General features: G+C 36.6%; 3 protein-coding genes across 9 annotated transcripts in view; 1 reads left to right on the plus strand and 2 right to left on the minus strand.

The window, feature by feature from the left end:
• Nucleotides 1–6,973: 6,973 nt before the first annotated feature.
• On the minus strand, nt 6,974–22,246 carry LOC127416666 (MOB kinase activator 2-like). 2 transcript variants are annotated; one of them, XM_051656136.1, is made up of 5 exons: nt 21,864–22,246; nt 15,352–15,503; nt 13,110–13,206; nt 11,616–11,740; nt 6,974–9,481 (listed from the first exon to the last, which is right to left on the minus strand). In XM_051656136.1, exons 1-5 carry the CDS (start codon nt 21,950–21,952, stop codon nt 9,249–9,251), a joined length of 696 nt encoding a protein of 231 aa, XP_051512096.1. In that variant the 5' UTR covers nt 21,953–22,246; the 3' UTR covers nt 6,974–9,248. The 2 variants fall into 2 exon arrangements, with proteins under 2 accessions (XP_051512096.1, XP_051512095.1); XM_051656135.1 differs by lacking the exon at nt 13,110–13,206 and adding an exon at nt 14,739–14,841.
• A 3,876-nt stretch (nt 22,247–26,122) lies between these two features.
• On the minus strand, nt 26,123–59,191 carry LOC127416660 (serine/threonine-protein phosphatase 6 regulatory subunit 2-like). 6 transcript variants are annotated; one of them, XM_051656125.1, is made up of 25 exons: nt 58,944–59,191; nt 52,896–53,037; nt 52,016–52,052; nt 50,295–50,530; nt 47,400–47,586; nt 47,175–47,312; nt 47,035–47,100; nt 46,786–46,898; nt 46,469–46,582; nt 46,260–46,386; nt 44,417–44,569; nt 41,870–42,088; nt 41,649–41,713; nt 41,440–41,561; nt 40,972–41,057; nt 40,422–40,519; nt 38,060–38,111; nt 37,825–37,952; nt 37,588–37,742; nt 35,915–35,959; nt 35,540–35,702; nt 33,859–33,932; nt 30,284–30,461; nt 30,101–30,202; nt 26,123–29,443 (listed from the first exon to the last, which is right to left on the minus strand). In XM_051656125.1, the coding sequence occupies exons 3-25, from the start codon at nt 52,019–52,021 to the stop codon at nt 29,413–29,415; spliced, it is 2,658 nt and encodes an 885-aa protein (XP_051512085.1). In that variant the 5' UTR covers nt 52,022–52,052; nt 52,896–53,037; nt 58,944–59,191; the 3' UTR covers nt 26,123–29,412. The 6 variants fall into 6 exon arrangements, with proteins under 6 accessions (XP_051512085.1, XP_051512086.1, XP_051512083.1 ...); XM_051656126.1 differs by lacking the exon at nt 52,016–52,052; XM_051656123.1 differs by lacking the exons at nt 52,896–53,037; nt 58,944–59,191 and adding an exon at nt 52,766–52,853.
• A 4,643-nt stretch (nt 59,192–63,834) lies between these two features.
• The window catches only part of LOC127416665 (dnaJ homolog subfamily A member 2-like), an 11,799-nt gene continuing 3,544 nt past the window's right edge, over nt 63,835–72,089 (plus strand). The window contains exons 1-4 of the mRNA XM_051656133.1: nt 63,835–63,978; nt 69,445–69,504; nt 69,582–69,811; nt 72,074–72,089. The exon at nt 72,074–72,089 is cut by the window's right edge and continues 65 nt beyond it. Of these exons, the coding sequence (XP_051512093.1) occupies nt 63,901–63,978; nt 69,445–69,504; nt 69,582–69,811; nt 72,074–72,089 (384 nt within the window). The 5' untranslated portion in view covers nt 63,835–63,900. The remainder of the gene's footprint in view (nt 63,979–69,444; nt 69,505–69,581; nt 69,812–72,073) is intronic.

Consider the following 72,089-nt stretch of genomic DNA (forward strand, 5'->3'; position numbering starts at 1 on the left):
TTCATTACACCTCAGGTGTTCAATAAACAAATTAAACTCCATTGTGACTGATCAGTCAATGTGAACATTTTTCATCATAAACGTATTTCCCCCCACTGAAGAAAAACAATGTGTTTAATAGGGGCATTCAGCCCCTTCAATGAGTGGGCTTTTTACCCCAAATACTATCCTTATCATACAGTTATTGAAAAACTTTTGATTTAATCACGTTGAACAAAATTGAAAATGACAAATACATATTTTTTTATGAATAATTTCAGGGATTTTCATTATACATACATTTGCAGCATTTTGGGGGCCTGGGTAGCTCAGCGAGTAAAGACGCTGACTACCACACCTGCAGTCACTAGTTTGAATCCAGGGTGTGCTGAGTGACTCCAGCCAGGTCTCCTATGCAACCAAATTGGCCGGTTGCTAGCGAGGGTAGAGTCACGTTGGGTTAACCTCCTCGTGGTCGGTATAATGTGGTGAGTTCTCGGTGGGGCGCGTGGTGAGTTGTGCGTGCATGCCACCGAGAATAGCGTGAAGCCTCCACATGCTCTACATCTCTGCGGTAACGCGCTCAACAAGTCACGTGATAAGATGCGCGGATTGACGGTCTCAGACGCGGAGGTTCATCCTCCGTCACCTACATTGAGGTGAGTCACTACGCCACCACGAGGACCTAGAATGCATTGGGAATTGGGCATTCCAAATTGGAGAGAAAATAAAATAATAATAATTTTAAAAAAATCACAACGTTTTAAAAATGATTAAATATTAGATCAGATTGCCTTAAACAACTATTACACGCAGTACTGAACATTTTGCAGTGCAAGGTGACAAACAGGTGTTTAGGAAAATGCTGTGGTAATTTTTGCTGCTTTTTTGTGTTTTGGGAGCAAATAAAATTAAATGCACCTTTTATGCTGGGGGGCCCATTAGCCCTGTTGTACCCTGTTGAAGATCAGAATAAAAGGAGTGTGTTGTGGTTTAATAGATCTTGTCTGTCTAGCTCACGCTGTCCTGTACCCTTTTAAAGAGGATTTTAAACAGCATCAGTAACGCTTCTGCTTGTGTTAACAAGAGTCAGCCGCAGATGAGTCGTCCTGTGTGTGTGTGTGTGTGTGTGTGTGTTTGAATGTGTCTCGGTTGTGAGTGTTCAAGTGTATTGTTTAAAAGGCAATTTTATAGTTTTCTTTTGATCTTGATTTTTGGAGCAGTGTACTTGTCTAAGTAGGTGTGTTTGTGATTGTCTTTTTATAAAGCAGTTGCATAAAGGTCGAGTTAGTTTTTGTGTCAGTGTGTGTTCAGAGGCAACACGCACAACAATATTTATTCTGTATGTGTGTCTTTTAAAGAGCTTGGGATATTTATGACATCTCAGAGGGTCATGAATGATATCATAAATTATGGGCAGCTCAGAGTTTGGTGTGTGTTTATTAGTCATGGCATGGGAAAAATTACTATTAGTTTGCTTGTTAATTAATGGAAGTGATGTAGAATTGGGATGATGTCCATTGAAAACCAAACCTAAAAAAAAATAAAAAAAGAAGAGATGATATTTAATCTGAAATGGAGATATTTTTGACTCATTATTGTATTTTGCTGATGTGATTTGTTGGGGTGATGAAGTGAACTATTTCCAGGTTTGACTGGCTTCCGGTCTGCCATCTGTCTTACCTGCCTCTCTGTGTTTATCTGTCTATCAGACACAGCTACTCTGTTTTAAAGGGATAGTTCACCCAAAACTGAATTTACTCACCCTCATGCCATCCCAGATGTGTATGACTTTCTCTCTTCTACTGAACACAAACAAAGATTTTTATAAGAATATTTCATCTCTGTTGGTCCATACATTGCAAGTGAATGGTGACCAGAACTTCGAAGATCCAAAAAGCACAAAGTCTGCATAAAAGTAATCCATTCGACTCCAGTGGTTTAATCTGTGTCTTCTGAAGCATGACATGAGGGTGAGTAAATGATGAGATAATTTTCATTTTTGGGTGAACTAACCCTTTAAAGGGATTGTTTACTCAAAAATGACAATTCTGTCATTAAATCGTTAAAACCCTTATGACTTTCTGTCTTCTGCAAAACACAAATAATATATTTTAAGAATGTTATAATCATGGATTTCCATACAATAGCAGATGATAAAAGTGTCATAAAAGTAGTCCACATGCTGAAGTTTAATACATTTGGTTAGGGGTTTATTCAAATCACTAACTACTGTAGTTTGCTAGCGTCGACAAACATCACTAACTAGCATCAGCTCAGACCTGTTCTGTTTTCACAGACGCTGTGTGTGTGTGTGTGTGTGTGTGTGTGTGTGTGTGTGTGTGTATTCTGCAACATGGGTTAGACAGCAACAAGATATACTTCAATTCATGCCTCAGTTAGCTCACACAGAGCTGTCTGTTTGTTTGTGTAAGTGTATGTGTGTGTGTGTGTGTGTGTGTGTGTGTGCTGTCCAAGTGTCTATCTTCTCTTCATTATTATCCACGAGAGAATTGTTGAGAGCAGGGTTTTTCAAACTGGGGTCCAGGGATGCCCAGTGTCCGTGGAGAATTTCAGAGAATAAAAAGTGTATATGTGTGTGTGTGTGTGTGTGTGTATGTATATATATATATATATACAGTACTGTGCAAAAGTCTTAGGCACATAAGATCTTTCACAAAAGCATTTGTCTTAAGATGGTTATTTATATCTTCAGCTTTAGTGTGTCAATAGGAAATATAAATGTTAAACTTTTGCAAATATAATAGATTAGAATAGAAGAACAGGGAGCCCTGCAACAGATGTCATGTTCCCCACAGAGTCCCCCACTGAACATCGTGTCAGTCTGGGATTACATAAAGAGACAGAAGCAATTGAGACAGCTGAAATAGACAGAAGAACTGTGGCGAATTCTCCAAGACGCTTGAAACATCCTATCTGCCAACAACCAAGAAAAACTGTGTCCAGGTGTAACTAGGAGAACTGGGGCTGTTTTTAAGGCAAAGGTGGTCACACCGAATATTGATTTAGCTTTTTTTTTTAATGTTTACTGGACTTTGTATGATGTTAATTGATAAATGAAAACTATTTATGTCATTATTTTTGAAGACATCCTCACTATGCAACATTTTTCACAAATGCCTAAAACTTCTGCACAGTACTGTGTGTGTGTGTGTGTGTATGTATGTATGTATGTATGTATATATGTATATATATATATATATATATATATATGTGTGTGTGTGTGTATTTAAGTATAAGTAAACATATACTAAATTTAGAAGTTTCATTCTGATGTGCGTCAATTTAAAAAAGTTACTCAGAGGTTCTTAGAGGACAAAAATGTGTGAGTCAAAAAACTGCCATAAAAATATTATTTAAAACTTTCACTGACTTAGATTTTTTTAACCAACATCAGTCCTGATGATAACTACCAAATATTCATTCATTTTCAGGATTTTAACCCTTTAAATGCCAGTTTGTTTATACAATGCCACTGTTGTTTTTTACACACACACATTTCTCAATACACACATACAAAACTCACTCTGACATCCATACCAACACACCCACACAATTTTATCTGCATTATTTATTCAGTTGGCCTGCAGTGCTCTATAATACAGCAAACAGAAAATAGGGGAAAAGCATGTATTTGCTCCATAGGCTAAATATGAGAAAAATGGCGCCATCAGGTGGAAAATATTAAAAATGTAAATTTTGAAGCCAGGGCTCCGGAATGAAATCATAATATCATAGAATTCATGATTTTATGCTTTAATGGCACTGGAATCAAATATTGCAGTTTTAATGGGTTTCAATGGGGACATTTTTGTCCTGAAGATCCAGTGTGTAACTATTTTGTGTACACGGTGTATTATAGATGTATTATAGGAACTGAGGTTGAAATATCTAAATTCCCCCAAAAAAAGCACACCTTAGGAAAAATGTGTGCCGTTGGCATTAACAAAGTGATTGAAAAAACAAAAATGAAAAAGACAAAAATGTCCCAAAGGTCCCACAAGGCTCAGTGGTAAAGATGCTGGCTATCACCCCTGGAGTTCGCTAATTCGAATCCCAGGGTGTGCTGAGTGACTCCAGCCAGGCTTCCTAAGCAACCAAATTGGCCCGGTTAGAGTCACATGGGGTAACCTCTTCGTGGTCGCTATAATGTGGTTCGTTCTCGGAGGGGCGTGTGGTGAGCTGAGCGTGGATTCCACGGTGGATGGCGTGAAGCCTCCACACGCGCTATGTCTCTGTGGCAACACACTCAACAAGCCACGTGATAAGATGTGTGGGTTGACAGTCTCAGACGCGGAGGCTGCTGGGATTCATCCTTCGCCACCTGGACTGAGGCGAATCACTACGCCACCACGAGGACTTAAAAGCGCATTGGGAATTGGGCATTCCAAATTGGGAGAAAAAGGGGAAACACCACCCCCCCCCCCCAAATAGACTACAAATAGAATTGAATTGAAAATGTTTTTTTTTTACATGGTTTATACATGTAACTGTTCAAATAGTGAGTAGAAAAAAGATAAGGGGTCAGCTTAATACAAAGTTATTATTTTCCAAATATAATTGTATTAATTTCTTTTGGCCTTAGTACAAATAATATGAAATCCAATTAATTAGTTTAGATTTCATCTGAAATGTAATTGTTTATTTAATAATTTATTCAATTCTAATTATTGAATATTATTATTTTAAATGTTTTTATGAAAATATATCACTGCCTTTTTCATTTTTATAAAATTTTTTGGAAGGGGGTCCCTTGCAAAGAATCATAATTTTTGGGGGTCGTTGCAATCAAAATGTATAAAAACCCGGTTAAGAGAATTATCATCATCATATTCATCATGTTATAATAATCATATTAAAAGCATATTTATATAAAATGATATATTGTGCCAGATTAATCTCAGTTTAGAGGAAGATTTGTATTTGATACAAGTTTTTTTTACACTAAAAAATGTTCTGAATTTTAACAGAAGAATAATGTAAAAATGCTACGCTAAAATTTTTTTAACAGGTTAACAGATACAGTGAAAAGTTATATTTTATGTAATTTAATTTCTACACACTAAAATAGTGGGGGGGATGGTTTATGTAAAATACATATTTTTAGAAATAAAAAGTATGATTTACCTTATAGTTAACAGCAGAAATGTATATTATATTTAACAAGACAACACATGTATTTATATGGTAAACTATTGTTAAAGTTATGGTGAAAAACAATAATTGGCTATTCCCAGAAGTCCAAGTGATTATATTTTATTATTAAAAAAAATAAAAAAATAAAAATAAATTGTGAATTGTTATTGCATAATAGTATATTTAAAAGTGCAAAGCAGATTTCATTGTTTCAGTAGGTTGGTATGTATGTATGTGTGTGTGTGTGTGTGTGTGTGTGTGTGTGTGTGTATATATATATATATATATATGTGTGTGTGTGTGTGTGTATATGTGTGTATATATGTGTGTCTATATATATATAATTAAATGAGATATATGGTAGTGAAGTGTAAAATATACAGGCACCGTAATCCTTGGTCACTGTATTTTTTACTACTTTACTCATCATCAGTGGTGGGTAAGTTACTCTAAAAAGTAATTAATTACTAACAACTAAAATCTTCTACAGTGTAATTAGATTGCTGTACTAATTCATAATTCCTTACATTTATATAGTGCTTTTCTAGGCACTCAAAGCACTTTTACATAGTATAGGGGGACTCTCCTCATCCACCTGGATGATGCGACAGCAACCATAGTGCACCAGAACGCTCACCACACACCAGCTATTGGTGGAGAGGAGAGTTATACAGCCAATTAAGTGATGGGGATTATTAGGAGGCCATGATTGAGAAGGGCCTGTGGGGGAAATGAGGCCATTTTTTTTTTTAATGACCACAGACAGTCAGGACCTTGGTTTAACGTCTCATCTGAAAGACAGCACCTTTTTACAGTATAGTGTCCCCATCACCACAGGGTGAGCACCCCCTGCTGGACTCCCTAATACCTCTTCCAGCAGCAACCTTAGTTTTCCCCAGGAGGTCTCCCATCCAGGTACTGGCCAGGCTCAACCCTGCTTAGCTTCAGTGGGCAACTAGGCAAGAGCCTCAGGGTGATATGGCAGCTGAAATGACTCTGTCTGAAAAGTAATTGCATTACTTATTACTAATTACTTTCTAAAACCCTGATCATCCTCGACCAGATGAAAAATACAAGGATAGACATGAAACTGTTCTTTTAATTCTTTCAAATAAATCCTATAAAATCACATAAATTATTCATGAACTGGCCAAATAATTTAAAGGGGCGGCGTTAAATTAGAAAACGTAAATTTTAACATCAGATGTTACATTTCGATTTTAAATTCACTATTGTTTTATATAGAATTGTTCAATTGTCTATACAGTATTTAATGCGATTACATCAGAAGTAATTGTAAAAAGAGTAATCCTTTACTTTTTCAATGAAAAAGTCATTTAATTACAGTAATTAATTACTTAGTAATGCATTACACCCAACACTGCTCATCATACTCTAATTAATGGACTTATCCAACAACATTTTAAACATAAGCGTGACACTTTTTCTTTGTCAGCTCATCAGCTGGTGCTCATTTAAAGATAAATAAGTCAATCATATCTATGTATTTATGAGATGTTTTAATGGGGAAACAGGCTTTATTGTAACAACTTATTCAAACACTGTTTCACTGGGTTTCACAACTTGGTGTTAACAGCCCTTTGGAGTCCAGTGTGTGTGTGTGTGTGTGTGTGTGTCACTTGTTCTGTATCACCGTTTTCCAATCAGAGTTGCCTGTTGCTGCACTCTACTGGAACAACATATGTACATACAACTTCACATTTCAAAGGTTTGACACTTTGGTTGAGTTCACAATGTGGTGAGGTCATGTGACAACAATGTAGCATTCTACAGTTTGAAACGTTTATCCTTGCATACTGCTACACACACACACACACACACACACACACACACACACACACACACACACACACACACACACACACACACACACACATATATATATTAAATAGAAGGCACTAGACAGTTTATACTGTCCAGTATGCAGAAAGCAGTTCCATTCTCACAGGATCTATAGACTCACACTATCTGTTAATGTGTTCAAGTCACAAGATAACAGACAGCTTAATTTGTGTACAGTATGTGTGTGTATTTTATGGGCTTGGGAGAGATCCAATTCCCATTGGGAACCAGTCAAACCAGATCACTGGTGCAAATACAGAATTACAGAGTGTTTGTGTGTGTTTTCATGTGTATATTTCAGATATCCTAAGGGCTGTTCGTTTATGAATGATCTGGAAAACCTGATCTTTCTCCCATACAATCCCAAACTCTCTCTCTGACCATTAGACACATGAACAATGAACATTAGTTGGGACAATTCACATGGACAGTGACGAACACAAACCAATGTAAGACGATCAATACAAGGTAACCAACATTGTATTATAGCTATGTACTATTCTATTGCAGTATGATTGCAGTGTAGTTACTTAAAATATAATTATTCCAGTCTGCCGTGCTGAAGAAATGACCTTCCTTTATGAATCAACAGAGGTGATTGCATGTGAAATGGATTGTGTGAATGATTCAGAATCGTTTGTTTTACCTCAGCAATGGTACCTCAACAATGCTGTTAGCCAAAGCACATGCGCTAACCAGGTGTGACACGATAAGTCATTTGCCTGAGAAAATGCTGTGCAAAGCGACACAATCGCAGCTATTCAGAACATACTTGATGTTTAATAAAAAACTATTTACACTATACGCGATGTTTAAAATTAGTTTGTTGAGGAAAAGAAATAAAGAACGTCACTGTCTAAACTACGTCATCATGGCGACAAAGTTGTAAAATTGGATATAACTGCACAGAAAAGGTTAGTAAGCGATTTTATCACACTACAATCATGTTAACATGCATATTGTTTATGTATTGGCCCCATTTACTTCCATTGTAAGTGCCTCACTGTTACCCAGATTTTTTTTAAAATAATTTAGATTTTTTTTTAACGAGGGACGTCTCTAAATGATTTTTTGTTCAATCAAAATTATGCCGATAAATGCTGTCAATTGAGCTTAACTTGTATTAAACCCAGAATATTCCTTTAAAAATGCCTGTATTGTATTGATTTGAAATTCTGTTTGTTGATTGGTTGGTTTAAAAGTCGAACCTTTTCATACAAGCCAAGTCGTACAATGTTGTACAAAGAGTTTTTCATGAGACTGTTAACAAACTGCTTTTTTGGTGTTTTTTTACAACTGTATGCGTGACATTTAAAAATTCGTTTGTTGAGGAAAATTAATAAATAAAGAACGTCACTACGTCTAAACTGTTCATGCATAGTTCATCCAATCATCAACACTCCTCAACTAGTCGAGTTCTCCTAGGTCAAGAATTTCAGGGATATACGCAAACAGGAAAAATGTCAACAAACAAACACCTTTGTAGAACAAAAATATCACTGCATTTCATCATAATTTTTAGGTGAAATAAAAGAAGACTGTTCGCCCTGCAACAAAGTTCTCACAGTGTCTCACAGTTGTGCAGTGTGACACAACGGACTGCGAAGGCTAGATGACGTAATCATCAACGCTGTTATTCGAGACGATAGAGATGTGTATCGTATAATCTGACATAATGTTGCACAGTGTGTCATGGCTTTTAGATCTCACTGAGATCATATCATATACAGTCTGGCAAGCAACAATTGTAAAGGACTGTAAAAATCATACAGTGTGCACCCAGCTTAAGATGTAAAATGTGTGTGGTTTGCTAAGTATAGTCACTTGTTGAAAGGCAACGTGGCCAGTGTTCACAGTTGGCTCTGAATAATCATGTATGTGCATGGTCCACTGCCCAGTCCAATCACAGCCCAGTCTGAAGTTTGATTGACACATTCTAGTCCTATTCAGTTGTGTCTTAAAAAAGGAAGTCTCTAATTTTAAGTGCTAAATGGAACATATAATATGGATTTTTGCAGTCTTGTGACCTTTGCTTCCATGTGTCCGATAAGTCCACGAGACCGTAGAGTGTCCCATTTGTCATTTTATTGTTTAAAATTTCTTTGTGGCCACTGTTCACCCTTGATGCCCCTTTTTGGGAAGACTGTAACATTATGTCACACAAGTGTGGACTCGAAGAAGGACCACAAAGGGCTAAGGCTGTATTTGGGACAGGATCGACGTGCCTGCGTGTCTTCCGTGTGTGTGCGTCAGTGTGTGAGCCTAGCGATGAGGTCATCGATCGGAGCAGTCTCTGCTGGGTCCAGTAATCTGAATGTGTGACTGAAGGTGATGAAGTGTGTGAACAGTGTGTTTAGGTGGGGGTGTAACTCCACGACGATGGCATCTTGGTAGTGTGCACTGAACAGGTGAGCCAGAGTACGGAAGAGCATGACAAAGACCTTCTGAATCAGGAACATGAATCCAGGAGGGAATGAAGAATCTAGACAGATACACACACACACACACACACACACACACACACACACACAGGTTTACTTGTAATCTCCAGCATATAAGTATAATCACTATATACTAACCGTAATCCAAATCCAACACATATATACAGTATATTCGGGTATATTCGGGTTTCAATTAACTTGTTAAACTCTGAAAAATTGCGGGTGGCAGCCCAAAAATACAAAATGTGGACTAAATGCAAAGAATTGGTCTCATTTTTTTCAGTTCTGGTAAATCTCACTTTGAAAAGTCTTATTTTGTTCCAGCAAGTACTAAAACATTTTTTTTCTCTATCACATTATACAGATCTGAAATGTAGGTGGCGCTCCAATGCATTTCAGCCCTCACAGATGTGCTCGTCCATAGACATTCAGTTTAATTTTCAGTTTATGCACCACCCTCATCGTTTCATTGAATATATCGACCTCTGAGTGGACTAGAAGCTCAGTGTAGGTGTCATTAGAAAGATGAGATCTTTGCGATAATATATAACATTTTATCAAATAGTGGAAAAAATATTTTGATGATTGGTTTAGCATGCATTTCCTGCTGGATGGCATATTTTGTTCTGGACATCTAAGATATAACATTGGATTATTCAGCCAAGCAAGCTCACAGACAAGTAAAAAATGGCTAATATTTTAGACAACTGCCTAAGGTAAAAGTCAATATAATGTTTTTAGGTATTTGGGGCTTACAGCAGCAATAATCGGTGCATAAAGAGACGTATCTTTTGAAACTTTTTCCAAACTGTGGTATTAAGGCAACAACATAAACTGTACATTCACATTCCTGAGACCAAGGGCTTTCATTTGATATATAACTTGTCCATTTAAGTGCCATGTCAAAGACTTTTATATTAAAACTAATATTTCTATCCCATTATCTCTAGGGGGCGCTAATTTGCGACACAAATGTTATCAGGCCTTACTGTGTTATTTTGTGTTACATAAATGCAAAAGTGATGGTATTCTCTGAAAAGTTCAGACTCTAAGCTTTCAAGCAATATCTCATTTGCCTATGTATACGGGGACTTTAACATTTTAAGTGAGAAAAAAAAAATCGCAATGTAGAGTTTATAAGATCAATCGACAGCATTTCAAAATTACAGTGAGGCACTTACAATGGAAGTGAATGGGGCCAATTTTTGGAGGGTTTAAAGGCAGACATATGAAGCTTATTTTATACAAGCACTTGCATTAATTCTTCTGTTAAAATGCGTGTATTATTTAAATTGTCGGTTTTTTTATCGTGGTTTCATGGCAACGAAGTTGTAAAATTGGATGTAACTTACACAAAAAATGTTAGTAAGTGATTTTATCACATTTAAATTATGTTAACATGCATATTGTTAATGTCTTGTGGCTATACTTTTGAAACAGTGAGTATTTTAATGTTTTTGGATTGACACCATTCACTTCCATTGTAAGTGCCTCACTGGAACCCATATTTTTGCTTTTTTTTTTTTTTGCGAAAAGAAGGGACGAGTCAAAAGTATTATTTTAATTTTTTTTAAAATCATCATTATTCCACAAATGCTGTCGATTGAACTTAATTTGTATTTAACCCGAAATATTCCTTTAAAAAACAGAATTCACTTGATTTATTCGTTATTCGTTTATTTATTCAATTTATTTATTTTCTAACAGAATGCTCCTGAATGTCCCCAAAATGATGTTTTGTTAGATTTAGCACTATTGGGTTACAATAATGCTTTTAAAAAACAGAGGCAGCAAAAACATGATTGTATTGCTCAATAATTTAATTTAATTACATTTTTACATGAAATTATAAAATATAACTTAATAATTTACAGGGATGAAAACTACTCGCCTTTCAGCTAGTCACCTTTTTTTTTAAGCTAATTGGCCCAAACTGTTTGGTAAAATTTTCTTCTGAACAACTGATGTGCCGTCACAGCTGTGTGTATACTATATGATATTTTAAAATGGCTTTGAATGGGGCTCATTCAGTCAGAATCTAGAGTAGGAACTATTTAAGCTTCATCACCATTTCATTTATCACCATCCTGAATCCCTTTGAGTAAGGGTTCATTTCTGAATGCGCTTAAACTCAGTTTTTGCTTTTTTAAATTGTAGAAAGTTTAAGTGTCATACATGCCCTGGTGGGAAACACACGTTCATCTGCAAGCAACTCCTGAATGTAGGACATGGCGTAATCAATATAGAGTGGAGCTGAACACTTCAGTTTCTTCCCCTGTTCATCCGTCCATTCATACAGACTGAAAACACACAAACATATAAACACATCCAAACTTCATGACTCATTCTGAATGTATCCCACACACAATACTATAATTTTACTGCAAAATAATATAGTTACAGCAATGCTACTTCTGTAAAACTGTGTTAAGTTGGTATTACCAATGTCAGTAAAAAATAATAATAATAATAATAATTAAAGCTGCAAGCAGCAATGCGGATTCCTCCTCAAAACTGCAAATTATGTAAAAATTGACATGGTAGAGACGTGTACTTCACACATGCACACAACATTTCATTAATTTGTTATTAAACTTTGCAAGAGTCTTCATATGAACTGGTGATTGAATTAAAGTATCGGTTTTATGACTAGCGGATTTGTAAAGCATTATTTTAGCGTTAGCGATAAATAATAGTAACTGTAATTCTGTCATCTTTTGACATATCAAGGTGACATTTTGCACAGTACTTCAGAGTGATGTCATCTTGAAGCCGGTTAGGTTGGAAAAAACATTAGTCAAAATGGCATTAGATTTTTTGGACATATGGATATTGAGACAATGTGGACATTTACATAAATGTGCACCTTTCAGCCATTTTGTATTGTATTCATTTTTGCTAAATATCAAATTGAAAGACATGTATTCTACACATACATATCGAGTTTCAAGTCATTTGGAGCTATGGTTCAGGAGGAGTAGATCTTTGTAATTTTGGACAAATTTGTATTGTACAGGAAAATCCATCATGGTGGACTTTATGGGTTCTAGAGGCTTTTTTGTTCCTCATGAGTAATGAGGCATATATACCAGGTTTCAGAAGTTTTTGACTTATGGGGTGGAAATGGACAAATTGGGGCGTGGCCTGTAGCGCCAACTATTGGCTCACGTGGGCCATTTTTGGTGTGGTAGTTACTCGTGGCCTGTAGTATCAATGTGCCAAATTTCAAAACTTTTTACCAAGAAGATCTTGAGTTATTGGACAATTTAGAGCTACAGGAATAATAATAAGAAGAAGAATACTAACAAAAACAATAAAAACTCCTACCGGAGGAATCCTAATAATTGAAAAGTCTTTTGGAAGAAACTGTGGTCATTTTGTATGGGTAAAACAAAAATACATCCACATATACACAAACAAATGGTCAGCAATTTAATTCTATTTAACTAAACAAAATCTCAGAAGATCCATTTAAATTGATTATGATTGTAAAGTCACAATTATTGCAATGACTGGTATTTTGGTGGAATCTATGGTTACAATGGTAAGATTTTGGCTACTCACAGTACATAGAGTTTCTAATATTTTTTGCATTTGAATGCTTATATTTGAGTGATTAATTTTGTCTCTTGTAACCAGCTGAAATTAAGTGTGTGTGTGTTTTCTCACAGGTTTCCTGAGCTTTTGGCTGTCGGACATGCTGTTGTTGAGCAAAAATCAGATAGAGCACTGAAGAGGAGAGTCACATGCTGGAAGAACGCAGCAGCTGGAGGAGATGGTGAGACAGAGAGTGAACACCATTTTAACAGTTGTGTATGGTTGCATGTTTATGCGCTCGTGTAAATGCCAGTCAGACAGGAAGAGTCTGGGCGAGAAGTGGGCGGTTCTTGGCCAAAATAAGCTGCAAAGTGGTTCAGACTTTATGCTCATAGTCAAAAGTCTGGTTATGCGAGACTAGTCTAGCACACTCTTAGCATTCCTTTTGCGTAACTGAACATTGTACCTACTGTATATGAAATATTTAAGAAAATTCCCTATAGTATGTGACTAGCCCTGAATTGCTCTCATTTAGACACTCGGCACGTTTGCGAGTGTGGTAATTTTTTTATATGTTTGTAAATACACAGTGTTCAGTTGTAAAATGGCATTCATCTAATGCAGAAAACACATGAAAATATTAAAAAGACAAATATAAAAGCACATTTAGAGACTAATTAAACATACTCAAAAGTACAATCATCAAGTCTCAATAACAGCTCTACTATTATTAAAAGTCTGATACCAAATGGAATGGTGGAATTTGCAAAACGTTTAATTACAGTTCAGTTATTTTACTTCTGAAGAAGCCCTCCGGTTTTTTCACCCCAGGTTGTTGGAAGAAGATTGTGAAATGGATGATTCTTCTGCGATATTTCTGTGATTAATTTCACAGTGGCTTGCTCTCTTCGAAGATGCAAATCAGGTAGATGTATTGAGGTGTTCGTGGTTCTCTCAGTTATTTTTTGTGCTCCCTTCTGTACCCTTTCAAAGGCAGTCACTTGCTTTTTTGTGCAACCTACTGAGAGCACATTTACATACTCAAGACAATATATACTGACATGGTCATCAGCAGAGGCTTCATGCTAAGCATGTCCTTATTTCAACAGACTTTTTGCCATTGAGAAGCATACTGTATTATTATCTCCAGAGCATGTGCCTCCATTTCCATTTTTGTATCACTTCCAATGTCTTTTAACTTAATAGCTCGAGATATCCCAATATCATCAGCGTAGACTGTAACCAGCATATCATTTAAAATCACCTTACGAGTTGACATGTGAAGTCAAGTCAAATTTATCTGTATAGCGCTTTTCATAACAGGTGTTGTTTCAAAGCAGCTGTACATCAAATTATGCTATAACAGAAAATGGATTAATATAATGCCAGTATTGGTTATTAATGTTTAGAACTATTAGTAGTCAAAATTAGTAAACCAAGTTAAGTGTTGTGGGTCAGTGGTTAAACAAAAAAAGTCCTTGAGGTCATCCCGAATTTTGGCCGATGAAGGCTTTTGTTAGTAGTTAATTCGTTTTCTATGGAGTTCAAGAGAGTGTTGTCCCTCCTTTGACCAAGTTGATATAGGTATCATTCAGCTTATGGCAGGTAATTTTGGTGAACTCCATCCTGAGCCCATACTTCAGACAGTGTCTCATGAAGAATCCCATGTCTTTGAGTTTGCATCAGTTCATCCTCTATGAAGTCTGTCTTAGTAGACTGAAGTGAAATGTGGCTGGAAAAGGTATGGTGAAACAACTCTACCTTGGGGCACCCCTGATGTCACAGCTTTCCATGAAATGCATTTGCCATTTGCAACCACTCTTTGCCATCTTCCTGTTGTGTAACTGTGCAACCAAGTCATCAGCTGTGGGCAGAGGTTGTGTTGTTAAATGCTGAAATAGCTTTGTGTGATCAAATGTTTTTGACGTGTCATCAGGACCACTTGCTTTATTTGCCTTTACTCGCCTCTAGTCTTAAAAAGGCTTGTTTAATCTGTCCAATATTGCATAATTCATCCATTTTTAATGATTTAGGCAAAGGAAAGATTGTACATGTGTTGTCGCTTGTCCAGGCCTCCGCAAAGTAATTATTTAAAACGTCTGCCACATGATCAAGTTTCATCCCAGCTCTATTGGTTTTGATAGTCCAAGCTCGTTGTTGATGTGATCCCACCACTGTTTTTGATTTGTGTTTTTCAAGCTATGGATTGTATTTGTGTAATACATCTTCATAAGCCACTGGACAGTATTTTGTGCCTTTTTCCATTTTTCAGTTTTCCCGTGTTTTTAAAACATTTTCTATTGTCTTTTTATGGCTATTTAGATTTGTGTGTGTGTGTGTGTGTGTGTGTGTGTGTGTGTGTTTGAAGACTCACTGTTTGTTGCTATCCACTCCTGCTGGTCAAGGCCGTGTGGATGTGCAGAGAGGGTCAGAAGGTCAACGTCAGTGATGTGTCTAGACAGAATGTGATCTTGCAGGTAAGGTTTGACCTCAGCGGACACGATCATATGTAGACTGTTATTTTTTCTGTTACTCACAAACAAACAGTTATTGTTATGTATTAAATCTGACATATTTGAAATATTTAAAAGTAATATACAGTACATAAATATATATATACTGTATATATACATATAATATTCAAATATTCTAATTTTATTAAGAAATATATTAGAATGAATTAAAATGTAATTATAATAGTAACTGATAGAAATTATTACATATTTAAGTGATATATATATATATATATATATATATATATATATATATATATATATATATATATATATATATATATAAATCTAAATTATATATATATGCAATCATCCATGAGATTATCTAATCAGCCAATCGTGTGGCAGCAGTGCATAAAATCATGCAGATACGGGTCAGGAGCTTAAGGTAATGTTCACATCAACCATCAGAATGGGGAAAAATTTGATCTCAGTGATTTGGACCGTGGCATGATTGTTGGTGCCAGACAGGCTGGTTTGAGTATTTCTGTAACTGCTGATCTCCTGGGATTTTCACGCACAACAGTCAACAAGCCGTTTCCGACTGCAGAACTGCCGCTTGCTGGATGTTGTTTTGCACCATTCTCTTTACATGCTAGAGACTGTTGTGTGTGAAAATCCCAGGAGATCAGCAGCTACAGAAATACTCAAACCAGCCCATCTGGCACCAACAATCATGCCACGCTTCAAATCACTGAGATCACATTTTTCCCCATTCTGATGGTTGATGTGAACAGTAACTGAAGCTCCTGACCCGTATCTGCATGATGTTATGCACTGCACTGCTGCCACACGATTGGCTGATTAGATAATCTCATATATATATAGATGTACAGGTGTACCTAATAAAGTGGCTGGTGAGTGTATACTGTATGTATGTGTGTGTATATATATATATATATATGTGTGTGTGTGTGTGTGTGTGTGTGTGTGTGTGTGTTTTTATATACAGTATATATATATATATATGGGTGTGTGTGTGTGTGTGTGTGTATTTATATACAGTATATATATATATATATATATATATATATATATATATATATATATATATATATATATATATATGGGTGTGGGTGTGTGTGTGTGTGTATTTATATACAGTATAGATTTATATATATATAAATTAAAATTTAATACAAAATAAAAAATAAAAAAATTATTTTAGTTACAAATGGATTAGTGTGAACTTGCAGAATCCTCTAAAAATCCTCTAAGAATCAAAGAATGTCCTACTTGGAAAAACTGAAATGAACATTTGTACTTTGTTTTTATTTATTTACTTTCATATAGTAATTTCAGTTTTATCCATTTGGGTCCCTTAATATTGGTTCAAAATTATGATAGTTAATATAATAATAATATTAAATTCTATTATCATTCCCTTTTTTTTTTTGGACAATTGTGTATTGCTAATTGACATGGCATTTGTTTCTCAATTAGCAATGGTTCTTTTCATTTTTTATTTATTTATTTATTTACTATTTTAATCACCTTTTTGCCTTCACTAGTGCATTTTAAATGGTGTTACAAATTAATTTTGAAAAGAACAAATACACGATGTAGTCTCTATATTAATTAGGTCATAAAAGTTGCATGCATAATAATTATAAAAGAATGAGCAATATGCACCTTTAAGTTGTTTTAGATGGAGTATTGCATCTCACTGCTTATAGACAAACCTGGCAGCCTGGCCGAATAATAATGTGTCTTTCATGAAAAATACCTTTGTCCTAAAAACACATTGAACCCTTTTGGTAAAAATCTGCCTTCATTATATAGTTGACTCTTGCCCTAATGTATGCCAGTTTGGTTTGATTATGTTCGCTTGTTTATACAAGAGTTATAACAAAAATATGATAATAGTGAACATTTACTGTAGAGGAATGAATTCAGAAAAAATATTATAATTTAAGAGGGTTTTGAACTAGGTGTTTGAAACGAACTAATACCTCGGGTAGAAAAAACACATTTGCACAACTGGACTTTTGTCTCCACATTGTTACTGAGATTTAGTCCTTGACAACTTCCCCGTGTGACAACTAGCCCCGGTTTTCCCTATATAAAAGGAGATTTTGCAAGATACAGCAGTGTGCAGGACTCTACGGAGTTATAGTGTCAAATTTCAATGATTTCTCTCTGTTGTGGTACGGCTGTCTGCTAGTTAACTTGCGTTTCAAATAGTTCTGCTGTGGCACACATAGCAAACAGTTTAAGAGCACACACACACACACACACACACACACATACATTGTTGTAGTTTAGTTTGCTATGTGTGCACATGGGGTTGGTCATTTAAAATTGCGATTGTACTGTATACAGAAGGGACACTGTGTTTGTGCACGTGTTTTCCACCAGCATTAGCAAACAAATGAGCACAATATCCTGGAAAGACAGCAGTTTCCAACATAGACGGTCCTAATTTTCGTGGATGCAGATGAGTAAAGCCACACACGTGGACGAAACACACTGACCTAGAGTGTGTTTACAGAGAGTGAGGAATCTGAAAACAGGAGCGGCAAGCTCCAAATTCAATCTAGAAATAACTGATAGTGTGTTTGTGTGTGGTGGGTGCTTTGAGACGATGACCTTGCCCTAAATGATTAAAACACCCTCTGTGATGTGGCGTATTTGTCTTTTGTATAAAGGTATTTGAACACCAATCTGTATGAATGTCATTTTGCATTAGATAACTTTGGCCGTTACTGATCTAAGCATCCTCCACAATATGTTGCAGACAAAACACTGTCAGTGCTCGAGTTTGCAGAAAATCCACCTGTAATTGTAAAGATGAGATTATCATCACGTCACATGAATGAATCTAAACCAACCCGTCTGAGATGAGAGTTCCTCAGGCATCACCTCCAGCACATCTCATCACATTATTAAAGTGTGTTCATGATGCCTTCAATGGACTTTTGAAGAGATGCACAGTGACAGTTATATTCTTTTCCATTAATCTGTCATTAATAAAGCTTACTCTTTCCTGAGCAGGTATAATATACAGCCCAAACAATAAATACAGTTCAAAGTCTTGTTCAAATTGTATAAGCTTACATGGTATATTCTGCAATCTTTTCTACATTAACTTGGATAAGCATATTTTACTCAATATTAGTCTTCTTATCTGATCATATTTCTTGGATTGTCTCCTGTTCTTTCACAATTCATACTGAATAAATAGTTTTGGGATGACAATGACAATTGTTTGAATATTTCGTTGTTAAAAGTTAATTTGCTGTTTAGGTTTTTTTTTTTTTTTTTTTTTCAGTTTAATTTAGTTTTGTGTTCTGCATATTTTTTAGTTTAGATTTTTTCTGTTTATTTTAGTTAGTTTTTTTGTTTTAGTTTTTAGTTTTCAGCTTAGATTTTGTTTTTAATTTTTAGTTTGGTTTTAGTTTAGTTTATTTTTATTTATTTTTTTGTTTAATTTCAGTTTAGTTTAGATTTGTTTTTTGTTTTTTTTTTGTTGTTTTTTTTTTAGATTTTAGTTTTTTAGTTTTTTTCAGTTCAGTTTTAGTTTAGTTTTTATTTTTGTTTTAGTTTTCAGGTTAGTTGAGTTTAGTTAGGTTTTATAGTTTTCTATTTAGTTTTTTGTTTTAGTTTTCAGTTTAGTTTAGTTGTTTTTTAGTTTTCGTTTAGTTTTTTTTTGTTTTATTTTCTGTTCTGTTTAGTTTTGATTTTGTTTTCAGTCTACTTTTTAATTTTTTGTTTAATTTCAGTTTAGTTTAGATTTATTTATTTTTTTGTTTAGTTTAGATTTTAGTTTTTTTCAGTTTAGTTTTAGTTTTAGTTTAGTTTTTTATTAAGTTTAAGTTTGTAGTTAAATTTGTTTAGTTTATTTAGTTTTTAGTTTAGTTTTGTTTTCAGATTAGTTTTAGTTACATTTTTTGTTTTAGTTTTCAGGTTAGTTGAGTTTAGTTAGATTTTATAGTTTTCTATTTAGTTTAGATTTTAGTTTTTTTTTCAGTTTAGTTTTAGTTTTAGTTTAGTTTTTTATTAAGTTTAAGTTCGTAGTTTAATTTGTTTAGTATTGTTTTTAGCATTCTGTTCAGTTTTTAGTTTTCTGTTTAGTTTAGGTTTAGTTTGGGTTTTAGTTTAATTTAGATTTTAATTTTTTTCAGTTCAGTTTTAGTTTAGTTTTTTATTAAGTTACGTTTGTAGTTTAATTTGTTTAGTTTATTTAGTTTTTATTTTTGTTTTGTTTTCAGATTAGTTTTTGTTACATTTTCTGTTTTAGTTTTCTGTTTAGTTGAGTTTAGTTAGGTTTTATAGTTTTCTATTTCGTTTTATGTTTTTAGTTTACAGTTTTGTTTAGTGTTCTGTTTAGTTTTTGTTTTGTTTTTAGTGTTTGAGTTTTCAGTTTATTTTAGTTTTAGTTTTGTTTTCAGTTTAGTAAAAAAATTGTTTAATTTTCAGTTTAATTGCTTTAGTGTTTGAGTTTTCAGTTTATTTTTGTGTTTAGTTTTGTTTATTTTAGTTAAATTTGTTTTGTTTTCAGTTTAGTTTTAGTTTTTTGTTTTAGTTTTCAGTTTAGTTTAGTTGTTTTTTAGTTTTCGTTTAGTTTTTTTTTTGTTTTATTTTCTGTTTTATTTAGTTTTGATTTTGTTTTCAGTCTACTTTTTAATTTTTTGTTTAATTTCAGTTTAGTCTAGATTTTTGTTTAGTTTAGTTTAGATTTTAGTTTTTTTCAGTTTAGTTTTAGTTTTAGTTTAGTTTTTTATTAAGTTTAAGTTCGTAGTTTAATTTGTTTAGTTTATTTAGTTTTTAGTTTTGTTTTGTTTTCAGATTAGTTTTAGTTAAAATTTTTGTTTTAGTTTTCAGGTTAGTTGAGTTTAGTTAGATTTTATAGTTTTCTATTTCGTTTTTTGTTTTTAGTTTACAGTTTATTTTTGTGTTTAGTTTTGTTTATTTTAGTTAAATTTGTTTTGTTTTCAGTTTAGTTTTAGTTTTTTGTTTTAGTTTTCAGTTTAGTTTAGTTGTTTTTTAGTTTTCGTTTAGTTTTTTTTTGTTTTATTTTCTGTTCTATTTAGTTTTGATTTTGTTTTCAGTCTACTTTTTAATTTTTTGTTTAATTTCAGTTGTTTAGATTTTTTTTTTGTTTAGTTTAGATTTTAGTTTTTTTTTCAGTTTAGTTTTTTATTAAGTTTAAGTTCGTAGTTTAATTTGTTTAGTATTGTTTTTAGCATTCTGTTCAGTTTTTAGTTTTCTGTTTAGTTGAGTTTAGTTAGGTTTTATAGTTTTCTATTTCGTTTTTTGTTTTTAGTTTACAGTTTTGTTTAGTGTTCTGTTTAGTTTTTGTTTTGTTTTTAGTGTTTGAGTTTTCAGTTTATTTTTGTGTTTAGTTTTGTTTATTTTAGTTAAATTTGTTGTTTTCAGTTTAGTTTTAGTTTTTTGTTTTAGTTTTCGTTTAGTTTTTTTGTTTTATTTTCTGTTCTATTTAGTTTTGATTTTGTTTTCAGTCTGCTTTTTAATTTTTTGTTTAGTTTTCAGTTTAGCCTTACAAATGAGGAATACTACATCGAGAGATTCATCCTAAGGGTACAGTAACATGAGAAGTGTCGCAATACAGTTTCAAAATTGCTCAGAAAAGTGTGAGCTAGTACAGAGTGTAAGAGTAGTGTAGGAATAACTGTTTTGAAGAGTACATTAGGGATAGTTGGTTGCACACTGAGAAAGGGCATTGACATTTTTGAGTCAAACCATGGTACTGCCATTTTTATAACGGCAATTTCATGTATTTGCTCGTTATGAGAAGGAAATGTATTTTCTCTGTGCAAGCAATGTAATATTTTTCAATGTGCCCAGTTGCACACATGCACAATATGTAAATATACGGGCCACTGCAGGTGTGTTTATCTATAAACAGGGCATGTGCGGAGGGTCTGTGTTTTCATACACAAACACACATAGATTTGTGAATGTTACGTTTAACTTTGAGCAACTTTGTAACACATTAGTAATACTGAACCTGATCTTAATGAACAAATGTTTTGATTAAAACACACACACATGCTCGCATACTGTCTCTCTAAAGGTATGCATGGCCCTTATCTCTCCAGCAGTCATTTGCCTAATGTGTCAATTATGTTTTGCTCTATGTGTGTATACATACTAAGCCAAAGTCTGGGTCCCCAAAATTGAGCTATATATATATATCAATACCTCGCTTTTGGGGCATTAGGGGATGTCCTCAGTGGGAAAATCAATTATAAGCAAATACTGTTGTTGTTGTTGTTGTTATATTTTAGTTTAAAAAGTTATGCAAAGGTTAGTTTCTTTAGTTATTCTGTAATTTTTATAATTAGCTTAATATAAAAACAATACAGGTCTATGGTGTCACCATTTAATAAGCTAAGTAGTATATACTCACATTTTAAACAGGCTGATGTTGTTGTGGTTTGCCTTCAGAGTGTTCACATCCTCTTCATCAGAGCTACTGTAACTCTGACATCCCCCCATATCCAGGGCACTTCTACCCGTAAAGGATCCAAAAAGACGACCTCATTTAAACAGCAAAACTAAGAAATGTAGCTGATGTACTGTCACATAGAGACACATATACAGCAGTCCCTCATGCACATGTTGCCTTCATCTACATGACGTCTATATGTGTCCTATCCAGTGGTAATGTCCAGACTATTTTCAGACTGTCTCTCTGTCTCTGTCCAGCATTCTCGTGTGTGTGTGTGTGTGTGTGTGTGTGTGTGTGTGTGTGTGTGTGTGTGTGTGTGTGTTGTGTTCTCACAGCTGTTCTTTGTGTCCCCTACACTTCAGGCTGTCTCTCTGTGTCTCTGGTAAAGCAGATGGACAGGTTCCACCAGTACTGAAAAAATATTTACTCTCTTACACACACACACTTTGAAGCCACGCCCCTCCCACATGTTTCCCCTCCTCCTCCCACAACAGGCTCCTCCCACATATGCCTCTAGGGCATACTCAACCACTGAAATTGAGTGGTCCTCAATTTTTTGGGGGTCACAGCCCTCTTTGAAACAAGAAAAACTTTCGCTGTTTCGGTAGCAGTCAGGACCTCTGGACAATAATTAACACCTGATTAATGATACTGATAAACTTTAATAAAAATGGACCTTTCCGCCATCATTTACTCACCCTCATTGTTCAAAATCAGTATTACTTTTTTCATCCGTGAATGGGGTTGCCACTTTTGATGTTTTAAAATAAGGGACACTTAAAGGGGGATGGGGAAATCATGGCCCCTAACCGCATCCTCCACAGTTTTAGCATTAAATACATTGAGTTAATATGCGTTAATAATTAAAAAAAAATATTATATCCTTTGTTATATGCTGACCCATGACTTATTAAAACAAATACATAATTTATATGTTAAAAATATATTTATTTTAATTTTTTCGATTATTTATCTTCTTTATCTTATGTATACATTTTGGATGGTTTATACATATTTTTTAATAATTTTTATTTATTTTATTAATTTTTTTCCTTCACCTGTACATGTCTTTATGATTGTGTTCATACAATGTTTGATCTTATTGAATATTTATATAGAAAAAACTCCACAGTTTTACCACCATTTGTGGACTTTTCAGACGGTCCCTTACCCACCGTAGGCAAATTTTTCCAACTTATATCAATGTTAAATTGGCGACCTGGAACGATTTCACCATGACACCATCTAACCAGCTTAAATACGGGATAAATCGTGTCCCGTATTGCATCATTTTATCTTTAAATACGGGACGGGTGGCAACCCTGTCCGTGAAACACAAGATTGAGGGATCTCGTGATTGTGGCTGTCCAAGCTCCGAAAGCACATATCAAAGCACCTTAAAGTCGTCCATAACACTCGTGCCTTAGATCTCAGTTATTCTGAGGTCATATAGTGTGCTGTGTGAGGAACACACAACCTTACAGTCTAGCTGATCCCACAAAAGCTCAATGGGGTTAAGATCCATAACACTCTTTTCCAATTATCTGTTGTCCAATGTCTGTGTCTCTTTGCCCACTCTAACCTTTTCTTTTTGTTTTTCTGTTTCAAAAGTGTCTTTTTCTTTGCAATTCTTCCCATAAGGCCTGCACCCCTGAGTCTTCTCTTTACTGTTGTTCATGAAACTGGTGTTGAGCGGGTAGAATTCAATGAAGCTGTCAGCTGAGGACATGTGAGGTGTCTATTTCTCAAACTAGAGACTCTGATGTACTTATCCTCTTGTTTAGTTGTACATCTGAAATGTACCTAAATTTTTTACAAACATTTAAAAAAAATAATGCTATGTATTGAAAACATTTGCCTGGCTTTCTTTCAAATAAATTCCACTAGGTTGGATTTTTATTTTATTTATCTATGCAATTACATTAATATATTTTTAAGTGTCCAAATACAAGTATTCTTTGCTGTGAAGTGCATTAGATATCACATTTTATTTTTGTAACACTTCTTGATAAACCATATTTGGAAAGACCGTATTTGGTAACATTAGTTAACATGGACGAACAATGAACAAACTTATCAGCATTTATTAATCTTAGTTCATGTTCATTTCAACATACACTAATACGTTCTAAATTAAAAATGTATATGTTAACAAGTTAACACATTATGAATGAACAATGAACAATTGTATTTTGATAAATGAACATTAGTCAAGATTAATCAATGTGGTTAAAAATATTTTTCCTTTTTATCAATACAACGATATTCATACAATTGTAAATGTTGCTTAACGTTTTTTTTTTTTTTTGCTGTGAAAAAGTACATAAGAATGTCTCCATACGTCATTGACAAACACTAGCATATATATTTATAACATCAGTTCATCATCTGTTAACATCAGTAGTTCATGTATATTAAGCTGTAAATATAATAACCTGCTACCCTAGTTACCTTATCTATTCATGGAAAAAACTTTCTATATACAGTACATGTACATTCACTAATGATCTGTTATAAATGTAATAATGTTATCAAACATTATTAGGATTCCTCCGGTATTGTTTTTGTTAGTATTCTTCTTCATATTATTATTCCTGTAGCTCTAAATTGCCCAATAACTCAAGATCTTCTTGGTAAAAAGCTTTGAAATTTGGCACATTGATACTACAGGCCACGAGTAACTACCACACCAAAAATGGCCCACGTGAGCCAATAGGTGGCGCTACAGGCCACGCCTCAATTTGTCCATTTTCAAAGTGATGCCATTTCCACCCCATAAGTCAAAAATATCTGAAACCTGGTATATATGCCTCATTTCTCATGAGGAACAAAAAAAGCCTCTAGAACCCATAAAGTCCGCCATGATGGATTTTCCTGTACAATACAAATTTGTCCAAAACTACAAAGATCTACTCCTCCTGAACCATAGCTCCAATTGACTTGAAACTCGATATGTATGTGTAGGATACATGTCTTTCAATTTGATATTTAGTCAAAATAAATACAATTCAAAATGTCTGAAAGGTGCGCATTTATGTAAATGTCCACATTGTCTCAATATCCATATGTCCAAAAAATCTAATGCCATTTTGACTAATGTTTTTCCCAACCTAACAGGCTTCAAGATGACATCACTCTGAAGTACTGTGCAAAATGTCACCTTGATATGTCAAAAGATGACAGAATTACAGTTTACTATTATTTATCACTAACGCTAAAATAATGCTTTACAAATCCACTAGTCATAAAACCGATACTTTAAATCAATCACCAGTTCATATGAAGACTCTTGCAATGTTTAATAAGAAATTAATGAAATGTTGTGTACATGTGTGAAGTACACGTCTCTACCATGTCAATTTCTACATAATTTGCAGTTTTGAGGAGGAATCCACATTGCTGCTTGCGGCTTTAATTAGATTTATTATTGTTACTGTACATAATAATACATTCTAATCCGTAACAAAAAGTGCTTTGGCAAAGACAACACACATCAGACTCACAAACCCATCTGAAATGTTTATTTGTTTGATATCTGATTTTAAAGCCTAACTTTGACAACAGATAACAGGTACAGTATTGCATTATACAAAAAGAAAAAAAAAAAAAAGAAAAAGAAAAGAAAAACCCACCAGCATCAGTTTACATTAAAAAGGCATTTGACTAAATGACAACAGACCTGTGTTCCAGATTCACACATGGACTCCAGGCAGTACATACATACCACAAAATATCATCCCAATTTATAATGGACGCCTTCATGTTTTTGGGTACATTAATACGTATATTGTATTAGCGGAAAGACAAAAATGGATTTAACATGGCAGGACCTGATGCATCTACTCTAGCTATAAAATCTTGCTTTAGGTGGTGCGGAAGAAGAAGGGTGGGCAAATATAGTGTGTAATTCTGCAAGTCCAAGGTGGCATTACATAGGCATACGTTTTCCTGCATATATTAATGCACAGTTTCCAGTGTTTTTTTTATCTTGTATTCTTATGTGTTGTTTATGCTTTCTATGCTTTGAACAAACTAACAATTGCATTATGATATTTAACACAGCCGCAAACTGCGTGAAACATGTTAGGAACACATCAACCACAACACAAAGTAAATTAGGACCCGTTTACTTGGAAGACGGGATAGAAGAGGAATAGGGTTTTATCTTCATTTCTAGTAAACACCTCATATCTATACCACCACTATAGAACTATAGATAACCGTACTGAAGTGCTGAATTAGAGAACATCACAAATATGAAAGTAGTAATGTTCAAAAGGGAAAGATTTCAGTCTTCAAAGGGAGAGAATGGAACAGATTAGGGAGGAAAAAAGGAATATTACAGAGACTTTGGCAAAAAATAAACCATCTAATCACTAAGAATAAAAATAAATCATATAAAAATATGAATTACATTCAAGGACAGACCCTGGTACTGATCAGACAATATTTCTCTTTCTGTTGCTCTCATACTCTCAAACATACACACACGCACAGGCAAACATCTGCAATGTTAACTAGGTAAGTTCCTGCTAGTGAATGCAAAAATCCAGGCCGATCAAAGACTGACCAAGGGCTCTCTTTACAGTCCATCCTGTTGCATTTGGTATCAAAATCAAGTTTTTAACAGTGCATAAACAAAACGCACACACACACAGTCACTCACTCGCACAATCAGACAGTTTGCATGCTACATTAATAAAAAAAATAAAAAATAAAAAAACCAAGATTATACATACTATTATTGCTATCGCTCTAGATTCAATTAGACACTTAAGCGCTCTAGTGTTCTGCTAGTAATTACTCATAAAAAATATAATATTAAATGTAGATATCATAAAGAATACATATCGACATTTTTTACTAAGACCTGACAGAGATACAGGAAGATGCGATTAAGAGGAATATGTGTGCTGGACACGTTTTATAGATACTAATGTGTCATTCTCCGATATTTCAAGGCACACATAAACTCTCTTCAAAAAATGTTCCTCCCTATCTGACGACATTCACCTGAGAGTTCATTCTGATACCAACCACAGACACAATAATATTTAAACAACCTTATTTGAACACATTTAAAACCAGAAACATGCTTGATGTGAGTACGCGTACGCAGATGCGGGCGCTTGGCCAACGCATTGCAAAGGCGAGGTCCGTGCTACCGTGGCAGTAACAAACCTCATTACTCAAGGGGCGACTGAGATACCTTCAAAAGTCTGTGAGATTAAACTACATGCGTTATTATTCAGGTTGCAATAAATATACTGACTTTAAAATGCTTGCTCGGCAATATCCTCTTCAAATTGTTGTTCCGACATGACAGTAGTGAACTTGAAATACAAAACTCACAGTAGACGCGGACAGTTCACACTAATGTTTGCTATAGCGCCCCTTGTGGCAACGTTGAGAATGCAACGCCTACTTGCGCCGTGTTAAGGCCAAAACTCTACGCAAGTACGTGAACGCATACACATCTTGCTACGCGAGCTCAATTTCACGTATAGTAGCATTTTTAAATGCATCAGAGCACAATTCGTAAACCAACATAAATACTTGTTGCATTCTCAGCACTGCCACAAGGGGCACTATTGCAAGATTAGCATGCACTGTCCTCTTTCAATTCAAAGTCAACTACTGTCATGGCGGAGCAACAGTTTGAAGAGAATGTTGCAGAGCAAGTACGTTAAAGTCAATATATTTATAGCAACTTACTAAAAGAATAACGCATCCAGTTTAATAAAATACGTGTGATGGTAACTCTAGCGCCCCCTTGAGTACTGAGGTTTTTGTTCCCGCCACGGTAATGCAAGAACGCACGTTAAGCATGTTCAACCGGACCGTGCAGTGGCCAAACAAACACAGCTGTGTTTACGTACTTGCGTAGAGTATTTTTTTGGCCTTAATTGTGAATTCTGTATTACGTACTGCAGTCTCACACAATTAGAAATGAAAACGAGCTTGCGTAGCTGGAAGCGTCTGCGTTCACATGCTTGTTTTGGCCTTGAAGGGACAGTTTACTTGAAAATAAAATATTCTCTCATCCTTTTATACACCCTCATGTTATTTCGCAGAAAACAATTCATACACTTCAAAAAATGTTTTTCTTAATTAGTTTTTTTTTTTTGTCCGGTAAAAATATCGAAACATTCTCTGATAAGCAAAACTGTATATTATGTACGATATTTTGTCTTGTTTTCAGAAAAATCTAAATAAATTTAGTGAGGTTTATTTCAACTTAATTCAAAGGGAAAACAACAAAAAAAAGTGTATTTATTTTCTTGTTTTAAGCAGAAAGTATACTCAATTTCGTCAGATTTTTCTAAAAACAAGACTTTATATTTTATGCCATTTTGCTTGTCAAGTAAATATATATATTTTTAAGAATGTTTAGATATATTTACTGGAAAACAAGCCAAAAAAAAAAAAAAAACTAATTAAAAAAAATACAAAAAGACTTTTTGCAGTGTAAAGGTTTGGAATGACGTGGATGAAAATATTTTTTAATTTTTGGGTGAACTATTATTAGTACGATTAAAAGAGATTACAATCAGCATACAACCAAACAAAACTATTTTTAGAGACCCGCTCCAAATTATTTTTGCTCCTAAGCAACAAAAAAATAGCAAACACTACATAAGGTTGAATTCATTAACACTAGTAAATGCATTAGGTATAATGAACAGAATTTATCTTTGTTTGCATTAATTCATAAATATACAATTAATGTTAACAAACAACTTTATATGTTAAAAATGTAATATGTCAAATTAGCATTGTTTATTGTTAGTTTATATGTCGAATTAACATTAAACAAGTATTGTTTGTTCATGTTAACTAATGTAGTTAACTAATGTTAATGAATAGAATACAACATTAAAATTTTAGTGAAATGTATATGTCTGTGTTGTGTAGACAGAGCTGGTAACATATGTTATGAAAACTTAAATGCAAACAAATCAGTACCACAACCAAAGGCTACAACATACAGAAATACTGATCAGCCACTCTAAACACACACACACACACACACACACACACACACACACACACACACACTTTCGCCTTATTCTTAGTGGAAAACATTGGTTCAAAAACATAAACATAACACTATAAATCACACCTGTAGATTTACTCTTAGACCACAGCATGTTTGTGCATGTGTGAGAGTTCACCTGTTAGTGTGTATCTTATTCTAGTTTCAAAACACACAAAATGGGCTGCTCTCACAGGGTTCAAAGGTCATTATTTCCATTTAACGGCGAACATGTCTTCATTGGGGAAGACACAGATCATTTCAGTACCACCCACCGATGCTTACCTCATTCACCTAAAACAACAACCCACATGACTACATGACAGACCAATGGTAATAGCCAATGCCAGAAGGCGGAGCTAAAAGGGGCGGAGACATATTGAAAGAGGGAAGCCACAGCCTTAAATATGTCATGGGTGGAGAAACGGTTGTCATGGGGTATTTAGGTAGAGAGGGTTCTTTAAAATGCTGTTACATTGATCCATCACTGCTGGAGTCGTCCCTGTAGAGTGAGACACGTTTAGAGATTTTTAACACGTGTACAGTGAATTTGGTCACAATATATTAGTCTTTAACTACTACCTCTGTGTATCAAGTTTGTAGAAATATTATATTTGTTTTCCATGTTGGTTTCATACATAAAAAAAATAGATTAAATGACTTAAAATGTCAAGTGGTGTAACCAAGTAAAATACTTTCCTTGCACCTCAAATATATGTGAGTGTACACAACTCAAAAAAATCATATAAAAAAAATCACTTAATTTAATTTACTTTTTTTGCCATCTCTGAACAGTTATACCACTTACAGTCAATTGTTTATAATTTAAGCCCCAGAAAAAATATCAAAATGAGTTCAAATTGAAAAATTGAAGAGATGTTCATCATAGTTGAATTGTATTCATTGTTTGGTGTGAATTGCATTTTTAATGTATTTTCAATAACTTAAAATAAAATGAGCGTCACGTCATTGACCCAAAAGCAGATCTTGTGATACTTTTGCAGTGCAACATGTGTGTACACAATAAGTGCATTACATCAAAAGCTACAGTATATATTTTAAAGTACTAAGTATAGTTAAATACAGCTAATATAAAGTGTGACCGTGAATTCTTATGGAAAACAAACAAACAAACAAAAAATGATGTGTTTATTCATACTTCTGCTCCTTAGGGGACTGTGTACTGGAGATGGGCATCGCTATGGTTTCCATTACTATGACATCTGTTGCCATGCCACCTGTTGCTTTGGCATTAGTGTCACTAAAAGACAGTGGAAGCAACACATCACTGCCAAATAGTTATGATATGTATGTGTGTGTTAGTGTGTATTAGTGTGAATACCTGATTGTTTTCTCAAGTTTAATGCTTTCCTTGGTGTTGCCCATGGTGACCGTCTCTCTGGTGTTGGTTCTGTCCTCCTCTTCTTCACTGTCTGATCCACTGGAGCTGCTGTCAGACGCCACCAGTGGAGCCTTCCTCGCCCCACAGACACTCCACACACACGCAGAGGAGCCTTTGACTGGAACACACACATGCATTGATGGTAATGTGCTGTTTTCCCATCAGCAACAGACTAAAAACAAATAATGACCAGAAGCATAATAAAGAATTTAACAATTAATATATTTATCATTATTACTACTATGAATAATAATAATCGAAAATATAAATATTAATTATATAATTTATAATATAACAATCATTATTATTAGCTATAATTATTAAAATATTAATTATTAAATAACAATATTTAAGAATCATTATATATGATTTATAAATTACATATTATTGTTATAATAATATTAAAATAAATTATTATATTTAATGATATATTACATAAAATATATAATTGATAATAAAAAATAACATTATAATTAATAATTATTAAATATTGTTAATATCTAATTATATATTGTAATTTATAATATAATTATTATTATTATTATTATTATTTATACATTATATAATTCATAATTTACTTTAATAAATTCACTCCCTCCTGTAAATACTCTTGTTATTCTTATTAAAAATAATATGAAGTTTGATGCAACAATTAAAGATGCTTTGACTAGAACACATACATGTACAGATGGTAATGTGCTGTTTCCTATCAAAAAAATGATAAAAACTAAAAATGATCAGAAATAGAATAAAATAATAATGATTAATATATATATATATATATATATATATATATATATATAAAATTGTCATATAATGATATATTATTATTTACAATATAATACTAATAATTATATTATTATTATAATAATACATTACATACAGGTGCATCTCAATAAATTAGAATGTCGTGGAAAAGTTCATTTATTTCAATAATTCAACTCAAATTGTGAAACTCGTGTATTAAATAAATTCAATGCACACAGACTGAAGTAGTTTAAGTCTTTGGTTCTTTTAATTGTGATGATTTTGGCTCACATTTAACAAAAACCCACCAATTCACTATCTCAAAAAATTAGAATATGGTGACATGCCAATCAGCTAATCAACTCAAAACACCTGCAAAGGTTTCCTGAGCCTTCAAAATGGTCTCTCAGTTTGGTTCACTAGGCTACACAATCATGGGGAAGACTGCTGATCTGACAGTTGTCCAGAAGACAATCATTGACACCCTTCACAAGGAGGGTAAGCCACAAACACTCATTGCCAAAGAAGCTGGCTGTTCACAGAGTGCTGTATCCAAGCATGTTAACAGAAAGTTGAGTGGAAGGAAAAAGTGTGGAAGAAAAAGATGCACAACCAACCGAGAGAACCGCAGCCTTATGATTGTCAAGCAAAATCGATTCAAGAATTTGGGTGAACTTCACAAGGAATGGACTGAGGCTGGGGTCAAGGCATCAAGAGCCACCACACACAGACGTGTCAAGGAATTTGGCTACAGTTGTTGTATTCCTCTTGTTAAGCCACTCCTGAACCACAGACAACGTCAGAGGCGTCTTACCTGGGCTAAGGAGAAGAAGAACTGGACTGTTGCCCAGTGGTCCAAAGTCCTCTTTTCAGATGAGAGCAAGTTTTGTATTTCATTTGGAAACCAAGGTCCTAGAGTCTGGAGGAAGGGTGGAGAAGCTCATAGCCCAAGTTGCTTGAAGTCCAGTGTTAAGTTTCCACAGTCTGTGATGATTTGGGGTGCAATGTCATCTGCTGGTGTTGGTCCATTGTGTTTTTTGAAAACCAAAGTCACTGCACCCGTTTACCAAGAAATTTTGGAGCACTTCATGCTTCCTTCTGCTGACCAGCTTTTTAAAGATGCTGATTTCATTTTCCAGCAGGATTTGACACCTGCCCACACTGCCAAAAGCACCAAAAGTTGGTTAAATAACCATGGTGTTGGTGTGCTTGACTGGCCAGCAAACTCACCAGACCTGAACCCCATAGAGAATCTATGGGGTATTGTCAAGAGGAAAATGAGAAACAAGAGACCAAAAAATGCAGATGAGCCGAAGGCCACTGTCAAAGAAACCTGGGCTTCCATACCACCTCAGCAGTGCCACAAACTGATCACCTCCATGCCACGCCGAATTGAGGCAGTAATTAAAGCAAAAGGAGCCCCTACCAAGTATTGAGTACATATACAGTAAATGAACATACTTTCCAGAAGGCCAACAATTCACTAAAAATGATTTTTTTATTGGTCTTATGATGTATTCTAATTTTTTGAGATAGTGAATTGGTGGGTTTTTGTTAAATGTGAGCCAAAATCATCACAATTAAAAGAACCAAAGACTTAAACTACTTCAGTCTGTGTGCACTGAATTTATTTAATACACGAGTTTCACAATTTGAGTTGAATTACTGAAATAAATGAACTTTTCCACGACATTCTAATTTATTGAGATGCACCTGTACATCAATAATTTAATATATGTAGTCACTCCTCTAAATACTGCTGTTTTTCTTATAATTAAATATTATTCATAATATTATTTAAAAAATATTAAAAGCAACAATGAAAGATGCTTATAAAAGTTTGTTAACACTTTACATTATAGTGCCAATCTAATTAATCTAATTTATACTAATAACAATATTAATAATTACTTTGCCAATCTAACTACATCAATAATAATATCTAATTACAATAATAATTCATATTAATTATACTGCTAAATTAATTAACGTAATATTGAAGAGAATGTTCACCGAAAAATGAAAATTCTCTCATCATTTATTCACCCTCATGTCATCCCAGATGTGTATGACTTTCTTTCTTCTGCTGAACATAAATGAGGATTTATGTCCTTTTTTTTTTACTATAAATTCTCCTCCTTGCCCAGTAGGTGGTGATATGCACGAAGAATGTGAATCGCCAAAAACAAAAGAAGAATGTGAAAGTGAAAGTGGAGATTTACAGTAAAAAAGGACTTAAATATTAATCTGTTTCTCACCCACACCTATCATATCACTTCTGAAGATATGGATTTAGCCACTGGAGTCGTATGGATTACTTTTATGCAGCATTTATATGCTTTTTGGACCTTCTGAGTTCTGGTCACCATTCACTTGCATTTTGAGGACCAACAGAGCGGAGATATTCTTCTAAAAATCTCCATTTGTGTTCTGCAGAAGAAAGAAAGTCATATACATCTGGGATGGCATGAGGGTGAGTAAATGATGAGAATTTTCATTTTTGGGTGAACTATCCCTTTAAGTACTTGTTGTTAATTAGTATTAGGGGATGTCCACACAGGATGCGTTTCTTCTTTTCAGAAACAGTTTGATGGTTAAACTCTTAAAAATGTGACATTCACGACGCGAGGTGCAAACAGCGTTTTGTGAGACAACAACCAAAGACATTCATCTATATACTGTACATAGACAAACAATTAAAAATGTGCACAGACACATAGCAATCAATAAACTGTGAGAGAAACATGCTAGTACATTAAATCACTCACTTTTTTCATTTTGGTTCTGTTTGTTTGGATTTTCCGAGTCCACGGGTGAGCTGCATCTGGGCCCTGTATCTGAACTATACAACACAAGATAACGTTCAGTACTGCATCAACATTAGTGAACACCAGGGCTGGGAGGGTTACTTTTTAAATGTAATCCATTACAGATTACTGATTACTTAGCAATAAATGTAATCAGTAATGTAATCCAATATGAATATGTACGGCAATATGAAAGTAATGTAATCGGATTACTTTACTTTTGGATTGGCACAAGGGCACTTATGTAAATAAAGTCAAGATAAAATCAATTAACTTTAAATTATGCCTTGAATGCAAACAGAACATGTTGAGTAATATTATGTGTACTGTTGTAGCTGTTATTGTTGTAGAAAAAGAAACATGTACGATGCATATACAGTGTTGTTGTATTCAAAACTTTTTCTTAAATGACGAAGGTTTAAGTACCGTTCACCTGGGGGAGGGGGTCATTTTTTTCAGCTTCAATACGGAACAACATACAGGACATCCTGGCTAATATAGTACAGTTCGCATTTGCAACCATGCAAACCAGGGGATTTCTATGCCGTACCAGCAATGATGCGCAAATCGTGTCAGTATTGGCAGCTATTCCTGCTCCTGCCAAATGAAGAGGGCCACGGATTTCTTTGAGCACTAAAGGCTAACTCAGTTTAATATTAACTAATTTGAGCTAACCTAGCTAATTTGATTTCAGTGTGGCTCTTATTACCTTCATATTCTCAGGTCATTGGATAATGAGAGCATCTTCACAGTTGGAAGGCATGAATTCCACTGAACTTTAATGTTGTTTCGCTTTTCTCTTTTAAAGAGCGAATAATGTTATGGGGTAGCTCAGTGGTTAAAGACGCTGGCTACCACCCCTGGAGTTCGCTAGTTTGCTAGTTCGAATCCCAGGGCGTGCTGAGTGACTCCAGCCAGGCTTCCTAAGCAACCAAACTGGCCCGGTTGCAAGGGAGGGTAAAGTCACATGGGGTAACCTCCTCGTAGTCACTATAATGTGGTTCATTCTCGAAGGGGTGCGTGGTGAGTTGAGCGTGGATGCCGCGGTGGATGGCGTGAAGCCTCCACACGTGCTATGTCTCTGTGGCAACGCGCTCAACAAGCCACGTGATAAGATGCATGGACTGACGGTCTCAGACGCGGAAGCAACTGGGATTCATCCTCTGCCACCCGGATTGAGGCGAATCACTACGCCACCACGAGGACTTTGGGGAAAAAAGCACATTGGGAATTGGGCATTCCAAATTAGGGAGAAACGGGGAAAAATCCAACAAACAAAAATAATGTCGAAATTTCCAAGAAAATAATGCATGTTCTTCCGTGGCTAGCTGTTTGCCTTGAGAGCAGAGTGCTGATGTGAGACAGGTGTTATTTGCACATGCGACAGTAGGAGGCGCTCCTAACTCAAGTGAGTCAAGAGAGAGAACCCGAAGAGAACGCGCATCTAAACCATCTCTCACTCTAAACAAACAGCTGTCTGTATCACTTACTGTAATCTGATTACGACAGGTTTTTATGTAACTGTAATGGATTACAGTTACCTATTTTTGTATCCTGATTACCGAACACCGTTACAAGTAATCCGTTACTCCCCAAGCCTGGTGAACACACACAATCAAATCAAACACAGTCACACACTCACCAGCAGAACGGCTGGAAGTCACCGAACGTCGCCCACCCTTTCTCTTCTGTCTCACTGAGCTGTGCTGTAGAGCTGCCCCACACGCTGGAGCCCGTATCCACGGCGATACTCGCAAAGTCCCGATTGCTGAGGCCATCTTCAAAACTCGCTATCCATCCAGGACCTGCCGAGACAGAGAGAGAGAGCAAGAGAGAGATGGTTAATATGAAATCTGCATGGCTTAGTGGTTTATTATCTGGGCTGGTAACCAAAAGGTTGTAGGTTCAAGGAATCAGGGAACACAAATACTGATAAACTGTATACGTTGAAGTCCCTTTAGATAAAAGTGTCTGTCAAATAAATCTACATGTAAGTGCAATTGTATTACCACTGTACCTGTAGTAAACATATACTGGATGTTGCTTTGGATGAAAGAATCTCCTGAATGAAGAATAATGTAATAAACAGATTTGTACATTTTCTTAAGAAAACATCAGTGCTTCTTGCCCTTTAAAACAAATCCCTAACTATAAATGGGTGTTTCTTCAACTGCGGGCACTTTCATGTCCAAAGGGTTGATTTTTATTTAAACAAACAGATTTCAACTTTTTATTTTTGTTTTAAAACGGTCACATTACTGGAAACTTTTTACCAGGTCTTCGTCATTTATTTTTGGTACTTTCCAAATGCCTTTTATGTACAGATTTTATCCTTGTCCCAGACCCAAAGTTTCAATATTAAACTACAAAAAAACCATTGCAAAACTAGAAATTATAGCATGTTTAAAACTATGATCATCTAAACAAATAGTGACATAAATAAAAACCATTTCAAAATGTATTGTGAAAATTATTTAGATCAATTTCATCAAATGATGTGCCGTAATTTTCACACCAAACTATTTTGACCCTTGCAAGTAAGTGTACTTGTTAACCAAGTGGACAACAGTGTCAGCGAAGAGCATGCTTGAGATGAAATATGAGACAAATTATGTTTGAAGGTAAATATCACTTGACCCCCTGTTCCAAAGTGAAAGTTTAACCTACTCAGGTTATTGGTTTATTTTGCATTTATTAGTTGGTATTCAAGTTTATTTAAATATATTAAGACAGTAATTATGACTAATTAGTATTGGTTTATCTAAATGGTTACTAATGAGAGTTTTATTGTAATTGAAATGTGCAAAACAAACCAATAACTTAACTAGGTGAAACTTTCACTTTAGAATAAGGGGGTCAAGTTGCCTTTAACCTCCTGAGACCCGAGTGTGACTGCTGTGTGCATTTTCCATTTCCCTTTTTGATTTGTAACTATTAACATAGTGTACACTATACACTATGCACTTACAAAGTATACTATGCACTTAAACGTGTAGTGTATGAATTTTCAAAGTGTAGTGTTGTCCCAAATGGAAAACTTAAAGGTTTGTTACTACACAGAAGCATTCGCCATTTAACAGCTGATGGAGGTGACATTTCAAGCGCACGTTTGACATTTTAGCGCATTAGCGGACCTCAGTTCAACACTCGATCTCAAACAACGTACATATTCACACAACGTGGTATGATGGTAAAGCATTCAACTTACATATGCAAGGTGCCGTCTTCACAAAAGTTTCACTAGCTGCTACGTTCTTCATTATTTACAATTGTTTTGTCAGACCAGCGGCGCAGCCAGATAACTCCGCCCCTTTCGCCACGTACGGCAAGCCGTGAGCACGTGCATGAAGTGTCCAACATTCCACACTTCATTTTGACGGTTTATAAAGTGCATCATCCGGGTACTTTTTGTTGCATTTTCAGTGTAAACATACTACTCGCACTACTCACACTACAAAATGACGTAGAATAGTGCAGAAGTGTGCGGTTTGGGACGCACCTTGTGTTTCTTTGTCTTCCTAGGAGGTCATTGTGTTTATCAGTGTGCTGTTTCGTGATAAATCACTGACATTTTCAAAATGGCATATGTAAATAGAGACTCTAGTCTTTTGACTCGCCTAAGCAAACACCACTTATAATTCATTTTCCGTCAGTTATTACAGCAGATAATGTAATATGTAATTTGCGTACTCTGAGGATCACTGGACTGCTTGTCTGTTTCCTTATTCTTGATGTTCTCTGGCATTTGTTTAGACTCTGGAAACCACTCGAGATCAGGTGACCCCAGATGCCTCCGAGAGCCGCCGTCTGCTTCACTCTTCTGGGTGTTTGTCACCAATCCAAACCTATCAAACAAAACACACACATCACAGTCAAAGCAACGGCTGTTTTGTACGTGTGCTTGCATGTGTTCATGTGTGTATGGACCTGCTTCGTGCTTTCACTTGTGTCGCATAGTTAATTTCTTTATCCTCCCAAATATCTTCTTCCTCCTCAGCTTCATCAAACTGCCGCATTCTCTCCTTTGTGCGAGTCTCAAAGAGTCCAGAGCTGGCCTGAGAGATGGGAGAAGATATTGACAGAGTGAGACAGGAAGCTTCAGTGAGGTTAACACAGAATAAGGAGTATAAACACAGAATTAACAGTATTAATCAGGACTCACCCCCTCATCCACAAGGTTAAAGTTGATCTCTGTGATTCGATCAAACGTGGCGCTGAATGAAAAACAGAGATGCAGAAACTTGATTACAACATAACCTGTTGAAGTATAAGTTCACCAAAAAATTTAATTCTGTCATTATTTACTCACCCTCACGTCGTTCCAAACCTGTATGACTTTCTTTCTTCTAATATCAAAAGGAGATATTTTAAAGAATGTTGCGATCGCTGATTTCCATGCAATAGCAGTTGATAGTGACTCACATTAAAGCTTAAAAAGCACCTTAAAGTGTCAGAAAAGTGGTCCATGTGACTAATGCGCAATATTGCAAGCCTTCTGAAGACATACGATCACTTAGTGTGATGAGCAGACTGAAATTTAAGCTGTTAATTCACTCTCAAATCAAATCAATTGTAAACTCATGCACTCATATTCAATATGGTGGCACGTCAATAACATCAAACCGCATCTGACACACCATCAACTGCTTTTGTATAGAAATCAGCATTTGCAACACTCTTTAAAATAACTCTTTTTGTGTTACACAGAAGAAAGAAAGTCATAGCGGTTTGAAATGACCTGAGGGTGAGTAAATGATGACAGAACTTTCATTTTTGGATAAACTTTCCTTATAAAACATGTGAATTAATGAACTGCTGGACATCATGCATGTGTGTAAGACGCACCAAATGTGAAAAAAAAGTGTTATTAAAACTAGGGATGAGCATTTTCATCACCACACAAAAAAAAAAAAAAAAAAAAAAAAAAAAAGTAATCGATTACTGAAATTAAGTTAATAAGTAAGGGATAATGTACAGTCAGCAGGTTGTTATTCTTAAACCCTGACATGACGCAGATACATTATCCTGCTTATTACACAGCTACTAACTAAATAAATAAATACATGAACATAAAAATATTGATTTGCATTGAAATTATGTGATAATGTGAAAAGAAATAAATCGCTGAACAGCTGAAATCCACTCTGGTTTACGTCGGAGTTCTGTTGGTGTTTCTTTTGCAATTAATGAAGTAAATTAATGACTGCTCATTATCCAGCTTATTACAAGACTACTTGTGTCAAATAAATAAATAAATGCACATTTAACATTGATCTGAGTTTAAATTATTTTATTAGTTCACTTGTAAAGATCGCACAGTGATCTGATGGCTCGCAATACCCGGATGGCCGGTCTGATACGTGGATGTGCGGTTGTTACTGAGCAATATCAGACCACTAGATGGCACCATTGACCAATCAGAATCGAGTATTCCAGAGAGCTGTGTAATAATAATTAAGTATGAAATGTATGTGAAATTTATACTAAAAAATGTTTTAATCACAAACGTTACCAAGAATGGTTTCAAAACAAGCAAACTTCAACAATCTATGCTTTTCTTTTTGGGAAAAAAACAAATGAAATGAACAATATGCATTCATTAAGATGTTTTTTTTATTTATTTTTTTATAACAGTAAAAAACATCTACACTCACCTGGAGCTTACATAGAAACCAATAGTGACGGCATTAGAGTAATGCACATATATAAACTCTGAGTCTTCATAAAGGCTGTCACATTTTTATCATTTTGCATGTCAGGAAAAACAAGTGGTGAAAGTTGACTTTTTAGAAAATGTGTAATGTAAAATAATGGTCTGATCTTGTACTGCTTCACATTTTCTTTCAAATGGAAAGTACAGTATAATTCAGCACTGTCCCCGGCAGGCAAATGCGCAAAGAAAATAAAATTGCGATATTCGAGTACCGTTTTTAATAGTTGACTAACTGGTGCAGAATGAGTATTTGATTAGTTGATTACTTGTGCACATCCCTAACTAAAACCTGCCCAATTTTGCACATTTTACATTACAAAAAGCAATTAAAAAAGTAATGCTGCATTAAATTACTTAATTTTTTACACATTTAGACTTCAATATATATATTGGGTGGCAGAGGACGAATCCCAGTTGCCTCCGCGTCTGAGACCGTCAACCCGCGCATCTCATCACGTGGCTTGTTGAGCGCGTTGCCACGGAGACATAGCACATGTGGAGGCTTCACGCTATTCTCCGCAGCATCCACACTCAACTCACCATGCGCCCCACCGACAACGAACCACATTATAGCGACCACGAAGCGGTTACCCCATGTGACTCTACCCTCCCTAGCAACCGGGCCAATTTGGTTGCTTAGGAGACCTGGTTGGAGTCACTTAGCACACCCTGGGATTCGAACTAGCGAACTCCAGGGGTGGTAGCCAGTGTCTTTACCTCTGTGCTACCCAGGCCCCTCACAAACCTAATTCTTAATCAGTGTACACATTAAATATAAATGTGCAAATGGAAACTTCTGCACAGGAATCACCTGATGCTGCCGTCATGCTCCCCGAATTCATCATCATTCAGTCCAAACTGATCGACAAAGTTTGCCGTCATCTGTTGAAGATGATAATCTGAGAACACCTGTGTAACGAGAACACAACACATACACAAAGACATGCATCTATAAATAAAATAAAAATGGTTGAATCAAAGAATGTATCTCTTCTTATAATGAACAATATCCAATTTATTGTTCTTGAGAAATGCAGACAGGACTGCTGTTTCCTGTCTAGCTGAATGTTTGCGTTTGATCATCAGTAGATATTGTCTGAGAAAGAAGTATTCCGTAAATAATTAAAATATGTTAGTCACTGTGCTTAGATAAACCATCTAATATCTTCGTCTATTAACAGTCGTTTCTCTATATGTTTCTTCTTCTGTTTATGTCTTGCAGGATCATTTTTAAAAACGTTTAATTATCGTTAGGATGCATCTATTTCGTCCCGTATTTGTTTTCGTCAGAGATTTTTTTTACGAAAAGAACACTGCTTGGAGACAGCTTTATCCGTGTGTATTTGTGTGTGAAATCTCACCAGGTCTGCCGTATTCTTCTTGTTAGTTTCTGCTAGTGTTTCATTCACAAAATGATCCCAGCGTCTTTTATAGTCCTCGGGCAACTCTATCACACACAAACAAAACACATTTGTTAAAGAGACATTCCCCCAAAAATGAACATCTGTCATCATTTACTTACACATGTGCTGTTCCAAACCCATATGACTTTCTTTCTTCCATAGAACACAAACAGAGATCTTAGGCAGAATATTAGCCTCAGTCAACGTTCACTTTCATAGTATCTTTTCCCATTCAATGAAATTGTGTTTGGTGACTGAGGCAGGACACAGACGGTCTAACTTCTCTTGTGTTACACAGAAAACAAAAACTTATACAGGTTTGGAACAACATGAGGGTGAGTAGATGATGACAGATGTTCATTTTTTGCTGAACTGTCCCTTTAAAAAGGTATAACCACACAAACACAATCACTGTGTGTCACTTACCTTTTAAAAGTTGTGTGATTTGGGTCTGTTCTTTGTCCTGTTCTTTCTCTGCGCTCTGCACCACTGTGTTTGCAATACGGGTCAGGTGACCCATATACCCTTGTCTCATGCCTCCTGCCTCTCTACAACACACACACAGATGCTTACATTACTGTACATGCCATCAAATACACACTTTTCAGCTCAGTGATCTTTAAATTTGCCCTTACTGTGTTTTGTCATTTTCTTCCCAAGCATCCAAAATCCTCTGAACCAGCCTGCAGTCCTTTATCAGCTGCACACAGACAATTATACCTCATTACTGTATTTTTGAACAAACATGAGACTTTAATTTGTTTATTTTTCTTATATGGTTTTGCCCACTGTACACTATAAATTCCTATTGAAATTCTGTATTAAAGAATACATTAGTACCCACACACATACTTACATGCTTTATCAGGTAGCGTGTGAATCTGTCTGAGTTTTGTGTGTCTGTCTCACTGGGCTGGGGCGTGTCTGAGCGTGTGTTTTCCAGCTGAATTTGAGTCGCATCTGGACTGTCCTGCATTGATCGGTTTAGTGGTGTGTTCTGGTTAAAGATGGCAGAGACACACTGTTCCACTTGGACATGTAGGAAGTTATTCCAGGAGAATTTAAAAAACAAGTCCTATAGACACAGAGAGAGAGACAGACATTTCAAGCTTCCAAAAAAATAAATAAAAATGATCTCACACTAATCACTGTCAAACGAAATAGAAGTGTCTATTTAATCTGTTGATTACTGATTTATTTAATTTGGTTGACTGATTATCATAAAATGGCCAAAAATCTGTTTAGTAATTTGACTATCTGCCACTCTAAAAACAGTCAAATATCTGTCAATTAACCTGCCTATCAGATAATCTGAAAATGGCCAAATATCAATTAATTGGCTTAGTCGATAATCTCAAAATGACCGGGAATCGGTTGATTAACGAACCTGGCCGATAATCTCAAAATGACCGGGAATCGGTTGATTAACGAACCTGACCGATAATCACAAAATGACCGGGAATCGGTTGATTAACGAACCTGACCGATAATCACAAAATGACCGGGAATCGGTTGATTAACGAACCTGGCCGATAATCTCAAAATGACCGGGAATCGGTTGATTAACGAACCTGGCCGATAATCTCAAAATGACCGGGAATCGGTTGATTAACGAACCTGGCCGATAATCTCAAAATGACCGGGAATCGGTTGATTAACGAACCTGACCGATAATCACAAAATGACCGGGAATCGGTTGATTAACGAACCTGACCGATAATCACAAAATGACCGGGAATCGGTTGATTAACGAACCTGGCCGATAATCTCAAAATGACCGGGAATCGGTTGATTAACGAACCTGACCGATAATCTCAAAATGACCGGGAATCGGTTGATTAACGAACCTGGCCGATAATCTCAAAATGACCGGGAATCGGTTGATTAACGAACCTGACCGATAATCACAAAATGACCGGGAATCGGTTGATTAACGAACCTGACCGATAATCACAAAATGACCGGGAATCGGTTGATTAACGAACCTGACCGATAATCACAAAATGACCGGGAATCGGTTGATTAACGAACCTGACCGATAATCACAAAATGACCGGGAATCGGTTGATTAACGAACCTGACCGATAATCTCAAAATGACCGGGAATCGGTTGATTAACGAACCTGGCCGATAATCTCAAAATGACCGGGAATCGGTTGATTAACGAACCTGGCCGATAATCTCAAAATGACCGGGAATCGGTTGATTAACGAACCTGACCGATAATCACAAAATGACCGGGAATCGGTTGATTAACGAACCTGACCGATAATCACAAAATGACCGGGAATCGGTTGATTAACGAACCTGGCCGATAATCTCAAAATGACCGGGAATCGGTTGATTAACGAACCTGGCCGATAATCTCAAAATGACCGGGAATCGGTTGATTAACGAACCTGGCCGATAATCTCAAAATGACCGGGAATCGGTTGATTAACGAACCTGACCGATAATCACAAAATGACCGGGAATCGGTTGATTAACGAACCTGACCGATAATCACAAAATGACCGGGAATCGGTTGATTAACGAACCTGGCCGATAATCTCAAAATGACCAGGAATCGGTTGATTAACGAACCTGGCCGATAATCTCAAAATGACCGGGAATCGGTTGATTAACGAACCTGGCCGATAATCTCAAAATGACCGGGAATCGGTTGATTAACGAACCTGACCGATAATCTCAAAATGACCGGGAATCGGTTGATTAATGAACCTGACCGATAATCTCAAAATTCCTTGGACTTTCTGATAAACTGAAAATAGACAGATATCGGTTGTTTAATCTGCTTGGCTGATTATCTTAATATGGCCAAAATCAATTGATTAAACGATCTAGAAATCTGAAAATGGTCGGATAATTAATTGGACTATCTTGTGCTCTAAAAACAATAAAAAATCATTCAATTTATCTGCCTATCAGAAAGTCTCAAGATGGCCAAATATCAATTAATTGGCCCATGAGATGACCTCAAAATGACCAAATATTGGTTAATGAACTAATTAATCAATTAATTTTAATTGACTGGCAGCCCTAATTTCTTTCTTCAATATTTAAAAATTAACACACATGCAATTTGATATGTACAGTAATCTTGTGTAAGGGTACATAATAATAATAATACATTATATAAAAATAATTTATAATGTGATTTATGATATGATCAATATGAAAAATAATATGAAATAATATAAACAAAAAGGGAGAAACATTATTTTTAAAAAGTACATTTTCCAGTTTCGGTTTTATATTTATGGTGCTTTTCACAAGCCAAAGCAAGCTGTGGCAAGAAAAATATACCCTGTTTTAATACCAATTCTTAGTATGACTCTTACACTTAGAGATTTAGAGGTTTATGTGTTTCTTTATTCATTGTAAGATTAAGTATGACTCTCACCAGTAGCAGGTTGATCATGTTCAGTCGGCAGAGCTCATGGTGGATTCTTGGAGCTCTAGTGTACAGTAAAGCAGCCATCAGTCTGCAAGCATGCAGTCGGGCATTGCCAAACGGCTCCTCCAAAACACCCATTGTGGTCAACATCACACATTTCTGAGTCAGAAACACATATACAGTAAACAAATACAGTAGAGTATTTAAAGACAATATGAAACAGTATTCGCAATGCATCAACTTCCTTAATGTTATGTATTTTCCTACCACCCCTGGAGTCGTGAGTTCGAATCCAGGGTGTGCTGAGTGACTCCAGCCAGGTTTCCTAAGCAACCAAATTGGCCCAGTTGCTAGGGAGGGTAGAGTCACATGGGGTAACCTCCTTGTGGTCACTATAATGTGGTTCGTTCTCGGTGTGGCGCATGGTGAGTTGTGCGTGGATGCCGCGGAGAATAGCGTGAAGCCTCCACATGCGCTACATCTCCACGGTAACGCGCTCAACAAGCCACGTGATAAGATGCGTGGATTGACGGTCTCAGATGCGGAGGCAACTGAGACACGTCCTCCGCCACCCGGATTGAGGCGAGTCACTACCCCACCACGAGGACTTGAGCGCATTGGGAATTGGGCATTCCAAATTGGGGAGAAAAGGGGCGAAATAAAATTTATTGTATTTTCGCACAAAGCAGAAGCTGGAAATAATGTAGGACGGGGCTTTTTATTGATCAGGATTTGATTGGATCGAATATGTTAGGCTACAATATTATTGGTTAATATTATATTCCCCGCTCAGCAAGTCTTTCAGAAGCAGAGAACATTTTAGCATTTTTATATACGATCATGACAACAAACATTTTTATTTCTTACACATTATTATTGTATAATTTTTTATTCATATTTATTTATATATATATTTATTATTTTATTATTATTACAAAAAGGCCCAGGTCAAATTTGATTTCATGTTATCTTTATGATATTATGATTAGAGGTAGACCGATATATCGGTTTTACCGAATAATCAGTACCGATAGTTGCTGATAGTTTTTTTTTTTTACCCAATTTGGAATGCCCAATTCCCAGTGTGCTTTTAAGTCCTCATGGTCACGTAGTGATTCGACTCAATCCGGGTGGCGGAGGATGAATCTCAGTTGACTCCACGTCCGAGACCGTCAATCCGCACATCTTATCAGGTGGCTTGTTGAGCGCGTTGCCACGGAAACATAGTGCGTGTGGAGGCTTCACGCCATCCACCACGGCATCCACGCTCAACTCACCACGCGCCCCACCGAGAACGAACCACATTATAGCGATCACGAGGAGGTTACCCCATGTGACTCTACCCTCCCTAGCAACCGGGCCAATTTGGTTGCTTAGGAGGCCTGGCTGGAGTCACTCAGCACGCCCTGGGATTCGAACTAGCGAACTCCAGGGGTGGTAGCCAGCATCTTTTACCACTGAGCTACCCAGGCCCCCTCCGATAGTTGCTTTTTAGAACTATCGGTTATCAGCATTTTTTTATTTTTTTATTCCTCCATGTTTCACTGTGACATGCATATTTTGTTATTTTGATTAGATAAACAAGTGTTCTAAATTGAAACAAGGGCATGCAAAGAACAATGCTTGCCCCGTCAGCACATACATTGTGTCTCCAACTTCATATCTTGTGAATAATAATTAACCTTATTCTTCATTTAACCTCAGTTATTCTTGGGATTTTGGTTGAACAATAAACTAACTATCGCCGTTAATCAGTTATCAGCCTTTTCCACCACCTTAGTTATCGGTATAGACAAAATCCAATATCGGTCGACCTCTAATTATGATAAAACTGGAGGAGCAGACCAACCTTGGGTGGGTTAAGCAGGAGGTGATGGAAGTTCTTTAAATGTGGCTGGATTCCCATTAATATGCTGTTGTTTACAGTGTAAGACTTTTCCAGTCCCTGAGAACACAGGTCTGTCACCTGCTCAATGCTGTTGCACACAGACACACACACAAAAATGTCAGTATCAGTGAATGTCTGTGCAATGAAATTGTTGAAAGTCTGTTACTGACCCTGATCTCCGAGTCTCCAGCAATGCGAGTAACACCTGCGTTCCGTAGATAATGCAGGCATCATTTTTCTCTCCTCCAAACATGTTCTTTAACAGGGCCTCTACGGTCTGCTGCCTAAGACACATGGGCACAAACACAGTCTGGTCCACAATGCTGCTTATTCAGGCCAAGACCCACCCAGACATGAAGAAACCATCTGACTGACAAGCAAAGTCATCAACCACAGTTTCCTTCTAAAATCAGACATACCGGTAACTCTGAAAACAAGCAGAATAGTCGCAACTGTAATCCCTGAACTATCTGGTCTACACACTTACATCTCTAGTGTTGTGAGCAGAGGGTCGTTCTCTGATGTCTCCTGCATCAGACTGGCTTGATCTCTGCTCAGGCGGATGATGTCACACAGGGTCTGAGATGCATTCGACTGCCTCTGTGAACGCACAAACACAACACATCCATGAATGTTCTTTTCTCTCTGCTTATAAGCATATGTTTGTTTTTTTTTGCACAACGAACGGCAATGTTACTCTTTCAAAAACAAGTCACTTGCTGTTGAAATGACTGACCTCGTCTTCATTTTGAGGGTGTATCAGCGCAATGAGTCTCTGCATCAGCTTCTCTTCATTCAGCCACTGAAAACAGAGGATATCGATCAAAACAAATACATACACACATATAAATAAAACAGTTTGTAGTGTCCGCTCACAGTTAGCACTTCCTGTCTGAGCGAAATGGGCTCCACACTGCTAATCAGACGCAGCAGTAGATCCATCATGGCAGACGTGTCCATATGTTTCAGCACCAGTCCAATGAAATCCTGTTTTTTCTTCAGGAAACCAATCACCTGATGAATAACATTAAAAATCAAGATGAGGATGATGTTGAAACATACAGAATATTTTCAAGTAAAACAAGAGACACATTTACACACCTGCTCTGTCTGGCGGCTGATGAGGTTGCCGACCGTCTTACTGAAGAATGATGCCAGTAAAGGGTTCAAAGGGGGCGTCTGCTCTAGGAAGCTGTACAGTGTGTGCAACAGAGACTCATCTCCACCCACTTTATTGTTGATGAGGGACACGTCGCATGTCAGCAACTCACACGCTGTATTAGCATACCTGCGTGAGATCGAGTGAGAGACAGAGAAAGTATACATAACATGACTAGTGGTTGACCAATAAGGGTTTTTCAATGGCCATTGATGACGGCCAATATAATGCAGTTACTGGTAATATAGTGTTATTTATACATGTCATTTAATTATAGGAAATGAGACCTGCACAAAATTAAAACCAAATCAAGGGGCCTGGGTAGCTCAGTGGTGAAGATGCTGGCTACCACCCCTGGAGTTCACTAGTTCGAATCCCAGGGCGTGCTGAGTGACTCCAGCCAGGTCTCCTAAGCAACCAAATTGGCCCGGTTGCTAGAGAGGTTAGAGTCACACGGGGTAACCTCCTCGTGATCGCGATAATGTGGTTCGCTCTCGGTGGGGCGTGTGGTGAGTTGTGCGTGGATGCCGTGAAGCCTCTACACGCGCTATATCAATGCTCAACAAGCCACGTGGATTGACGGTCTCAGACGCTGAGGCAGCTGAGATTCGTCCCCCGCCAACCGGATTGAGGCGAATCACTACCCCACCACGAGGACTCAGAACACATTGGGAATTGGGCATTTCAAATTGCAAATATAAAAACCATTTTACATAATATTTACTTAAAATTAACTCCAAAACATTTTAAAATTAATGCATTATCCTTAAAATGAACCATGTTGATTAATGGCAGATAATCTTAAAATTGCCAAAAAAAACGGTACGTATCTTTGACTGTCTGATAATCTGAAAATGGATAGATATCGGTTGTTTGACCGATGATGTTAAAATGGCTAAAAATTGGTTGATTGATCGGCCAAAAAGATAATCTGAAAATGGCCAAATATCAATTAATTGGCCTGGTCGATAATCTCAAAATGACCGGGAATCGGTTGATTAACGAACCTGACCGATAATCTCAAAACGGCCAAAATAAACTGTAAATTCCTTGGACTTTCTGATAAACTGAAAATAGACAGATATCGTTTGTTTAATCTGCTTGGCTGATTATTTTAATATGATAATCTGATAATGGTCGATAATTAATTGGACTATCTTGGGCCCCAAAACAATCAAAAATCATTCAATTTGTTCAATCAGATGGCTCAAAATGGCTAAATGTCAATTAATTGGCCTATGAGATAACCTCAAAATGACCAAATATTGGTTGATTAATGAACCTGCCTGATAATCTCAAAATGCCCGAAAATCTGTAAATGAACTTGACTACCTGATCATTTGAAAATGGACAGATATCGATTGATTGATCGGCTTGACTGATGATCTTAAAAAGGCCAAAAATCAGTTGAATTCATCGGCCTGTCAGCTAATCTCAAATTGGCCAAATATCGGTTGATTAATGAGCCTGGCCAGGATTTTAAAAATGGCCAAAAATCTGTCAATTAATTGGATTATCTATCGGTCAATTAGTTGGCCAGTCAAATAATCTTAAAATGACCAAATATCTGTTGATTAAAGACTCTGGTTTATAATCTCTAAATCACAAAAAAAGGGACAATTAATAATTGGTATTTGATAATCTGAAAATGTGCAGATATCGGTTGTTTAATTCGGCTGACTGTTGTAAAATGGCCAAAAATCTGTTAATCAATTAGACAATTTAATACTCTAAAAACAGTCAAATGTGTAAGGAATAATTGATAACGGACCGTTGAATTATTGAAAAATAATGCACACCCAAGGTGGTAACGTGGTCACGACGTGCAGCGGAGTGCGGCTCTATTTGTTGGTCGCGACACAAGCCTCAATGTGTGTGTGTGTGCATTAGCGTGCATATGTATGTGTGTGAGCATGTGTAAGTGCAGAGACGAGGGAGCATGAAGGAGCTTTTCAACTGAAATTTAAATAAATGTAGGATATTATAGACTTTGACGTTCTTAACCGATATACTTTAACCAATGTCTTTGTTTATATGGTTATTTTGCTGTGGTAGCATGTATGGTGTGTGTGTGTGTGAGTGAGTGGGTGGGTGGGTGAGATGAGAGAGCGAGAGAGAGAGAGAGAGAGAGAGAGAGAGAGAGTGAGAGAGAGAGAGAGCCCAAGGATGCTTTTCAATCGAAATTGAAATAAATTTAGTATATTATAGACATTATTTGTCATTCTTAGCCAATGTATTTAACCAATGTTTTTGTTTTAATTGGTTATTTTGATGTGGTAGCCTGTAGAGCTCTTTGAAATAACTGAAATAATTTGGCGAAGTGATATGGAACCGTTAAGCGGTCAAGACCTGGAAATTCTTCATAGCCGTGCCTTTACTTGAAAAATAATTGCACACCTTAGAACGTCCGTCAACCAATCAGAATCAAGCATTCAACAGACCCGTGGTATAACGTACAATTAATCTGCCTATCAGATAATCTCAAAATGACCAAATATCGGTTGAAAAATGAACCTGGCAGAATATCTCGATTTGGCCAAAAAAAAATCTGTCAATTAATTGGAATATCTGATAATCTGTCAATGGACAGATATGGGTTGCTTAATTGGCTTGACCGATGATCTTAAAATGGCCAAAAATTGGTTGATTAATCGTCCTGGTAGAAAGCGTAAAAATGACCAAACTTCTGTCAATTAATTAGACTATCTGATACCCTCAGAACAGCCAAAACAAGTTCAATTAATTGCCCCGGCCAATGTATTGGTCTCTAGCGGATCCATTGCAGATAAAGCTTCCAACCGTTCAGACAGTGACAGTGAGGCCATCTCTCCACTCACTTGTATCGCAGTTTCTCCTCCCGGTCAGTAGGGGGCTCGTGTGTGATGAGATTGAGGAGCTCCAGCATGCTGCTGTCCCGTGTGAGGAAAAGGAGGAGGCGTTGATTCTGAGCCTTACATTCCTGCAGCACGTCCTCCTCATCCAGAAGCTCCTGCAGGGTCACGTCCTCCTTCTCCAAGAGCTTCTCAACCTGAGAGGAGTTGTGCAGGTCGAACTTCCAGAACATGACTGCAGCCTATAGAGCAAAAAGAGAGAGTGCCTGAGATTGACAAAAAGAGAGATTATATTTCTACCATTTCCTATATTTCCTTATTTATTTTATATATTTCCATTATAAGTAGCATATTATACATGCTGACAGTCATGCCATTAAAGCTTTGTTGGCTGTCTTTAAAAGTGAAAGGGAAAGAGAGAGTGGGAGGCTATATATTTACTTGAGCATTACACAATAAAAAAGTGAACTGACTTTTCAAAAGGTTTGTCTGCCGCTGACTGACTCAGCACTCTCACTTGCAGGAAGGATAAGAGAAAAACAGACAGAAGGCTAGATGGCAGAAAAAGTCCAGAAGTGCCACAATACATTATGCACCAGACGAGTGTATATATAATGCACTGTCAAATGCAGACCTCCAGTAACAATAAAATGCAACCAGAGCAGTATATCCAACAATAAGTGTAAACAGCAGCAATTACAGCTGTAGTTACTCTGTTGTTGGGAAACTAAAGAATCAATTATGTCAGTCAATTAAAGGCTGTATTAGCTGATCTAATTTCCTTTGCCCTCAGGTAGTACTGTTCCTGTATACATACATCACACAGAATCCTACATTGTATAAAGCGCACAATAAACAGATTTATAGTACTGGCTTGGTTTACAATTGACATTTAAAGGTGCACTCAGTACTTTTGTTGCTAACTGCTAATCTTTAAAACAGAAAGAAATAGTAATAGTTGAATATTATTTTTGAAAAGATATGAAAAAAATCTAGTCATATCGGTCAGAGAAAAAGCTTCTTTATTCTACATATGGTGCTGGACGCATGTTCATGTGCGCCGCCATGTTGAGATCACATGACCAGCCGAATATTACTCGTTTCATTTAATCTTTTGCAATTGGACTTTTTCACTTGTGGAATAAATGAATCATGGCTGACTGCAAACAGCGCATTTCTACAATGACATTGGTAACTGAAAACTTCTGTTTTTGTGTGACGTGGCATCTACGCCGCTGGGTGTCAGCGCAACAAAAACTGAAATTGTGCACCGAGTGCACCTTTAATGAGCGAGTTAAGCCGCGGTCACACTAGGCAATGAGCATGCAAAATTATTTCGAATAATGCAATGATGTCATGCTCGAGGGCTTCTGGTTTAAATAAATAATAAATCACAAATAGCAATTAATATTATGTACGTCTATATTCACTTTCCTGCAACAATAAAAACAAGCAGCTTTGAAATAAGAATTGTTTGTATTGAATCAAGAGGTTAGTGTGTGACGATTCCATCTTCTATTGGTCACACGTCTTCTCATTGTCATCAGTTCGCCAAACTTCAACTTAAGTGCGCAGCTGTATGCAAATTTACTGCGCGTGCGCTTGCGTTTCCGGTCTTCCGTGCTTGGATGCATTTGAATGGGAGCGCGAAGTGTAGTGTGACCACACATTTAAGCATTAAAGTTATAGTTCACCCAAAAATGAAAATTCTCTCATCATTTACTCACCCTCATGCCTTCCCAGATGTGAATGACTTTCTTTCTTCTGCAGAACACAAATGAAGATTTTTAGAAGAATATCTCAGCTCTGTAGGTCCATTCAATGCAAGTGAATGGTGACCAGAACTTTGAAGCACCAAAAAGCACAAAGGAAACACAGAAGTAATCCATACAACTCTAGTAGTTAAATCTATGTCTTTAGAAGTGATATGATAGGTGTGGGTGAGAAACAGATCAAAATTTAAGTCATTTTTTACTATTAATCTCCACTTTTGACCAGCCCGGACCAGTAGGTGGCGATATGCACAAAGAATGTGAATTTCCAAAAAACAAAAGAAGAATGTGAAAGTGGATATTTATAGTAAAAAAGGACTTAAATATTTATCTGTTTCTCACCCACACCTATCATATTGCTTCTGAAGACATGGATTAAACCACTGGAGTCGTATGGAACAGTTTTATGCCTTTATGTGCTTCAATGTTTCATTTGTGTTCTGAAAGTCATACACATCTGGGATGGAGTGAGGGTGACTAAATGATGAGTGAATTTTCATTTTTGGGTAAACTTTTCCTTTAAATGGAAAAGTTTAAAAAAACAAATTTAAACAAATAACTTTCAAGAACACGTCTGAGTCATAGTCCACCCAATATATATATATATATAAAATTATATTTTGCAAAGAAAATGAAATCTATTTTTAACAATCATTTAAGGTTTTTATTTTTTTACATTTCATGACAACTTAGCTCATCCCTCACCCCAATCTTATTTTTTCTTCTGATTTTCGAGTAAAATTTGATCTGGGCATTTCTTCCTGAGATTCAATGTAGTATAGCATAATACTGCTGTCACTGCTTGACATGTTAACTACCCAATGAGGGCAGTTACCTTCAGCCAGAGGGAGTGCGTGTTTCCTTAGATGGGATGCAGAGACCTATTAAAACACATTGGTTTCCAAGACTGAGTCCTCAGTGGTCAGATAATCTAGCCATCCATTTTCACGGGCTGCCTCACATTACAATGCAGACACCTGCGGAGACAGAGATCAAGAAAAGAATAATCAAAAGATAACCAGTGAGGAAACCAGCAGCGCTTTTGAAATAAGCTACATAATGAATCTGTGACATACAGTAGTAACTCAGAATACAGAATAAGCCCTTGTTTAAACACACATACACATACACTGATAGCAGCATGGTCATGTTCTTTTTTAGACTTGTAATGAGAGGTCAGCCATCAGACTAAACAACATCATGCAGACCACTAATGCACCATTTCTATTTCAACACACAACACGCATCCATCATACTGCTCAGGAAGGAGACACATTCTGTCTCCTAGAGATGAACGTAGTTTGGTGTGAAAAGTGCAAATCAATCCCAGAACAACAGCAAAGGACCTTGTGAAGATGCTGGAGGAAACAGGTAGACAAGTATCTATATCCACAGTAAAACAAGTCCTATATCGACATTACTTGAAGGACTGCTCGGCAAGGAAGAAACCACTGCTCCAGAACCGCCATTAAAAAGTCAGACTACAGTTTGCAAGTGCACATGGGGACAAAGATCGTACTTTCTGGAGAAATATCCTCTGGTCTGATGAAACAAAAATTGAACTGTTTGGCCATAATGACCATCGTTATGTTTGGAGGAAAAAGGGTGAGGCTTGCAAGCCGAAGAACACCATCCCAACTGTGAAGCATGAGGGTGGCAGCATCATGTTGTGGGGGTGCTTTGCTGCAGCAGGTACTGGTGCACTTCACAAAATAGATGGCATCATGAGGAAGGAAAATTATGGGGATATATTGAAGCAACATCTCAAGACATCAGCCAGGAAATTAAAGCTCGGTCACAAATGGGTCTTCCAAATGGACAATGACCCCAAGCATACCTCCAAAGTTGTGGCAAAATGGATTAAGGACAACAAAGTCAAGGTATTGGAGTGGCCATCACAAAGTCCTGACCTCAGTCCGATAGAAAATTTGTGGGCAGAACTGAAAAAGCATGTGCGGGCAAGGAGGCCTACAAACCTGACACAGTTACACCAGTTCTGTCTGGAGGAATGGGACAAAATTCCAGCAACTTATTATGAGAAGCTTGTGGAAGGCTACCCAAAACATTTGACCCAAGTTAAACAATTTAAAGGCAATGCTACCAAATTCTAACAAAGTGTATGTAAACTTCTGACCCACTGGGAATGTGATGAAAGAAATAAAAGCTGAAATAAATCATTCTCTCTACTATTATTCTGACATTTCACATTCTTAAAATAAAATAGTGATCCTAACTGACCTAAGACAGTGGAATGTTTTCTACGATTAAATGTCAGAAATTGTGAAAAACTGAGTTTAAATGTATTTGGCTAAGGTGTATGTAAACTTCTGACTTCAACTTTATGTTGCTAACAAGTTGCTGAATAAGGTCTCTGAGGGTTAAGCAGATGTAATATTTTCCTCATTAAAAAAGCTGTACTTCTAAGAAATGAATTGTAATTTTGAAACTTATGTATAAAATCATGAGCACTTGCATGAAATTAAGACTCTAGTCATATCAGTAACCTTTTAAAAGCTGTTTTATTGTACATGGAGAGGGTCCCCTCATGGGGGCTGCCATTTTAGGATCACATGACTAGCTGAATTCTACTTGTTTTATCTCAGTAGCCATCCTGTTATTGGACACTTTTACTCTTGGATTAAATAAATCATGGCTGATGGTGAATAGTGAATTTCTACAATGGCATTGGTAAAAAAAAACTATATTTTTAATGATGCTGCATCCATGCCACTAGGTGTCAGTGTAAGTCCCAGACCGCATGCGTAAAAGATGTAAGTTTCTGATTACATCTTTTTGCATTAAACGCTGCATTATCTTCATGTCAGTATCTCTGTTACTTGAATTTAATGTAACAGATTTTGTTCAGATTTTCGGCCAAGATTCACAATTTAAAACAACAGACGTTGACCAATGTGCTGTACAATCCATATGAAGAAGAACCTATACATACCCATACAGAAACACACAAAAAATACAAAATGCAGCCTCTATGGTTGGTTAAAAGCCAGGGTAAACAAATATGTTTTCAGCTTAGTTTTAAAATCAGATATTGTTGGGGGCCTGGGTAGCTCAGCGAGTAAAGACGCTGACTACCACCCCTGGAGTTGCGAGTTCGAATCCAGGGCGTGCTGAGTGACTCCAGCCAGGTCTCCTAAGCAACCAAATTGGCCCGGTTGCTAGGGAGGGTAGAGTCACATGGGGTAACCTCCTCGTGGTCACTATAATGTGTGGGTCTCGCTCTCGGTGGGGCGCGTGGCGAGTTGTGCGTGAAAGCCACGTGATAAGATGCGCGGATTGATGGTCTCAGACGCGGAGGCAAATGAGATTCGTCCTCCGCCACCCAGATTGAGGTGAGTCATTATGCCACCACGAGGACTTAGAGCACATTGGGAAATTGGGCATTCCAAAAATAATCAGATATTGTTAAAGCAGTTCTAATATAATTTGGTAAGTTTTTCCAAAGTTTAGGGGCCGCTACCGCAAAGGCGCGGTCGCCCCTCATCTTTAATCTAGATCTAGGAACTGTCAAAAGCTTCGGATGTGACGATTTAAGAGATGTATGTGGGTTATGTAACATATCAGCAAGGTATGAGGGCGCTAATCCACTGAGAGATTTAAAAACAAAAAGCAGTCATTTATAATCAATTCTGTATTGAACAGGGAGCCAGTGAAGAGAATGTAAAATCGGAGCAATATGGTCCCGCTTGTGCACCCGTCAGCAATCTTGCTGCTGCATTTTGGACCATTAGTAATCTTGATAGGGAAGCATGGCTAATACCTATATAAAGGGAATTACAGTAATCCAGATGGGCAAAAATAAATGCATGAATGACCTTTTCAAGGTCCTTTAATGACAAGAACAGCTTGACTTTTGTTAAAAGTCTCAATTGAAAAAAGCTAGTTTTCACAATAGAATTTATCTGTTTAGCCTTTTCACAAAGGGTTTGAGGAAAGGAGTCAGCTGGCCCAAATTAACATAGGCCGGGCTAACAGAATCGGAGGGACATCCACGATTTCAGATCCTCTAGACAGGCCACCAAAGGTTCTAGTGTATTACCGTCATTTATAACAATGAAAAGATGCCCCATGTTTCTTAAGCACACTTCCTAAAGGAAGCATATAAAGCGAAAACAATACAGGTACCAGAATAGAGCCCTGAGGAACGCCACAGGTGAGAGGGGCTAAGACCTAAATTCACCAAAAGAAACCGAGAAGCTTCTGTTTGAAATATAAGATTTAAACCAGCTAAGAGCATTACCATGGATGCCTGCACACTGCTCAAGGCATGAGATAATGATGCCATGATCCACGGTATCAAAGGCTGCGCTAAGATCTAATAGCACCAAAATCGCAGAATTCCCAGAATCAACAGTTAAAACAATATTGTTGAAAACTTTTAAAAGGGCAGATTCAGTGCTGTGTTGAGTAAAACTGGACTGGACACCTCAAAAATGTTATTGTTATGTAAATGAGACTGTAACTGGACAAGTACTGCTTTCTCTAAGATTTCTGAGATAAAAGGTAATTTAGAAATAGGTCTAAAATTGGAGAGAACGGTCGTATCAAGGTTAGGTTTTTTAAGGAGAGGCTGCACTACTGCATGTTTAAAGAACTCTTGTACTGTCCCTGCAAACAAACATTCATTTGTTATAGACATTATGCTAGGTCCAACAATGTCAATAATTAGTTTCAGAAATCGTGTTGGGATAACATCATGGGGGGAGGTAGGGGGCTTCAATTGTTCAACAATCTTAGAGAGAGTCGGAAAAGAAATAGGTTCAAATTGACAGAGAGCAGCAGAACAAATAGGTGGAAGCGATGGATTGCACAAGGGGGTGTACGTGATCTGACATCTGCAATCTTACCAATAAAATAATTGAGGAAATGGTCACATGTTGTTGGGGAAATTTAATGAGGCATATTTACAGACGGGTTTATGACAGAACTTATAGTAGTAAAAAGGACTCCAGGCCTTTCTAGCAAGTCAGTCCACTGTCGGCCATCTTGGGAACGCTCTCTGGAGGTTATTTCCAGTCATGCCAGTGCAGCTCCTATCTACTTGAATGGAGAAAGACCAAAATCTCAAAAATGGTTGGTCAAGATTACAATTAAAGGACATTTTTCAAATCAACAATAAAATCTGACAATACTGGAATCATAAATTGTGATTCTTTACCTCATATTACATTAAAAAACGAAATTTTTCTGGCGTTTAGTTGATTGACAGGTGATGTCCGTATCTAACAGGTGATTGGCTCTTTTAACTGTAAGGCGGGACTTCCTCTTCTTCATCCGTTGACCATTGGGCGCTCAGAGCTCCTTGGTTGAGCGTTCCAATTTCTCCCATTCATTTTAATAGAAGTGGCCCGTCTCTGCTAAATAGTCTCTGCTATAGATCGCTCCCATTATAATGAATGAAGCTGCACAACTCATTTACATTTAGTCTTTTAGCAGTCACTTTAATCCAAAGCGACTTACAAATGAGGAACATAAGTATTTTCTCACACAAAAGTCAACAATATCTGCAGTATTGCACTGCCAAGATTTCAGAGTAGCTGGTGTAGTATAGAAGCTCACGCAGAAGAGACCCATAAGGAACGTTTTTTAAAAATAATAAAACAAAAACCTTACCTTGTCTGCAAGTCACGTGCTTACAGCATTAACAGCTTCACTGATTATAATAGGAGCAATGCAATATTCCTGACTTTTCCGCTGAGGAAATAATTGTGAGCAGATAAGCTACACTTTCATCGCGTAGACGCGGTCAGTGTCAACAACACATCTGGATAAGACATTTCAGGTAAACTGACTCAGAGTCTTATGTAAAGGATCTGGTAATGCCAGATCCTTTGTTAATTTGTCAGTTCTTGCACATATTTTGTTTGTTCTGTTTTTTCTAGACTCTAAAAGTGTGCAAGTCTTTTTATTCTGACAGTTCTTGGTTATAAAAATGCCACTACAGGAAATGCTTCAGGACCAGACATGCTGTTATTATTACGTCCTTGAAATGCATAAACTAATGAGGGTGAAACTGCAAAAAGGAGTTATATTTTGGTCTGTTCTTACCCAAAACTGATTGAATCGCTACCGAAGATATTGATTAAACCATTGGAGTCGTACAAATTACTTTTAAGCTGCCTTTATGTGCATTTTGGAGCTTCAAAGTTCTGGTCACCATTCATTTGCATTGTAAGGACCTACAGAGCTGAGATAGTCTTTTAAAAATCTTCCTTTGTTTTCAGTAGAAGGAAGAACGTCATTCATATCTGGGATGACATCAGGGTGAGTAAATGATTAGTGAGTTATTCATGTTTGGGTTAACTATTCCTTTAAGGACAACTGTACAATTCCTATTCTTCCCATGTTATTTTTCAAAAAATATTTCCTGATTTTAAAGACGCGAAATTAAATCTTTACCACGTCAAACACACAGCGGCCTCACTCAACGTCACTGTCAGCGATAGACCAATCAGAGCGCAGAGGCGAGACGCGAACCACCAATCAGAGAGCAGAGGCGAGACGCGAACCACCAATCAGAGCGCTGAAAATTCGCACGTCCGTTTACTGAATACGTTATTGCACAGCATTATAAATGAATCCACTACCAAAAGCCTTCAAATCGCATTTAGCTTATTTGCATAAGCAAAAGTACATATTCTCAAGAGTCCAAGAAGCATTTCGTGGGACCATTACTACGTGCAGACATATCTCTACGTTAATTTATGTAATAAATAAAATAGAAAGACTGATTATCACCATACATTTCAAGGTTAAAGTCACTTCTGTGTAATATTAGCATTGCCTATTTACACACCGCCCATATTGTGCTGTCACGTGGTGATAAATAACGTTAGTGTGTATAAATGAACTGCTGTAAACTTACAAGTAACACTTTCTGATGTCAGACAGACAGCAGTCTCTTCTCAGACCAGCCCTGTATGGTGTCAGAGGGGAGATCCGATATTTAATGTGCTATGCATCGTCCTGCATCCATAGATCCCAGTCCTCCAGCCCCCTGTACTCCTCTTTTCTTCAGCAACCCTGCTCCAGTCCCAGTCCCAGTTCACCTCAGATCTTTCAACTGTGAGCAGACAAAGATTTTGACATCATTTCTCAAGTTAAAATGGCCGATTCAGGAGATGTGGACGCGCATGTTGTGGTGCGTGAACGCGCTTGGGTGATCAGTTTGAGTTTTGATTTAAAATGTTTATGGATTAGTTGGAAAATTTGATATTACTGTCTGAGTGTGTTTTCTCCTTCATTGTCAACTCGTTCTTTATTAAGTTTAATTAAAAATCATTATATTCGCATATATTGACCTACTAATTAAGTAGTTCACCCAAACATTCTCTCATCATTTACTCACCCTCATGCCATTCCAGATGTGTATGACTTCACTTGTGTATGATTTTTAGAAGAATATCTCAGCTCTGTAGGTCCATACAATGCAAGTGAATGGTGACCAGAACTTTGAAGCTCAAAAAGCACGTAAAGGCTGCATAAAAGTAATCCATAAGAATCCAATGGTTTAATCAATGTCATCTCAAGTGATCAAAACGGTTTTGGGTGAGAACAGATCAAAATGTAACTCCTTTTTCTCTGCAAATCTTGACAGCAGTTTCCTTGGTGATCATGATTTCAAGCTCAATTACTCTTCCTATAGTGCCATCTAGCGCTCTGGGCATGCGTCAAGCACTAGGAAGTGTAATAGAGCTTGAAATCATGATTGCCAAGGAGACTACAATGGCAAGATGTACAGTGAAAAGGGAGTTTTATTTTGGTCTGTTCTCAACCAAAACCAACTGGATCATTTCAGAAGACATTGATTGGATTAATTTAATGTTGCCTTGATCTGCTTTTTCAGAGCTTTAAACATCTGGTCACCATTCACTTGCATTGTGAGGACCAACAGAGCTGAGATATTCTTCTAGAAATCTTAATTTGTGTTCTGCAGAAGAAAGTCATGTACATCTGGGATGGCATCAGTGTGAGTAAACTATTATTTTATTTTTGTGTGAACTATTTTATTTCTTTAACATTATTTATAGAATAGATATTAAGTAAAAAAAAACACACATTTTTTATTCTTCTGAGGTCTTAATAAGGAAATAATCACAACTGATATTAATATAATTGTAGTTTTTGAATTGTGACACTTAACGTTTGGGACTCTCTGATCACTGTCTGGTTCATCTTCTTCCAAACTACAGGCAGAAATTAAAATCAACCAAGCCAGTAGTAAGGACTGTAAAGAGATGGACCAATGAAGCAGAGCGGGAACTACAAGCCTGCTTCAATTGCACGGACTGGAGTGTTGAGGTGGCAGCCACAGACCTGGACGAGCTCACAGATACTGTTACATCATATATCAGTTTCTGTGAGGATATGTGCATTCCTACTAGGACTTATTTAAAGTTCAACAATGACAAACCGTGGTTTACAGCAGAGCTCAGGCAGCTTCATCAGGCCAAAGAGGATGCTTACAGGGGTGGGGATAAAGTCTTGTACAATCAGGCCAGGAACACACTGAACAGGGAAATCAGAGTGGCTAAAAGAAGATACTCTGAGAAGCTGAAAAACAAGTTTTCAGCTAACGACCCTGCATCAGTGTGGAGTGGCATGAAACAACTCACAGATTACAGGACTCCTACCCCCAACCCTGTAGGGAACCAACAACTGGCTGACGAACTGAATGTGTTCTACTGCAGATTTGAAAGGCCCAATCTCACACCCCACACCCACTCTGACCTTCACTTCACACAAACACCAACACCTCCTGCAACCCCCCTCCTCCCCCAAACTGTAGTCACTTAATGACTACAGACATGTCGCCCTGACGTCTGTGGTCATGAAGTCATTTGAGAGACTGGTGTTGGCCCACCTGAAGGACATCACTGGACCCTTTCTAGATCCCCTTCAATTTGCTTATCGAGCAAACAGGTCTGTGGATGATGCAGTCAACATAGGATTGCATCATATCCTGCAACATCTGGACAGACCAGGGACACATGTAAGGATCCTTTTTGTGGACTTCAGTTCGGCTTTGAACACCATCATCCCAGCTATACTCCAGAATAAATTACACCAACTCTCTGTTCCCATGTCTATCTCTCAGTGGATTACCAGCTTTCTGACGGACAGGCAACAGCTTGTGAGACAGGGGAAACTCACCTGTACAATCAGCACTGGTGCCCCCCAGGGATGTGTGCTTTCCCCATTACTCTTCTCCCTCTACACCAATGACTGCATCGCCAAGGACCCCTCTGTCAAGCTCCTGAAGTTTGCAGATGACACCACTGTCATCGGCCACATCCGAGATGACGATGAGTCTGCATACAGAAGGGAGGTTGAACGGCTGGCTCACGGATGTAGTCAAAACAACCTTGAGCTGAACACGCTCAAAACGGTGGAGATGATTGTGGACTTTAGGAGGAACACCCCAACACTGACCCCCCTCACCATTATAAACAGCACTGTGGCAGCAGTGGAGTCATTCAGGTTCCTGGGCACTACCATCTCACAGGACCTGAAGTGGGAGACCCACATTGACTCCATTGTGAAAAAGGCCCAGCAGAGGTTGTACTTCCTTCGCCAGTTGAGGAAATTCAACCTGCCACAGGTGCTGCTGATACAGTTCTACTCAGTGGTCATTGAGTCTGTCCTCTGCACTTCAGTAACTGTCTGGTTTGGTTCAGCTACGAAATCAGACATCAGAAGACTACAAAGGACAGTTCGGACTGCTGAGAGGATTATTGGTTGCCCCCTGCCCTCCCTTCAAGAACTATACACTTCCCGAAAAATCACTCTGGACCCCACTCACCCTGCCCATTACCTTTTTGAACTGTTGCCTTCTGGCCGACGCTTCAGAGCTCTGAGCACCAGAACCGTCAGGCACAGGAACAGTTTTTTCCATCAGGCTATCCATCTCATGAACATTTAAATTGCCCCATTGAGCAATAATTATGTTCAATATACAGTTTAGTCTTTCTTATATTTATCTAACACATCCAACCTCTTCTGCCATTACATTCCTCTGAAAAAAAAAAAAAAAAAATTTGCACTGTACATAACAGATTGTATTAGATTTGCACTACCTATGTGTATGTTTGTGTGTATGTGTGTAATTATTTTTTATTTTTATCTATGTCTTGCTGCTGTTTTTGTATTGTTGTACACTGGAAGCTCCTGTGACCAAGACAAATTCCTTGTGTGTAAGCATACTTGGCAATAAAGCTGATTCTGATTAACCTTATTTTTCTTAAGCCCACTGAAATGCTTCTTTATATAGAAATATTTCTCAAGGATGCCAATAAATACAAATCAATGTAAACAAGCATAAAAAACATAAATAAATATATATATTGTCTCCTGTGACAAGCTGATTCAGTAAAAATGCTTCAAAGCATATATATATATATATATATATATATATATATATATATATATATATATATATATACACACACACACACACACACACACACACACGCTGGTGGCCAAAAGTTTGGAATAATGTACAAATTTTGTTCTTATGGAAATAATGTGTTACTTTTATTCACCAAAGTGGCATTCAACTGATCACAGTGTATAGTCAGGACATTAATAATGTGAAAAATTACTATTACAATTTGAGAAAAATGTTCAGAACTTCTTAAACTACTTCAAAGAATTCTCATCAAAAAATCCTCCATGTACAGCAATGACAGCTTTGTCCAGATACTCAGGTGACATTTCACCCCACACTTCCTGTAGCACTTGCCATAGATGTGACTGTCTTGTCGGGCACTTCTCACGCACCTTACAGTCTAGCTGATCCCACAAAAGCTCAATGGGGTTAAGATCCATAACACTCTTTTCCAATTATCTGTTGTCCAATGTCTGTGTTTCTTTGCCCACTCTAACCTTTTCTTTTTGTTTTTCTGTTTCAAAAGTGCAATTCTTTGCAATTCTTCCCATAAGGCCTGCACCCCTGAGTCTTCTCTTTACTGTTGTACATGAAACTGGTGTTGAGCGGGTAGAATTCAATGAAGCTGTCAGCTGAGGACATGTGAGGCGTCTATTTCTCAAACTAGAGACTCTGATGTACTTATCCTCTTGTTTAGTTGTACATCTGGTCTTCCACATCTCTTTCTGTCCTTGTTAGAGACAGTTGTTCTTTGACTTTGAAGACTGTAGTGTGCACCTTTGTATGAAATCTTCAGTTTTTTGGCAATTTCAAGCATTGTATAGCCTTCATTCCTCAAAACAATGATTGACTGATGAGTTTCTAGAGAAAGCTGTTTCTTTTTTGCCATTTTTGACCTAATATTGATCTTAAGACATGCCAGTCTATTGCATACTGTAGCAACTCAAAAACAAAGACAATGTTACGCTTCATTTAATGAACCAAATGTCTTTCAGCTGTGTTTGATATAATGGCAAGTTATTTTCTAGTACCAAATGATCAATTTATCATGATTACTCAAGGATAAGGTGTTGGAGTGATGGTTGCTGTCTAGATTTGATCAAAAATGACTTTTTCAAATAGTGATGGTGCTGTTTTTTACATCAGTAATGTCCTGACTATACTTTGTGATCAGCCGAATGCCACTTTGGTGAATTAAAGTAACAATTTCCTTCCGAAACAGCAAAATCTGTACATTATTCCAAACTTTTGGCCGCCAGTGTATATATACACACACTATTTCATGATTGTTTTTCACACTGTGCGGCTCAGGAGCTCGAGCGCGCGCACTTTTCACAGACACGCGCTGGAGTGACGCGGCGGCGCGCACGTGACGTCACGCAGCCGGCTTTTCTCCCCGCTCCTCTTTGCGCAGCTGCTGCACTGGTCTGCAGACATGGCGAACGTCGCAGACACCAAACTGTACGACATCCTCGGAGTGTCTCCCTCAGCCACCGAAAACGAGCTCAAAAAGGTAGAAAACAGCCGCTCGCGCACATCGCATCACACCATAACGGAATCAACGATACGCGTGACGCTGCGTGTTTTCCAGGTCGCGTGCTGCTGTGATCCTCCAGTGTGGCCTTTGTTTTGGTTTTGGGGAGAAATTGGAAAGAACCGAGGTTAAATATGTCCTTTTCATGCTATTTTTTTTTTTTTTTTTTTTTTTTGTTAAATATAGCTTTAAGTGTCCTCTGTTTGAATGCATTGGCTGTTGAGAGCATCTGTCAGGTGCTGCAGACAGCTGAATCTGAAGGTGCTTCTTGCTGTTCAAGAGCATCACGGTGGATGAGAACGCAAGGAGATGCTTAACTTACCAGCTGCTTTGCTGAATTTGAGCTTGTATCTGATATGCAATGAGTTAGAGAGGGTTAATTGATCCCCTGTAATGTCAAAATCCCATTTGAAGCTATTCTAGAGACCAGTGTTGGGTGTAACGCATTACTAAGTAATTAATTACTGTAATTAAATTACTTTTTCATTGAAAATAAAGTAAGGGATTACTCTTAATTTTTCAGTCATTTAATTACAGTTACTTCTGATGCCATTGTGTTAAATACTGTGTAGACTCTAGAACAATTCTCTATAAAACAATGGTGAATTTAAAATTCCAAATTAACGCCGCCCCTTTAAATTCTTTGGCCAGCTCATGAATAATTGATTTGATTTTATAGGATTTATTTGAAAGAATTAAAAGAACAGTTTCATGTCTATCCTTGTATTTGTCATCTGGTCGAGGTTGATCAGGGTTTTAGAAAGTAATTAGTAATAAGTAATGCAATTACTTTTCAGACAGTGTAATTAGTACAGTTATCTAATTACACTGTAGAAGATGTAATTAGTAGTTAGTAATTAATTACTTTTTTAGAGTAACCCAACACTGCTAGAGACGCACAATCTCTTCAAATTATAAGGTGAATAGGTACTGATGCCTAAATGATCAGTCTTCACATTGGTTTTGGGTTTCTTTTTGTTGTTACTCGATTGTGCACAAAGATTTTCAGAAAACTCAACCAAGACTATATTTAATGCACCGTTTTTATGAGAGGTTGACCGAGATTGGATTTTGCCAATACAGATAACTAAGGTGGTTGGAAAGGATTAAAAAGGATGTTAGAGAAGGATGTAGTCTCTCAATTAAGATAAATTGAAAAACTACATGGAATATTCATACTTCAAAAAAATAATTGATCAAACTGCAGGACTATTTAAAGAGAATATTCTGGATTCAGTACAAGTTAAGCGCAATCAACAGCATTTGTGGCATAAAATTGATTACCACAAAAATAATTGTTACATTAAATATCGCAGTTACAAAAAGGCACTTTTATTGGAATTGAAAGAGGCCAGTCCATAAACACTAAAATACACATCGTTTCTAAAGTATAGGGACAGGATATGAACATTATATATGTTAATATGATTTTAGTGTGATAAAATCGCTTATTAACTTTATCTATGTAAGGTTATAACTTCGTTGTCATTGCAACGAAATCCTATAATCCCGGTATTCGATTTAACTTTACACAGATGAGGTTAATACGTGATTTTATCACACTAAAATCACGTAAGCACATATAAAGTTTACACCTTGTGGCTATACTTTTTAAAACGTTGTGTATTTTAATGTTTATGGACTGATCCCGTTCACTTCCATTGTAAGTGCCTCACTCTTTCCGTTTTTTTAACGAGGGGCGAGTCTGAATTTTTCTTGGCGGTAATAAATATTATGCCAGAAATGCTGTTGATGAAGCTTAACTTTAACATTGAACCTGGAATATTCCTTTAAGTGAACTGCAAAAAAGCTAAAAGGTGTGGTGAAAAAACATCATAAATACACGCATATATTTTAACCTAAAATCTTGATGTTCCATGTTATTTTTCAACGACACAGAAATTCGATTTTTAAGAAAATGTGAGTGGTGCATGCCTGTGCAAAACTTGTTGCCATAGTGCCTGGACGTTGTCAGGGGTTGCCAGAGCATTGCTATTTGGTTGCTGTTTAAACCCCCTAACCCTACAGTGAAAAATTATTTTGTGGAAATATAGTAAATATAGAAGAAAAGATGAAGTACTTTATACATGGAATAAGTTAGTTTATGCATAAACGTGAAAATATTAAGTAAATTCTACATTTGTATCAATTAATGCTCTAGCTTATAATTAAATATTATTTATGATTGTTTGTTATTTTTTACAATGCATCATCATGTATCAATCCTTGCCAGATTAATTCGGAAATTTGAGTAACTTTCACTGGTAACTTTTTGAAGCTGGTGTTCCCAGCATGCATTGGGCTTGAATAATTAATAGGCTAAGCTTGCATGGTTTTACTGTGTGCAAGTTGATTCACACCATTTTTTTCTTGATTTTATGTTTGCTAACTTCTTGTTTTGTGAAGTCTGAAGTTCGTTTTCTACTCAAAATGACCCGTTCGTGTTTTGTGCACCAAGTGTTCAGGTGTGCGTGCACAGCTCTGAATCTTGTTTCGATCGCCATTAAAGCAAGTTGATGTTGTCTAATATATTACATAGCATGCATTAAGCCTCCCTGTGGAAGGCTTCCGTGTGTCATGTGGTACGTGACTTAAGTACGTTAAAAAAAGCATTGAAATGCTTGTACGTTTTTAAAAGCATGGCTTAATTCAGTGCTAATGGCTTGAATGAAGTGAGTAAAATTTACTTGAAAAAGAGCGTTACTTAAGAATTTCTAATTAAAGCCAGTGAGCCACCAAGAATTGTGTGTAGCCTTTACTTGAAAATATGGTTAGATTATAGCAATTTCTGCATGGAAATTGTCTCCTAGGTTTTTTCAAGTAAACCCCACTCAAAAAAATGTGGTAACACTTTCTATGAAGCCCATATTTATAATGCATTGTAAATGCATTATACTGCATTCACAGTGTCTCATAACACACCTTATAATAAGTTATAACTACTCAAAAATAATAAGTACAGTTAAATACATTATAAGACTTCCCCTATTCATAGTTATACTTTAGTGTATAACATTATAACACAAGCAACATCTAATTTTAAAGCAGCAGATGTTAATAATCTTACTCGTATAAGTGCTGTATAGTGTAAACAGTCAAAAGGCTTTATGATGTGATCATATTATAAGTGGTCTTTGTCTGCTTTAAGTTACAAAAGCAATATCTTCTTATAAACAGCCATAACATAAACTTGTAACATACAATACATTACAAGTCAAACTTTTATATAATGGAAGTTATTTATAAAATAAATCTCCAAATAAGATGCACAAACATGAAAGTTTATTGAATAGAGTTCAATATAGAATCAGTTTGTTTACATGTGTGATCAACATTACATATTTAGAGTTTCTGATATATTTTAATCTTGAAACTTTACAAGCGTTTTGCGTAATATCTCAAAATTTACATTGAATGTGTGTTATTTTGTATTTTGTGCATGTGTAATGTATATAACTTCCAGCAAGACTTGTAATGTCTTATAACCACTTAGAAATATCTGATGGATGTTTATAAGAAGACATTGCTTTGTCACTTAAATCATACCTATTATATATATTACAAATACAGTTGTGGCCAAAAATATTGACACCCTTGGTAAATATGAGTAAAGAAGGCTGTGAAAAAGAATTGCACTGTTTATCCTTTTGAACTTTCATCTAAAAATCTGTCCTTTAAAAGTAAAACATTAGAAACAGGGGAAATATCTCATTATTAAATAATTTTCTCCAAAACGCATTGGCAATAATTATTGGCATCCTTTTATTCAATACTTTTTGCAACCTCCCTTTGCCAAGATAACAGCTCTGAGTCTTCTCCTATAATACCTAATGAGGTTGGAGAACACATGGCAAGTGATCTGAGATCATTTCTCCATACAGAATCTCTACAGATCCTTCAAATTCAGAGGTCCATGTTGGTGGACTCTCCTCTTCAGTTCACCACACAGGTGTTCTATGGGGTTCAGGTCAGGGGACTGGGATGGCCATGGCAGAACCTTGATTTTGTGGTCAGTGAACCATTTTTGTGTTGATTTTGATGTTCGTTTTGGATCATTGTCCTGCTGGAAGATTCAACCCATTGTAAGCTTTCTGGCAGAGGCAGTCAGGTTTTGATTTTTGATCTGTTGGTATCTGATAGAGTCCATGATGCCATGTATCCGAACAAGATGTCCAGGAACTCTGGCAGAAAAACAGCCCCACATTTAACCATGGGCATCGGGAACTTCTTCATCTCTGTGTGTGCCAAACCCATCTCTGGTATTTGCTGCCAGCAAGCTCTTTTTTTGTTTCATTTGACCATATAACCCGGTTGCATTTGAAGTTCCAGTAGTGTCTGGCAAACTGAAGACGCTTGAGTTTGTCGTTGGATGAGAGCAGAGGCTTTTTTCCTTGAAACCCTCCCAAACAACTTGTGGTGATGTAGGTGATGTCTGATATATTTTTTCGAGAATTTCTGACCCCAAGGCCCATCTAATTTCTGCAATACTCCAGCTGTGATCCTTGGAGATTCTTTGGCCACTTGAACCATCCCCCTCACTGTGTGTGGAGACAATATAGACGTCCTTTTCCAGGCCGATTTTTAAGATCTCCAGTTGATTGGAACTTGTTAATTATTGCCCTGATGGTGGAAATTGGTGTTTTCAATGCTTTGGCTATTTTCTTATAGCCACTTCCCATTTTGAGAAGCTCAACAACCTTTTGCCGCACATCAGAACTATATTCTTTAGTCTAACCCACTGTGATTGATTGATGATTAAGGGAATTTGGTCTGTGTGTTACCTCATATTTATACCCCTGTGAAACAGGAAGTCATGGCTGAACAATTGCATGTTCCTAGTCACCCAGGTGCACTAAAAAAGGTCATATATGAATGGGAATATACTTCAGAAATATTTTACTCATAAGAATTTCTAGGGGTGCCAATAATTGTGGCCAACGTGTTTTGGATAAAAACATATATTTAATAATGAGATGTTTCCCCTATTTCAATTATTTTACTTCAATTAAAATTTGGATTTTTGTGAATTTTTTGAATGAAAGATCAAAAGGATAAACAATGCAATTTTTTTTCACAGTCTTCTTTGCTCATATTTACCAAGGGTGCCAATATTTTTGGCCACCACTCTGTGTGTGTATATATATACGCATTATAACTTCTACAGATAAAATTGAATGTTGCTTGTGTTATAATGCATTATACTCTAAGGTATAACTATGAATAGGCAAGTATTATAATGTATTATTATTGTGGATACAATTATTTATGTGAAGTTCTAACATAAGGTGTATTATGAGATATTACTAATGCATTATTATGCCTTTACAATGCATTATAAATATGGGATTCATAGAAAGTGTAACCCACATTTTTTCCCAGTGTGTATAAAAGCAATGGTAATAGTGTCACCACTAATTAGTGACGTTTTTGTGATTGTATTTCCAGGCATACCGGAAATTAGCAAAAGAGTACCACCCAGATAAAAACCCCAATGCAGGTGACAAGGTGAGCTCTCATTTTAATGGAAATGTGAGTCGTGAAAGCCATTAATGAAGTTATATATAGAATATTTGTTGCATTAGTTTAAGGAGATCAGCTTTGCATATGAGGTTCTGACTAACCCAGAGAAGAAGGAACTGTACGACCGGTATGGGGAACAGGGCTTGCGTGAGGGAGGTGGTGGTGGAGCTGGAATGGAGGACATCTTCTCTCACATCTTTGGTGGAGGTCTGTTCAGCTTCATGGGCGGCCAGAGCAGCAGGAGCCGAAACGGCGGTCGGCGGAGAGGAGAAGACATGATACATCCACTCAAGTGAGTCAATAGAACCTTTGTTTTTACCTGCACTAAGAATCAAGTTAAAGAGGGGTGGTGGTGTGGCTTTATGGTTCAAGAGCTGGGCTGGTAACCCAAGAGTTGTCGGTTCAAATCTGGCAAAACCAACAGTATGTGCTTTTGATGCCAACCAATATAATCAGCATTGTGAATATCACGTTGATTTTAATGTCCTTTGGTCATGAAGTAACTTAGAAACTTATAAAAAGTAGTCCGCACTAACAAGAGAATTAACACAAATATTTTAATGCCATCTCTGATTTGATTGGTAAAATTGCAAATAGAGCTGAAAAGTTTGATTCCTTTCCTTGAAGCCATTCTCTTGAACAGTCTGTTTCAGACTAGTGTTTCAAAATACTGATTTAATCATTTCTTTGCATCATCTCTTATCAAGTCCCTTTATGGCACTTTACATGCATTAAAATATTGTAGTAAAAAATATGTGTAGGTAAATGTTTCTGGGGTTTTTTTGCTTCTTTTTCTCTCTCCTTTTCTCCCCAATTTGGAATGCCCAATTCCCAATGCGCTCTAAGTCCTCGCGGTGGCGTAGTGACTCGCCTCAGGGTGGCGGAGGACGAATCTCAGTTGCCTCCGCGTCTGAGACCGTCAATCCGCGCATCTTATCACGTGGCTTGTCGAGCGCGTTACCGCAGAGACATAGCGCATGTGGAGGCTTCACACTATTCTCGGTGGCATCCACGCACAACCCACCACGCGCCCCACCGAGAGCGAGAACCGCATTATAGTGACCACGAGGAGGTTACCCCATGTGACACTTCCCTCCCTAGCAACCAGGCCAATTTGGTTGCTTAGGAGACCTGGCTTTTGCTTTTGTTATATTAGTGCGTATGTGGGTGTTTTTTCAACTTTGGGCACTTTTATCACTGTGAATTTCTAGAAAGTAAAGTCTCGTTAAAACATGATTTTTCACACTCTCGTTAGTTTATTATTATTATTATTATTATTATTATTATTATTTGTCTACCGACAGTTTCCAACAGTACATGAATCACAGGAGATTTGTCATTTTTTCTGAAAGTCATAAAAGTTCCCATCACGGTGTAATTGTTTTAGCACATTTCAAATTCTGTATAGTGATTAATTGAATTCTGTGCTAGAAACGATGCTGATGGAAATGTAATTTTAACGCTAAGGCTAATTTCATAGATAACATTTTATGTATCGAAAATACAATTAAATAATATTTAAAAATGTGTTGTTTTTTTTTTTGTGCAAAATTACTGCCTGAAAGTGATGCCCAATAAAAATATTCTGAATTTAAAGTGATATTTACCTTGATTTTTCTTGGTTATCTTCAAAGTACACTTACTTATGAGAGAACTTTTATTAGGAGTAAAATTGTTTGGTGTGGTGGAAATGACACCACAACTGTGGGACAGTTGTAGTTTAAAAAAAATAAAAATAATTATGGGCATTATTTTTACACAATAAATATTGAAATGGTTTATTTCACTATTTGTTTAGATTATGAAACTGTTATTTTAAACATGTAATAATTAGCATTTTTATAATGGATTTTCAAAGTTTAATATAGAAAGTCTGGGTCGGCGACAAGACTGAAACAGTACACAGAAAAGCCTTTGAAAAGTACAAGAAATAAATGATGAAGGCCTGGTAAAAAGTTTCCAAGTTAGTTTAAATGTGAAGTTCATATAACAAAAATATATTTTTTTTAAATTTGTTTCTTTTGAGGAAAATCAACCCTGAGACACGAAAGTTCCCGAAGCTGAAAGAACACCCAAACATAAAGTGATCAAGTATTGTTTTACTTTGTGTTCACTTTCGTAAAAATAATGTGGGAAAACATGCTTTAATTATTTTTAACTACATCTTTAAACATTTTGAGTCTTCTTGGCAGTGATGTCTGTTTGGTTGAAATTATGGTTTGTCTGTCTGACTGCTCAATTTCCAGCCTATTACAAGACTACTTTTCCAAATAAATAAATAAATGGACATGAAACATTGATTTAAGTTGAAATAATTTTATTAGCTTACTTGCTGATCGCACAGTGATCCAAGATCTAGTAAAGATGGCTCGCAATACCCGGATGAGCGGTCTGATATGTGGATGTGCAGTTGTTTCTCAGAAATATCAGACCACTAGATGGCGCCATTGACCAATCAGAATAGAGTATTCTAGAGAGCTATGTAATAACAAGAGATATAACTTGGGTATAAGGTTGATGTAACTTCTGAAATGTTCTTTTTATTCCTGTCAAGAGTGTCTTTGGAAGAT

Source organism: Myxocyprinus asiaticus, chromosome 26 (assembly GCF_019703515.2).
Source record: "Myxocyprinus asiaticus isolate MX2 ecotype Aquarium Trade chromosome 26, UBuf_Myxa_2, whole genome shotgun sequence".
NCBI classification, from domain to species: domain Eukaryota; kingdom Metazoa; phylum Chordata; class Actinopteri; order Cypriniformes; family Catostomidae; genus Myxocyprinus; species Myxocyprinus asiaticus.

Bases quoted from the DNA above. Each gene is read 5' to 3' on its own strand.
- LOC127416666 (XM_051656135.1), bottom strand. From the start codon at position 21,952: ATGGGGGGATGTCAGAGTTACAGTAGCTCTGATGAAGAGGATGTGAAC. The intron at 15,504-21,863 runs GTGAGTATATAC...TGTGAGTAACAG, and splicing joins AACATCAGCCTGTTTAAAAT to AAAAAATAACAGTCTACATA. The intron at 14,842-15,351 runs GTGAGTCTTCAA...CTCTGCCCACAG, and splicing joins GGAGTGGATAGCAACAAACA to CTGATGACTTGGTTGCACAG.
- LOC127416660 (XM_051656123.1), bottom strand. From the start codon at position 52,845: ATGCTATACTACATTGAATCTCAGGAAGAAATGCCCAGATCAAATTTT. The intron at 47,101-47,174 runs GTGAGCGGACAC...CTCTGTTTTCAG, and splicing joins TCAGACAGGAAGTGCTAACT to TGGCTGAATGAAGAGAAGCT. The intron at 41,562-41,648 runs GTAAGGGCAAAT...TGTGTGTTGTAG, and splicing joins GAAGAAAATGACAAAACACA to AGAGGCAGGAGGCATGAGAC.